This window comes from Fundulus heteroclitus, unplaced genomic scaffold (genome assembly GCF_011125445.2).
Source record: "Fundulus heteroclitus isolate FHET01 unplaced genomic scaffold, MU-UCD_Fhet_4.1 scaffold_68, whole genome shotgun sequence".
Lineage (NCBI taxonomy): Eukaryota > Metazoa > Chordata > Actinopteri > Cyprinodontiformes > Fundulidae > Fundulus > Fundulus heteroclitus.
Genome location: NW_023397121.1, coordinates 1,401,964 through 1,474,052, shown reverse-complemented (window position 1 = coordinate 1,474,052; position 72,089 = coordinate 1,401,964). Strand labels below are relative to the sequence as shown.

The 72,089-nt window shown below is 41.8% G+C and overlaps 1 protein-coding gene and 1 long non-coding RNA gene across 3 annotated transcripts; one reads left to right on the top strand and one right to left on the bottom strand.

Annotated features, from left to right (window-relative positions):
• Positions 1-3,166: 3,166 nt before the first annotated feature.
• LOC118561618 lies at positions 3,167-8,822 on the top strand. 2 transcript variants are annotated; one of them, XR_004930170.1, is made up of 3 exons: positions 3,179-4,030; positions 4,771-4,988; positions 8,464-8,822. It is a non-coding gene; the product is annotated as an uncharacterized LOC118561618 (long non-coding RNA). The 2 variants fall into 2 exon arrangements; XR_004930169.1 differs by having other exon boundaries at positions 3,167-4,988.
• A 24,001-nt stretch (positions 8,823-32,823) lies between these two features.
• LOC118561617 (NLR family CARD domain-containing protein 3-like) lies at positions 32,824-49,409 on the bottom strand. Its single transcript, XM_036133852.1, has 9 exons — positions 48,933-49,409; positions 48,704-48,826; positions 48,463-48,582; positions 48,010-48,056; positions 45,206-46,994; positions 40,734-40,919; positions 35,097-35,273; positions 33,613-33,783; positions 32,824-32,956 (listed from the first exon to the last, which is right to left on the bottom strand). The coding sequence occupies exons 1-9, from the start codon at positions 48,950-48,952 to the stop codon at positions 32,944-32,946; spliced, it is 2,646 nt and encodes an 881-aa protein (XP_035989745.1). The 5' UTR covers positions 48,953-49,409; the 3' UTR covers positions 32,824-32,943.
• Between the last annotated feature and the right edge of the window lie 22,680 nt (positions 49,410-72,089).

Sequence of the window (72,089 nt, the reverse complement as noted above, 5' to 3'; positions counted from 1 at the left end):
TAACGGAAAGTAGCCAGACTGATCTGCGAGTGAAACCTTGAAAGCTCGCGAGATTAGGATGGTCTCACGAGGCTACCTTCCGATGACGTCACCTTATGGCAACGCCACTCAAACAAACTACATTGAGCCCGCGGTCTGCATTTGTAACGAATCAATTTTATTTAGTTAATTTAGCAGTTTCTTTTTTCTCAAAAGCTTCAGGCTTAAAGATGAACATAGAAAATGTGAAATCTTAGCCATTCAAAATAATCAACCCACTTTAATTGATAAAAATTAGGTAAAATATTTAGGTATAATGATTAACATGGACCACACTGGAAATTATAGAACAAATATTCAAGCCATTTTACAAAAAAATTATCAAATATTTGACAGTTGGCTCTATTTTTGGAAGAATATTGTTAACAACAACGGAAGGGATAGCCAGATTAATTTATCCAGCATATATCTTAAATATACCAAATACTACAATAAAAAAATTATCAAATTCATCACAATTGCATCTGGAATAATAAAAAACATGTGATCAGAAAGAACGACATAGTAATATCAGTAGAAAAAGGAGGAATAAATGTTATTGATTTTAAATTGATGAATGCCGTGATTAAATTAAAATGGCTGCAGACTTTTATTAAAAATTAAGAGTTTATGGTTTATTTTCCCTTCACCCCCTTAAAAAAAATTGGAGTAAGGAAATTTCTCTTAAGATGTAACTTTGATCCGGCAAAATCACCGATTAAATTGTTAGACTACCACAGAAGCATTCCAAAAAGATGTTAAAAGTTTTCATGCTTCGAATAAGTTACTGGAAAATAACCGTAAATTAACTAAATAAAATTGATTTGTAACAAATAGAGACCGCGGGCATAATGTAGTTTGCTTGAGTGGATTTGCCATATGATGACATCATCGGGAACCACCCGAGTCGATCTGGTACCTACACCGGCACCTTCCTCCTCCCATACAGTCCAGTTCCTCACTCCACCACTGATTCCTGCCACCTGCTGCTACTAATTAAGCCGGGCTCTTTCCACCTGCCAACCTCCCTACATAAGCTTACCTCAGTCTGCCATTACCCGCCGGATCGTCTGCTAACAACCGCTCTGGAGCACCTCTGGTATCCCTCCTTCCTGCTGCTCCCCTGCACACACCAGCCTTCGTCCCTCATCGCCCTCCTGGCAGTCTTCTTCTCCTCACCTCAGCCTCACTCACCCTCCTCCTGCCTGCCTGTGACTCTCCCTGCTGTGCTGCTGGCTCTTCCCCGACCCCAGCGCTCTCCCGCTTTCTCAGGAGGCTTCCTGGCTCCCAGCGTCTGCCTGGCTCCACAGCGCAGCACCCGCAGTCCTCCAGTTACCTCCGGTCCGCCTGCTCCTGCCATCTCCATCATCCCTTCCCAGCCTGGTAAAGACTGTCGCTCACATCCTCCACTACTCATCAGTTTTCTAGAAAAGCTCTTAAACAAGGCTCTGTGTGTGTGGCTGTGTTTGGGTTCATCACAACGTTTGCTGACAGTTTCTGATTCCATTTTAAGTTCCCAAGTTCATTTTATTACATTTTTAATTAAATGTATAGCTCATATAACCAACATGTTTCTTTTGTTTTAACATCTGCGTTATTATCCTTCTTTATAACTGTAATTGTTCAGTAAGATAGCTGAAATTACAAAAAACAATTACAAGACATTTATGAAAACTAACTAATTATTTTTACTTTTTTACACTTTTTTCATTGTTTATGATAAATTTTATGATCAAACGTTATTTTAATTACTTGAACATGTATGTCTTCATATCAATGTAAACCTGTTCTAGAAATAAAGCAAAACTTATATTCAGACGCTGGTGAAGATTCTCAGTCATCCAGGTCATGATCATTCCAAAATAAAATAAAAAACAAATCTGGACTTTTTTTCCAAAGTTTGAAGACGTTTTGCTTCCCATCCAGAAAGCTTTCTCAATTCAAATGTCTGGAGTTGTGTGGAGGTCCAAGCTTTATATTATTGACCAACAAAGGCCTTTTTATGGCTTAGATAACATGCTAAATGAACAGAAACTGGTCCCCCTTAGTAATGGGGAGTCGTTAGGGTCATTATTGGGCTTACAGGAGTGATCTTGTGCTCATTGTATGGAGGTGAGCATTGAGGTGAAGTTTGGTAGGAATCAACCCTGTTGCTGTGTTATAAATTTTAGAGAGTTGGAACCTAAGGCCTCCTCCTCTGTTTAAGGTTGTTTTTTCTCTCTTAACGTAGATGGCTTCCTTCACACCCCTTTCAAACCATCTGTCTTCTTTGTCCAAAATGTGAACATGTTGGTCCTCACAGAGTGTCCTTTGTCCTTAAGGTGTAGGTGGACAGCAGAGTCTTGTCCTGAGGAGGTAGCTCTCCTGTGTTGAGCCATGCGTCTGTGGAGAGGTTGTTTGGTTTCTCCAATATAAAGATCAGAACATTCCTCACTGACTGAACTGCAGACACCACTCCACTCATCTTAGGTTTGGGGGTTTTGTCCTTGGGATGCACCAGCCTCTGTCTGAGGGTCCTGTTTGGTTTGAAATGTACTGGGATTTTGTGTTTGGAGAAAATCCTCCTGAGTTTTTTAGAGACTCCAGCAACATCTGGGATGACGATGTTTCTGTGTTTATTCTTCTCACCATTATGTTCTGCAGCGGGTCTTTTGGATTTTCTTGCTGATTTGACAAAAGCCCAGTTAGGGTAGCCACAGGTTTGGAGGGCATCTCTGATGTGTTTCTGTTCCTTGTGCTTCCCTTCTGTTTTAGTAGGACATGCTGGGCCCGGTGTTGTAAGGTTCTGATGACAGAAAGTTTGTGCTCCAGTGGGTGGTGTGAGTCAAAAAGAAGATATTGGTCTGTGTGAGTGGGTTTCCTATATACTTCAATGTTGAGGTTTCCATCTCCTTCCATGTTCACCAAACAGTCCAGAAAAGGTAGCTTGTTGTCGTTGGCATCCTCTCTGGTAAACTTGATGTTGTTGTCCACTGAGTCCACAGAGTTGATGTGTCTTGTGAAAGCTTCCACTTAAGCAAGAAAATAATTACTGGGCAATAATGTAAAGCCTGGAACTCCTCACTACTCCAGACATTTGAATTGAGAAAGCTTTCTAGATGGGAAGCGAAACGTCTTCAAACTTTGGAACAAAAATCCAGTTGTTGGGGTTTCTTTTGGGGGGGGGGGGGGATTATATTCAGCACCAATGTTCCTCCTAATTCTTCTTGTCTCTGAGTAAACACACAAACTCCCTGAGTATTCACCTGACCTCTGTGAGCAACATCACATGTTCACACTGAGGCTACATTACACCTGTCCAACACCTGAGATTATAACAAGTTACATGGTTTACTAAAAGAATCAAATTACAGCAATAATCTCTTTTAGATTACCTAGTTTAGAAACAATTAATTTAGCCTGATTCCATGAAAAGGACAACAGTAGACTCTCACTATTGGACTGTAATGTAGCCATGGGGAATGGTGAAAGCATTTCTGCTGGAATGTCAGTCCTTTTTGTGATACTTTGTGTTTCTATACACTGAGGATGTGGTTGGTATGGCTTTGTCCAGTGAATAAGATCTGAACTAAAGCATGCTGGATCCCTTCCCTTCCATTGCTGGCAGTAAGGTCATCATGGTCTGCTCCATCCTCCTTCCCTGTGTCGGATCTATACACAAGGAAACATTTGTGACTCCATGTCCCAGCAGGCTTTGCACCTGCCTTTCTCTTCTGTGCACAGGCTCCAGCAGTCTTAGCTCCTCCCACGCAGTATAAAGAGAGTGGAGCTCAAACCATGCTCTTCTTTAGCCGCTGATTTCTGAGAGCACATTCTGACTGCTTTTGAGACACTTCCTGGCAAATCCTCCTCCCCCACCTCACTGGAAGCCATCAATGCACGGTCTTGCAGTCTTTGGCTCTATAATTACTGCCAACACAACATGGATACCAGATTGAATGCTCCTGTAAGAATGCTAAGCTCTGATCAAGATGTCTTTCTCTGGACCCAGGACATTGTGACAGTGGCTGAGGTTTGTTTTGTGTCAGACGTTGTTTGTCCGGCTCTTTCTCCACAGGTTGGTGAGGTGTCCTGATTGCAGCAGTATCATCAGTTACATTTATTTTAGTCTTCCTCAAATTGTTGCCATACACAAAATTAGTCTCTTTTGGTCAGCAAACAACTTCTTTGACTTTTGTTTCTGCTGTGATATGCTCCGTCAGCTGTGACGTCTTACAGAACTTTATTTGGTCCTAAATTAGGTTTAATCCACTAATCAAGTTGCTGAAACATGAATAATTAGTGGGAATCAGATTAACTCACATTTAATTCAGTGTCAAAGATGTGGGAGTGAATATTCAGCCATTATGTTTTCATTTCAGTCACAAAACAGTTAAAACATTTTCCTTTATTATTGAGCTTTTTGTGTAGGGAAATAGAAAATTATAATGCAGTCAGTTTTAGAATAAACCTGTTAGCACCAAAATGTGGAAAATGGAAAGGGTTGTCTATATTTTCTGTGCTGCTGCTCTTTATGCAGAAAATGGATCCACAGACAACTTAAATCTATTTATTAACTGGTGGTCCATGAAAAGCAAAATGTAAACATTTTTCTGTAATGAGAGGAAAGGTGGAATGTGAGCCAAGTAGCTTTGGTATCAAAACTAGATTTTATTGGTTTGACAAAATATTTTTCTGTAGAAAACAAATGACAATAGTTAAAATAAGGCACCCTGGAAACATGAAGTTCTTTTTTCCTTGCTCTTCTTTTAGGGGCACGCTTTGAAGGTTGTGCTGGAAACAAAGAAAGCCAATCTTTCTATTTCAATCAGGTCTAACTGTGGCAGGATCCAAAGAGCCTGAAAGCTTCCCATACCTCCACCCTCAGCAGACTTCAGCTCCTTGGCCTCCTGGATTTGAGCAACAAGACTTTGGAGCCTTTGACGCAGCCGTTCTGCGCTCCTCCAAAACACTCCTTTGTTCTCTTGAAGGTAGAACATCTTGTCAGTTTCCTCCTGGGCTTTTCATGCGGCACACAGCACTTCCAGTTAGCTGTGCAGAGCTGCCTGCTCAGCCCGCTTTTCTGACACATCCTGTTCCTCTGCAGAAGTCTGCCTACTTGTTGCAGGGCTTCTACTATCTCCTCATTCCCCGTGATCAGCTCCATTCTCTGCTGAAGTTCTCTCCTACTGCAGATGAGACCAGAGTAAAACCCACATGAGGTCCATGTACCGCTGATCACACAATAAATCAGGTCACAGAAAAGGCCTGAAGCCTTGTAATGTGTAGCCTGCTGCATGTCTTCATTACTTTGCTTGTCCGTTTAGCTAACCTTTGATAATAAAATAATAAAATAATGTTTTATTGACCATCTTCCAGCCAAAATATGTCAAGAAATTACTTCTCTGTGAATTTTGAGGTCTTTCTACGGCTAACCGCAGCAATTACCTAAGGTGACAGATTTTATTTCTAATAAGACCTTAACAGAGATGCTGTTCTTAACAAATGAAGTAATTTTTCTCCAGACTGTAAGAAAATAATTTCTGGATGTCATGACAGAAGTTCTCACTAATGTAGGAAGACAGTTTTTCTAAAAGGGATTTGCTGATGGGCTCACCCCCCCCCCCCCCCCCACACACACACACACACACACATTACAGTAGAATCCATTAAGATTTATATTTAAAAACTGTTTAACCCTAACCCAGGCAGGTTAAAAAAAAGTAACAAAGATTAATTTCTTTTTTATAAATATTTTAATTTTCCTGAACTCCTTGTGTAAAAAAGTTGGTAAAATATAGTTGCTTTTTAAAATAAAATAAGTGTGTACAAATACTCTTAATGTGACTTAACCCCAAGACAAACGTTTCTGACAAATAATATTTTTTTTTAAAAATTTGCTGAACTGAAAACAGTTTAAATACAATTACTAAAACCAAATCAAATGTAAAGCATATTTTTTGTTTTAGAGGTAAATAAAGACTATGAAAATGTTTGGAACCTCTAGTTGTGTCACTACAAACTCCCTTTATTCCCCATTCAGGTGTTTAAACACCTTTTGAACTAAACAGAGCCTTTTAATGAAGAACAAATGCAGAGCTGGTTTACAAGTGGAAGATGATCTTAGAGTTTGTTTGTCATCCATGCCTCCAAGAATAAACTGTGTGGGGAGAGACAGGCTCATCCTTCTCACTAATTGTCAAGAGCTTATTGATGTCATTGATGAATGGCTGGACTGTGTAACAAAGCCTGAAGCAGATATTCATAAGAATGTTGTTTTTATTCTTTGTTGCCAATAGTTTGAATAAGATGTTTGTTGTGCTTCTTCAGCCGAGGATCAGAACACCAAGGTCCTCGCCCTCGACTGCTACCCTATGCACAATGCACCCGACCCCCCTTGGCCCCTCTGACAGGTGGTGAGCCCATTGGAAGGGGGACCCATGTTTCCTCTTTGGGATGAGCCCGGCCCATCTCCATGGTTAAAAGCCCGGCCACCAGGCGCTCACCAGCGTGCCCCACCTCCAGGCCTGGCTCCAGAGTGGGGGTCCGGTGACCCGCGTCCGGGCGAGGGAACACTACGTCCATTTATTGGATTCATCATAAGGGGGCTTTGGGCTGATCTTTGTCTGGTCCCTCACCTAGGACCTGTTTGCCTTGGGTGACCCTACTAGGGGCACAAAGCTCCTAACAGCATAGCTCCTAGGGTGACTGGGACACTCAAACCCCTCCACCACGATAAGGTGGCAGCCCAGGGAGAGGTCGCCTCCCTGGTGAGGTGCTTCCAACCGGGAGGAGACCCAGAGGGAGACCCAAGACACGCTGGAGGGACTATGTCTCTCTGCTGGGAACGCCTTGGGATTCCCCCATGAGGAGCTGGCCCAAGTGGCATGGAGAGAGGACGTCTGGGCCTCCCTACTGAAGCTGCTACCCCCCCCCCCCCACCAACACCACCACCACCACCACCCGACTCCAGATAAGTGGAAGGGGATGGATGGTTTGTTGTGCTAATATTTAACCAATTAAAAGAGCCTTTAATCTGATAATTGGACCAAATAGGGTTCACTGGAAGTTCCTGGATCTGGTCCGTTCCAGGAACAAATTTCATCGGTGCCAAGTCTGTATTAAGACAGCTGTACCAGGTCCTGGATTCTCAAGACAAAGGTGCAATGGAGGAGATGTCAGCTCAAAAAGGCAGCCAATGGGAGTGGAGAATTAATCCAGCACATCAGAACATTTGACTTCACAAGCTATCCTTCTAAAAGACTCAGAGAGATGCAGCATCATGTCAACAGGTTCTGGAGATCATGGAGCCAGCTTTGCAGCCCAAACTTAATTGTGAGAAGCAAATGGCACACGTCACATCTAAATGTCACAGCTGGTGATAATTGTTTGGCTATGTGACCAAAATGTGGTGCAGGGCCAATTCAAGTTAGGACGGGTTGTGAGTGTTAACCCAGATGCTAAGTGCATTGTGGGGGATGTGAATGTCAAAGTGGTCCAAGGCTCCTGCCTTCCTGTGACAAGACTCATACCAATCCAGCCTTTGTCTGGAGTCCTGAAAGAACCTGCACAAACTACTGTCCTGCACAGAGACGTTAGCAGAGTGGTTGAATTTCCATAAAACAACCACAGAAGTTCTATACTTCTTCATGCAGGAAAAAGCAACAATAAAGGCAGAGGTGTGTTGGTTCTGACTGTTCTGAGCGCACACAATGGACCTGCAGCTGGTTCTGAGATGGTAGAGAACTCCTGCTGTTGCTGTGGAGAGGAAATGATGATCATCCCAAAATGTTCTGTTCTGCAGCGCTGCAGCTCCATCCTCCACATGCAGGCGCTGTAAATTCATGAGTTTAGATGGACGCTGATCAGATTATGGATCATAAACCAGCCTTCTCAGTTTAATCCTGATGGTCATAATCTGTTGATTAAGGTTTAATTCTGAGTTAAGGTACTGTATGGGAGAGAGGAGGAAGGCCTTAAAGTAACTTTTCAAGAATCAAGAGTCTTTATTGTTTTTATGTAACCATAATGAAATATTGGTGAGACACTCAGAATGATAAGAGGCAGACCCAAATTAAAAACACTTACAGAAAAATGAGACATAAGCATTCCTAAAGGACACTCTCAAAAATGTTACAACTATCAGAAAAATAAAAAGTATTAAACATCTAAAACCCTTTTTGACTCTTCAAATTCTGAAAAACTTACAGAATAAATGTTCTAAAATATGCAGAAGGACAAATGTAGCATGTAGTATTTACATAAATGCAGCTTGTGCTGAAACAGTCTATAAATGGCTGCTGGTTTATTTAATATTCAGAAGTGCTGCTTTTGCTCTGCTTTCATTGTTAGGACCAATTATTTCTCCAAGGTGCACAATGGTGAGATTCAGCCAAAGCACATTTAACAGCGGTTATCTCCTCTGTGAAGAAAAGTCAAACTAAGGGGTTTTTGTGGTCTCCACAGATGAGTTCAGACTTTCAGGATGAAAGCTGAAGACGTCTCCCTCTGCTGCTGTTCCTGCATCCGTCTCTAAGGCTCCAAGCCCACTTCCTGCTGCTGGTTCTGCCCGTACGCTCTGTGTTCCCTCATCATGTTCAGGTTCCTCTAGTTGGCTCAACTAACCTCCTTCACTCTGCTGAAGACTAACAAAACTCAGTTTTTACCTGTTTTATTTTCTAGGATGAAATGTGACTCTGCATGCCGTGCTGGCCTTTAAATGTTTACCTCTGAGGTTCTGGACTAGTCCAAAAAGAAAACCTATTTCTATTTATGTAAACATGAAGTAATATACTGAGGAAAAATAAAGTCTTTTTCTGTAAGAACCGGGCTCCTGGTGGTTTGAAGAGCTTCAGTGGCTTCATGAAGCAGAGCCGTGTGAGGAGACTCTGCAGGTGATGATCTGTGGAGCAGAACCAAGAGCCTTCAGACCAACAAACCACCTCCTGATCAGCCCTCTGCCTCAGCTGGAGCTTCAGCTTCTGGCTCATTCCTGGAGTTTTTTTTTTTTTTACCAAAATCTATCATTTTTATGGGACAAATGGCGCCTGAGAACCCTTTCTGGTGTGATGAGCGGTGGCTCAGAGGAGTAAGAAGTGAGCTACAGAGTCACAGGTTGCAGGTTCACCTCCTGGACTAGACCACTTTTACCTCCAATTTCCCTCTATTGGAAGCAAAAAGCAGCAAGATGCCCTCTGGAGTTGAACCTGCAACCTTTAGGTAACAGTAAGCCAACCAGCATGTCTTCTTACTCCCTGAGCTACTCGCTCATCTACCAAAACATCCACGTTTCTCCTATTTGACTTAAATTTCGGGGTGTTTCTGCAAAAAGAGGCGTCGACATCCCAAAAAGAGGCGTCGACATCCCAAAAAGAGGCGTCGACATCCCAAAGCTTGGTCTCCTCCTGGAAAACAGTCCAGCAGGTCCAACCAGAACTCTGAGCAGCTGGGTTCTGCTCCACAGCTTCTGCTCTGGCTTCACTTCAGAAGCCAGTTCCTCCTCAGAACATAAAAAACTGTTTTTTTTTTTTAATTTCTCCCAGTCTGTCCTCACATGCTGGAAATGGTCCATGTTTTAAAATGATCAGTTTAACTCTTAAAATCTTTCCATCCAGTACTTTGAGTTTGAAGCCTGGGAAGGTCCAACACCGCCTGGAGCTCTGATTCTGGTCCAGTTCATGAAATACAGATAAAATAGGTGGATATTTGCTACATATTGAAGAGCTACTGACCTGGTGAGGAAACAGACGTGTTGAAGAGGAATAAAAGTCTAATTTAAATCAAGTTACAATAGTTATTTGTTTAAAAAAGGTAAACTTTGAATTAGCACTAAAACAAGGGTTCTGAAACTTTTCAGATAACAACATTAGATAGATAGATAGATAGATAGATAGATAGATAGATAGATAGATAGATAGATATGAACCTTGCTCTAAAATATACAACAGGTCCAGTTTTTAATATATTTATATCAACTTAATGCAAATATACAATAAAGTCCTGGAAGCCAGAAAACTTTTAAAAGTGTTTATCTCTAGCTAAAATAACAATAATAATAGTAGTAGTAGTTATAATAATAATAATAATGAAACTAAAAGTCATGCAGTTAGTGTTCCATTATTTTATCAGAGTTTTCTCCAGTGTACATAAATATATGTCACTGAGGCGTGGCTCCATAAATACACATGAAGAAGAAGAAGCAGAACAAACACGGTCCATTCAGAAAGCTGCAGCAACACAAACAGAACGTCACACGACTGAAGGAGCTGCAGCTCAGAGCCGCTCTCATGGTCCGTGGCCTCCTGCTGCAGCGCTGGGCTTTATCACCACCAACCCATGGAGAGGCTGCTTCTGACCCGAGGACTGGAACGCTGCACAGCTGGTTCTGCTGGCTTTGGGAACCCAGACAAAGAGGAACACAGGAGAACGTCTGCAGGGCTCTTCAGAAACAAGCCAAGGTAAAAACTATCTGAGTCTGGGGGTCCTGAGAGGAACCAGCCCCCCCCCCCACACTGTAGCCAGCCTGTGTGGTTACTGGGTCCCAGTCACCAAAACATGCAGACATCTCACTGATTCTCTGCTGGTGTCCTCGTTTCCCAGTGAAGCAACTAAAGAGTCCCCAGGTTTTAGTCCTGCTGACTTAGTGTGTGGACATTCACCTGCTGCTCCACTTAAAGCCCTGAAGAGCAAGTTTTCATTCTGACTACTGGATCAAATCAAAGGCTTGCTCCATGTGCTTCCTCCATCCAGACCGGTCAGGTCAAAGGTCAGACTGTCAAACAGGAAGTAAAGGCTTCCACTTCCTGTTATAGGGCGGGGCAAAGCAGGCTCTAGCAGCAGGGCTGGATTTCTGGGTAACTGAGGCCAGAACACGTCTCTACAGTCTGTGGCCGTTTCTCAATTCACGAGAACGCGAGTCCGTACTCGCGTTCTCGTCAAGTCTGTTCTCGGTAAGAACACAGGAAGATCGGACTTGACGAGAACGCGAGCACGCAGCACGTATTGTGCATTGGAACAGAAGTATACTCGTGACGTCATCACACCCACAGCGCTTGAGCATTCCTTTAACGTTCAAAACTATACACTACACCATCATATCTTATTGAAAACGTTTTTTATTTAAATTAATTTCTAAGTATAAGTATAAAAAATATCTAAAATAATTACAGAACTGTGGGTATAAAACCAGCAATAGCGTGAATTTCTTTGTGGGGAGTTGTAATTGTTGTAGTTGCAGAGGCGATTGAATCTTCTTTAAAAATCAGCACTTTGTAGAAGCAAAATGAGCGATACGAGCAATATTGCTGTTGCTTCGGTCGTTGGTCAGCTTTACCAGCAGGCTGAAGAGGAGGTGATGCAGCTGAGGAGGCAAATCCGAGCAAGGAGAAGATTGATGCAGCAGAGGAGGCTCAGAAGGCAGGCTTTGCTCACCCATCTATTGCCAACTGTAGGGTTAAGCTACTTTATTGCACCTACTGACCTTCACAGCATTGATCTAATGATCAATGCTGTGAAGGTCAGTAAGAAAGAAAGGTCAGTAAGTAAGAAAGGAAAAAAAAAAAACATTTTTATGTCTGTCCACCTTTACAGTGATTAATCTATAAATTATGTGCAGTTAGTTCAGCCCATTTTTTCAGTGAAATGGTAAAAATACCAGAGAAGGGAAGCCATTTGTTACATTTACTATACAACACTATACATTTTACCTTTTCTTTCTTGAGAACTATAATAATCTGCATGTTAAACAGGTATAGTTTTATGCATAGAAAAGGTGACAAAAAACAATTAACATTTGGCATTTTTTATTTACAGGAAGAAACAGAAACAAAATATGTGAGGATAAACACCTCTGTGCCAATCCTCCAAATATTTTTTAATGAAGGGGACCTGAAACCAGCCTTCAGGCTAAACAGGGCCACCATCGTCCTCCTCCTTCAGCTGCTGCCCATCAGAAGGTCCATGGATGGCCACAGGAGATAGAGGTGCTGGTGACCCTCTGCTGGCTGGCCTGTGGTGCATCCTATAGGGAAACAGCTTGCCAGTAAGATCTCTTACCTTCTTGTCCTTAAATAGAGCCAACAATGACACACAATTGATACATAGATTATATTAATTGGACAGAAGATTAAGACAGATCAGCATATTACCTAAATTACAAGTTAATTTTATATTTGGTACAGGTCAAGTGGAGGCACGCTACAACAGGCACCACGCCAAGGCTGATAAACATCATTGAGCGTGTCTTTGGTGGTCTGAAGACACGGTGGCGTTTCATCTTCTTCAGGGCGTTGGAGGTCTGCCTGACGTTTGCCCCAAAAGTAATCACCGCCTGCTGCATCCTCCACAATATTAGTATAGAGGCAGGTGACCAGCTGGACGTGGAGGATGAGGAGGTTGACCCAGAGGAGGATGAGGAGGTTGACCCAGAGGAGGATGAGGAGGTTGACCCAGAGGAGGACGGCCAACGGCTGAAGACAGAATGCTGCTCCAGCTGGCTGCATGTTTAAGTGAACATGACTACACCTGACCTAATGTAGATCAGTTGGAGTCATGTTCACATGCTGCTTCATTTCATTTTTAACCACCTGGAAAAATACATAAAATAATGTGTAAATTAATTTCCATTCCAACTATTTTTAATTGTAAGTTTATAGGCATTGTCTATTTGTATAAGATCTTAATAGGAGTAATTTCTTAGTTTTAAACCATGTTAGTAACTGTTAATAATTTGTTGAATATATTACACCTTCATTCTGTTCCAAAGATAAAACATTTGTATAAAATAAATGTCAGTTTTTTCATATACTATTATTACTATTATTTTCTTTCCCTCTTTCTCCTCTCAATTATTCGTGTCCTGACTCAGAAGAAACTCACTTAGATAGGAAAAACATTTATAGAATGTATTTATTTATTTTATATGCTGCTGCCGTCCTAGGCAGACATTTACAATTTATTCCAGCAAGTATTGAGTTAATAAAGCAACACACGTCAGTCAGATAAACACAAAATAAATAAATCATAACCAGCGGTATTATGCACACTACTTTTTTTAATTACGCACTAACTCTGTAAACAGGCCACATAGGGAAGCTTAAAAGTATAATATTCTCGCCTCAAACGATCTTAAAACGTACTTTTGAACAACAACAGCAGCAGAAAAGGGAATTTTTAACTTACCGCTGTGAGCTCTGTTTGCGTTGTCTTGAATCAAGCTGCGGCCGCGGTGCATTCTGGGCAAGCGGTCAGTCTGAAGAACGCACAAGTCTGCTCTGATGCATGCTCGATAAAGAGGGCGGGCGAGAACAACATCCGGGGAATTCAGCGCGTTCTCGATTTGGCGTTCTCAGCATTGGAACAGTGCTCGGTCTGAGGCTGATGACATGTCACGAGTACACGAGCACACGAGAACGCTCAAGAACGCATATTGAGAAACCGCCTTCATTTTTTTGGCATCGATCCTAGTTTATTGTACCTGCTATTGGTTTACTCCCGCTCCCGTCTGCTCCCGTTGATATTTAATCCTATACCGTCCCAATCCCGTGATAACTACCAATGTTGACTCCCATCCCGCGGGAATCCCGCGGGAATCACGTGACCCGCGGGATTCCCGAAAAAATGTCAGTCTCTACTGCAGACACCATCATTCCAGCTCTGCTTCAGGAGAAGCTCTCCCAGCTGAATGTACCTGACTCCACCTGCAGGTGGATCACAGACTTCCTGTCTGACAGGAAGCATCACCCTCTGTGACTCCACCATGGACACTGTGGAGTCTTTCTGCTTCCTGGGAACTATCATCTCCCAGGACCTAAAGTGCGAGCTGAACATCAACTCCCTCACCAAGAAAGCCCAGCAGAGGATGGACTTCCTGAAGAAGGCAGCTGAAGAACTTCAACCTGCCAAGGACAATGATGGTGCAGTTCTACTCCTCCATCATTGAGTCCATCCTCACCTCCTCCATCATCATCTGGTACGCTGGTGCCACCGCTAAGGACCAGAGCAGACTGCAGCTTGTCATCAGGTGTCAGGTTCAAACACCTAAAACATTCATTAAACAAACAGGAGGAGAGACAACAGAAGAGTTAGTTTTTAAACTTGTAAGGAGAGCCAACGGAGATGTAAAGAACCGAGACTGCACCCAGTAAACAACCAAGACAAGGTCAGTGACGTTTTCAAGTATTTATTTAATGGCGGTAGCACGGCAACCCGAGCGGCTCACGTCTGCAGGAACCCTGGAGCCAAAGCAGCTGGTTAATGACCAGGGAATGCTGGCGTATGAAGGACAGAGGAGTAGACACTAACCTGGAGAGTCGGGAGCGGGGTACGCCGAGCGCCAGCTAGTAATGAGGAAGCGGGGCTGATAAACGGGGGTCCGGGGAAGGAGCCGAGGGGTTAGAAATCCGGAGAGGGTCCAGAGAAGGATCCAGAACGGGTCAGGGTCCAATCCAGAATCCGGCTGTTTACAGATGCACTCAGGGATTAGACAGAAGCGGTGCTCACAACAGAATCGGGTCGGGCAACGGGCAGACAGTCCAGTTCAGGCAGAATCAGAAATCCAGAGAAGGTCCGAGGGATTGTCTAGAGCGGGTCAGGGTCCAGTCCAGGTCCAGAGTCCGGCTGAGTTCAGAGGCACACGGGGTTAGTCAGATGTGGTTAGTCACAAACAGATCGGGGTCGGGCAACAGGCAGGCAGTCCAGATTCAGAGGTCCAGGATGAGTCCAGGCCGATGCAGAGGACCACAGGCTGATCGCTGGGTGTCCAGACAGGCAACAGAACTTGAAAGGGGTTAGGCAGACTCAGAGACAAAAAACAGATCAGGTCGGGCAACAAACAGGCAGGCAGATAATAGAGAATGCTGGATAGTCTCACCAAGGTGGCACAAGACGTTTTGGCCCTTTTGCTTGGACAGAAGGCTGATTAAATAGAGCTGGAGACAGGTGGACTTGATGAAGGCTGATTGAAGACGTGGCAGAACTTGGGCAGGTGTGTAGAGTGGATGATCAGCCCAGCATAAGTGCTGAGATCATTACAGGAGATGCTTAATACAGATCTCCTACTGGCTCTAAAGCAACTCCGTCGCCTCCTCTCTTTTTATTATCCAAAGGAATCCCTGCTTACATTGTCAAGCTAAGGGGTAGGGAGAAGCAAACACTCTGTGACCTTCGACATAATTCCAAGCAGTCCATACAGCACAAAAAATTAACTTCTACTATACTACTTTTTGGTAAGGGATTTCAGAAAGTCAAACAGTTATTATATAGAGCTTCATTACACAGAGTGAAATATTTCAATCTACTATTTATTTTACTCTTGATGATTATGGCTGACAGGTAAAGAAAACCCAAAATTCAATGTCTCAGAACATTAGAATAATAGAAGAACAGACGTTAAAAAGGATGATTTAAGTAGAAATGTCAGGCTTCTGGAAACTGTCCATTTCTCTGCACTCAATCCATGGTTGGGCTCCTCCAATCTAATCTAATCTAATCTCTTGCATGAATTCCTGCATCAGTGCACCGTGGCTTAGAGGCCATCGCTCTGTGGTTCTGCTGAGCGGTTCTGGAAGCCCAGATGGCTTTAATCGCTGCCTTCAGGTCATCTGCCTTGTTGGTTCTGGTGTCTCTCATCTTCCTCCTGACAACAACACAGAGACGTTCTATGGGCTGAAGGTCAGAGGAGTTTACTGGGCCAATCAAGAACAGGAACACCGTGGTAACTGGACCAGCTTTTGGTACCTTTGGCAGTGCGGTCCTGTTGGAAAATAAACTCATCATCTGCATACAGATCGTCAGCAGAGGGAAGCATGAAATTCTCTAGAAATTCCTGGTAGACGGCTGCATTGACTGTGGACTTCAGCAAACCCAGCGGACCAGGACCAGCAGACGACATGACACCCTAAACCACCACTGACTGTTGCGCCTCTCCTCTCTTCCTCTCAGACAGTGACTGCCTTCATGAAATCTGTCCAGTCAGCAGTTTTCACCATGATGGTGTTGCCAACTGAACCAGACTGAGAGACCATTTACAGGCTCTGGGAACCTTTGCGACACCATGAGTTTCAAATCATGAACATTTTCACCGTATTCTAATTTTCTGAGACACTGAGTGTTGGGTTCTTATTCTCTGTAGCCATAATCAAAAAATTACAAGAAACAAAAGCTTGGAGAACATCACTCTGTGTAATGATTCTACGTGATATATGGGTTTAATTTTCTGAGGTGACTGGTAAAAAAGTATTGCAGTTTTCTTTAATATTCCTATTCTCTGAGATGTGCCTTTAAAATGTCCCCTGCATAGTCTGTGATAGTGGTGGAACATCATCAGGCAGTTCAGTGGGCTCTGTTCAAGGCCAGAGGGCAAAGGGGCCCTCTGACCTCAAATTCTTAGAAATGTTACAGTGCGTATCAGTAAATCAGAGGCAAAGAGTGTCATGAAACAAAAACCGAAGCTAGAATGGCAGAAAAGATGGGATAGAGAAAGTAAAGGCAGATGGTTTTATAAGATCAAAAAGGAACTGAAACAGAAGGAACAGAAAGGGAGAAAGGGTAATAAGTTTAAGATTTGGACACAGGACTGAACAGTACGCTTTCTAAGACATAAGAACATAATACAGGAAAATGTGATCATAGTGGGGAAAAGGAAAGCAATTCAACATATTACCTTAGATTGTCAGAAATATCCAATAGAAAGAAGTTTCATGAGGAGAGTAAAAATTAAAGAACCATTTAATATAATATATAGCTTACAAAGAAATTTAGGAAAGCAGACAGATACAAAATATTCTGAAAAAAAATCCAGTCTGCTTAATATAATTTTGTTTTATATTATTTTATATTATAAAGATTTCTCAATCATGATCCACCCTCCATACCAGCCTGAGCGGTTCTTTCTACGGAACGGACTAAAAACCACCTGAGATGTTGATGCAGGATGTTCCTAATGTGAAGGCCACTCGGTTCCCTGGAGGCAGGAAGGACAATAAAAAGGAACCCAAACAATTTTTGTTGCTACTATGATTAGACATTTAAAACTCAGAGTTTGCTTAAATAACTGCTCGGTAGCAGGGTGGTTTCACAGAGTAATTTACTGTCATAATTAGATTCAGGGTCAAAGCTTCAGAGCTTTCTGAAAAGGAAAAGCCAAGATATGCAAGAATTTACTCCAGAAATTACTCTGAATATCCACCAACCCAGTTTTCTGAAACGGCGCCCTGCTGCATGTCACTGCTGGTGTGGCTGTGTGGAATCTGCTTATCTGAGTCCTTAAGTGCTGTTTTTCAACCAATTTGTACTTTGCCGCTTCATAAATTTGGTTGGTTTTTGAGCGCTACCCCTGCTGTTTGTTTCTGGAGCGCTGTTTCTCCTCTGGCGTTATAAACTGCAGTTGAAGTCCTTTGCAGAGCACAGCTTCTGCTGGTTTCTGACGTGCCTTCTTGTTCTACCTCCGTTTATGAAAAGCAGCTCTGTTGATACGTTTCTATCTGAGCGCATGCCTGAGGACTACAGCAATGTGTGTATGGCTTGGTAAATGGCTCGCACTGGTCCAGAGCTTTATCAAGTCTGACGACCCCAAAGCGCTTTACACTGGTCAGTTATTCACTCATTCATGCACACATTCACACCCTGATGGTGGTGAGCTGTGTTAGTAGCCACAGCTGCCCTGGAGCAGACTGACAGAAGAGAAGCTGCACTGTACCACAGGCTTGTGCTCAATCTCACTGCAGACAATGTAAATAATTTAATGTCAATACAATTTTACCTCTGAAAGATGAACATGTCTCAGGTCTTCCTTAGCAGGACCCCTACTCTGAAATAAAACAGTACAGCTCTACATAAAAAGACGTTGTCATTTATATGTAATCGGGCTAAATTAGTAGTTTCTAAAGTAGGTAATCTAAAACAGATCATTACTGTAACATGAGTCTTTAAGTAAACCATGTAATTTATTATAATCTCAGGTGTTGAACAGGCATAATGTAACATTTTTATAAAATTCTATTTACAGAACAGGTTTACATTGATATGAAGACATACATGTTCAAGTGATGAAAATAATGTTTGATCATAAAAGGATTTATGATAAATAATGAAATAAGTGTGGAAAAAAGTAAAAATGATTAGTTAATTTTCATGAATGTTGTCATGTTCAAACACCTACAACATTCATTAAACAACACAAAGAAGAGAGACAACAGGGTTAAATATTGAAAGGAGACCAGCAGAGATGAATTCCGTTACATTTCTTGTCTGTTCTGAAATCCACTCTGTTGCTGCTGTACTTTTTATTATCTCAAAAAGGGAGGGCCCTAGTTTAGTGTGACCTTTGACATCATAAACTAGCAGTTTTAAGTATACAGAACAACCTCAACAGTTGAGCATTCATTGAACAGGAAAAGGAAACACACAGATGGCTGGGTGCAATTCATCACAGATTAGATAGTACTCGCAAATTTATGGTGAGGCTGTTTCTTGCACCAGACCTCACTTTGTAACATACGAGAATCATCAGTCCTCTGAAAAACACTCTGATGTCTGAATAAACTCAACCCTTAAGACCCTTTCAATAGTAATGAGTAAATAACACATGATAAATGCATAAACATAGTAAATAAAAATAAAACATTGAATAGTAAAAAAGATTCCATCAAATGTCTTGTAATTGTTTTTTGTAATTTCAGCTCTCTTAATGAACAATTACAGTTACAAACACAAGGATAAAAAGGTAGATGTTAAAACAAAAGAAACATTTTGGCTATATGAGCTATTCAAATTGAAACTGGAAACTTAAAATCAAACCCGGGCAAGATTGCATCATTACATCTCTGCACGTCACTCATCTGTCAAGGATAAACATTCATGTTACTACAACATAAATTCTGAGGTTTGCTGTACACTAAGAACACACCTGTGCTACAACTCTGTCTGAAAAATTAAACACAAAATATATATTTTAAATGTTTTAAGACAAAACTAAAAAATAGCAACTAGAGAAATGCTGAAACTAGCAAGTGAAGACTGTTGCCTTTAATGACAACAACCAAACATCTCACAGCAAACAACTGTGCAGTTTGAGTAAACATTCATAGCAGAGTCATTTTCCCTCCTGTATGGATTCTCATGTGTCTATTTAAATTTGATTTTAGGCTTTTTCCGCATTGATCACAACAGAAAGGCTTCTGTCAATTCAATTTAATTAAATTTTATTTATATAGCACCAATTCATTAAACATGTGATCTCAAGGCACTTTACAAAGTCAAATTTAATCATATTATACCGACTAGGTCAGATTATACAGATTGTTCAAAAATTTCTTAAATAAGGGAACCCAGTTGATTGCATCAAAGTCCCGACAAGCAGCACTCACTCTATCCTGTATGGATTCTCATGTGTGTGTTTAAAGTTGATTTTCGGCTAAATCTTTGTCCACATATATCACAACAGAAAGGCTTCTGTCCTGTATGGATTCTCATGTGTGTGTTTAAAGTTGATTTTCTGCTAAATCTTTGTCCACATATATCACAACAGAAAGGCTTCTGTCCTGTATGGATTCTCATGTGTGTGTTTAAATGTGATTTTCGGCTAAATCTTTTTTCACATATATCACAACAGAAAGACTTCTGTCCTGTGTGGATTCTCACATGTGTGTTTAAATCCAATTTTCGGATAAATCTTTGTCCACATAGATCACAGCATAAAGGTTTCTGTCCTGTGTGGATTCTCATGTGTGTGTTTAAAGTTGATTTTCGGCTAAATCTTTGTCCACATTGATCACAACAGAAAGGCTTCTGTCCTGTGTGGATTCTCATGTGTGTGTTTAACTGTGATTTTTGGCTAAATCTTTTTGCACATATATCACAACAGAAAAGCTTCTGTCCTGTGTGGATTCTCATGTGTGTGTTTAACTGTGATTTTTGGCTAAATCTTTTTCCACATATATCACAACAGAAAGACTTCTGTCCTGTGTGGATTCTCACATGTGTGTTTAAATTAAATTTTAGGCTAAATCTTTGTCCACATAGATCACAGCAGAAAGGCTTCTCTTCTGTGTGGATTCTCATGTGTGTGTTTAAATTAGATTTTTGCCTAAATCTTTTTCCACATAGATTACAGCAGAAAGGCTTCTGTCCTGTGTGGATTCTCATGTGTGTGTTTAAATCTGATTTTCGGCTAAATCTTTGTCCACATAGATCACAACAGAAAGGCTTCTGTCCTGTGTGGATTCTCATGTGTCTGTTTACATGATATTTTAGGCTAAATCTTTGTCCACATAGATCACAACAGAAGGGCTTCTCTCCTGTGTGGATTCTCATGTGTGTGTTTAAATTTGCTTTTAGGCTAAATCTTTGTCCACATAGATCACAACAGAAGGGCTTCTCTCCTGTGTGGATTCTCATGTGTGTGTTTAAATTAGATTTTCTAATAAATGTTTTACCACAGTCTTCACAGCTAAGCTTCACTCCTCTCTGGACTTTCCTTCCTGAGTCCACATTTTTCTTCTTTGTAGAACATTTCTTATATCCAGAGTCTGACAAGTGTTTCAGCTCAGACAGAGGGTGTTCTACATCACTGTCCTCTTCATCCTCCTCAGTGTCTTCAGCCTCTGAAGAAGTGGAAGCATCTCCATGATCTTGTATCCTGATGGATTCTTCTCCATCATTCTCTTCTGGAAGCTCTCTGCCTTTAATCTGGTCTGGATAAAGCTGTGAGAGCAGCAGAGACTGTTCATCATCCAGACTCTTTATGGGAGGAGCAGAGACTGGAAACCTGATGGCATTAATCACCTCCTTCCCATTGAGCTGCTCTCCTGGCAGACTGATGTAGACTCCCTCCTGTTCCTCCTTGATGTGGGGGGGCTTTGGGTCATGCAGGTCATCAGGAGGTCTGTGGTCTAAAGAAGCTTCTTCTTTAACAATCAGCTTCTTAACATCTGCAGGAAACATTGAAACAAATTATGCACATTAGAAAGTGTTTTGATTTCAGACTGAACTGAGGCACATTTTAATAAAGACATATTTAGGTAATTTAATGAGATAAAAAAATGTTTTGGCATTTTTCATGTTCTTTTGCTTCATAACCTGCCACGTAACATTGATTGTTGGATGATTTAGTTTACACCATTTCATTTACAGAACATGCAGCAGAGTAAAACACAGAATAAAACAACAGAAAACTTATATGTCCTACAATCAATATAGCGATACAACAAGCAGATCAACTCGATAACAATTAGTGGACAATAAAACACAAAACACCACCCAGACAAAAACCACAAGCTACTTCAAAGCCAGGGATATTGATGGTATAATCCACCTTGACAATCATGGCGACTGTCCCATCTTAAAAAATGGTTGGGGGCCACACCGCAGTTCATTCCTCCTCCAGCAGGGTTGGAATGGCCCCAAAAAGCTAAAGTCCAGACACCAGAGAAGAGAAGAAGGCTAGGAGGCTAGGTCTGAAAACGTTGCTTACCTCAACTTGCTCTTAGGCTTTGGTATAACTGACAGTAACTACACTGCCAGCCTGAAGGAGTGTGACGGAGCATATGTTTGAATCAGGTCAGATACTGAGGCCATGACCATGTGAACACTTAAAAACAAATAAAAGAACTTTAAAACCACTTTGGAAATCAACTGGAACCCAGTGTAGAGATATCTAAACAGAAGTGATAAGTTCTCATTTCTTTGCATCAGTTAAATGTCGTGCAACAGTGTTTTGAAATAGCAGAAGTAGATTAGTGATCTAAATGGGTCGTAATAAACTGTCAGGTACTGAGATTGGTGAACCAGAATTCAGCCGCACACAGAGTTTGGTTTTCAACAGTTTATTAAAGGCGATGGTTGGTGGGGAAGGAACTGAGCCAGACTGGAGCAGGTGGGAGATGATGGCAGGAGCAGGCAGACGTGAGGCGAAGGAGACGGCGAGGCAAACGACGAGGGATGAAAGACAAGGAAGAAGGCTGGTGAAAGGTAGAATGAAGGGCGAAGACGTTCCGGCGAGGATTAGCAGACTGAGGAGGGATTATGTAGGCAGGTTGACAGGTGGACTGAGTCTGACTTGACTGACTCGGTGGCAGGTGGCAGTGATCAGGCGTGGAACCTTTATTCTCAAGGATGTAATTCTCCTGAAGAGGACCCACTTTTTAAGTCTTTGTTCCTTCATGATCTACATGAAAGTGCACGATATGATATGATATTATCTGACCGTGCATTGCAAGGTGATATACTAAAGAATTATTTTTGTTCTTGGACAATGTATTTTGGGAAAATTGTTTAGTTATATAACTTGTTTAGCTTCTTTATATAACTTGTTTCCCTTATATTATGGGAACAACTGGTGAGTTCACATAAACTAAGCGCAACATATATGCTCTTGCGCTGAGTTTTACCTGTTATGTTTCTCACATAAAACTGAGAACAACATGTGTTATAATTTGTTTTAACTTGTGGTGGGAACTTATGACTATGTGTTGTGGGGAAGACTGATTCAATTTCTTTATTGCTTATTTTGTTTTGCTGTATTTCGCAATGTTATTTTGCTTCACACAGTGCTAAAATGCTGGGAACGGTTTCTGTTTTGAAAAAATGTTTGGAAACGGGACGAACAGATCAGCTGGGAGAGAGAACTGGCCATTCTCGCCCCCATCTGACACTTTGTTTATGGGTATTTAAAGGAGGTTACCGCCCTCAGTCGACAAAGTCTGCCGTGGGTTTGTGGACGCCCGGCCGCGTTGATGTCCGGACTGACCCGGCTTCCCAGTCCTAACCATGGTAAGAGCTGATTCTGAGAATCTGTTGAACATCACGCCTGTTTGACAGCTTGTCGGCATTGATGGTTGCTACTTTGCTATATTCTGTGGGGAATAATAAAGGACATAATTATTCTAGCAGAAATAGTGCTTGCTGTTTTGCTGTATTCTGTGGGGAATAATAAATGTGGGCATTATTATTCTAGCAGACGCAGTGTTTGTGTTTTTATTTGTGTGTCGCCGATCTCTCCCAAACCTGAATAAAGATTTCATAAAACACAGGGGAAATAACTTTTCCATGCTGGAGACGCGCCAATATGCTCAGTTTCTTTGGAGCACTTGTTGGCATTTAGACAGAAAACAAAGCAAGTTTAGAGACTTAGACCTTCAAACAGGAAAAAGGCCTAAGAAAAGACATAAATTCAGTTCTCCAGTGATCCAGCAGACTGAAAAGTGTGGAGACAGGCTGCAGCGAATGCCTAAAGAGTCAGATAAATATCAACCTTATCACAATGCAAAACCAAAAGGTAACATTGGTAAAAGGTGGAGCCATTCCAGAGAAGTGATCACCAAGGAAAACCTTGAAAGTATCTGCAGAGATTTTCTCACAGACTTTGACGTGTGTTTAACAAAAATCCAAAAGCAACCCCAAACTCATCATGCCCCAGCGTACGATAAGGTTGAAAATCATTTCTAACACGGTTTATCCTGTTTTAACCCTTTCTTATCGTTTTGGGACTTAAGACATGATGAAGGTTATATCGCTCAGCTGGAAAAAAGCTGCCCCTCCAACTCAAACAGTGGATGGAAGATGTTATGAACCATCTAAAGCTTGAAACATACTGTCAGCGACTCTGTTCATAGATTTAGAGTAACCTGGCAGCCATTTATTTCATGTTTGGGACTTAATTCTCTTAAGAGTAACATCTTACCCAGCCCCTCCTTTTTCCCTCTTTGTTGAACCTGATAGCTGAATCTCATCTGTCAGCACGTGCTGTTGGGATTGTATTACCCTATTTATTATTTTCTTTACGCTGTTTTTGAATCTTTAAAATCAATAAAAATTATTTGAATATTTTTTTCTGTTCCACTTTTCAGTTTGTGTCCATTGACTGTGAAATAAGCCCAAAATAACCCCTAATAAAGTTTTTATCAAACGTATCCCACAGAGCACTATAGTGAAAGCAGTAATGCTCCACTTGTGAAAGTAAACCTGTTGGCCTCTCCTTGGCATCAAGACAGCAATTCTTGGTGCTCCACAACCAGACAGGACACGTAAAAAACTGACAGAATCAAGGCTGCCAGACAACCGGCGCCACCGGGTCCTCTGACTACCACCAGCAACCAAAGCAGGTGGAGTGTCTTGCTCAAGGACACAACGACAGAGGATCGGTGTGGGGCTTCAAACTGCCAACCCACCAGTTCCAGGAAAAACTCCTAGCTCTGATATTTTGTCTGATGAATCCAGAGAGTTTTGGCCTTTAGCTGCAACACAGGACCCAGAAACAAAGTAAAGCAATGGTTACTGTTGATAGGAGCAGCAGTTAATGGAAAGCTGCTATCAGTCTCCTCCTTCACAAGGAGCTGCTCTCCTTCCTGACGGGCCCCGGGTTCCTCCTGTTCCTCCTTTATGTGGAGGGGCTCTGACTCCTGCTGCTCCCCCTCAGGACTCTGTTCTTCAGGAGCCTCTTCTTTAACATCTGCAGCCAACACTGAAACACATTACATGCTTTATCAACAACTAGATCTTTACAATGTTACAACCATGGAAAGATTCAGTTTAGAGAAAAACATTTGATCAGCAGTGTAGAGAAAACTGAACCTCAGGAACTGACAGTTTCACCCTAGAAATGATCACCAGTAACTTTAGGGTCATTCTGTTGTGGGAATTCAATGTAATTATTCCTTTAAAATGTTTAATAATGGCTAAATTGGAAAGAATATGCATTAAATAAATATGAGATAAAATATGACAGTTAAACATTGATATATAAATATATATTTGTAGCTGATTAATTGAACAGTTGTTGAATAAATGTCTTTTTATTGTTTTGTTGCATTTAATGACACAGTTTTATATCATTAGCAACGTTCTGGCCTGGTATTTATTTAAGTGAGTCATTGATTATTATCCGGTATGTATTCTAAATTATGACAGGATTGGTCCTCCATAGAAAACGGCCAGAAAAAAAAACGTTTTTCTGAGGAACTTTTCCAAGCACAAAGAAAAACTTGATACTGAACGGTGCTTCATGCTAAGCTAGCATTAGCACCTTTTATGCTTCATGCTAAGCTAGCATTAGCACCTCCTATGCTACAAGCTAAGCTAGCATTAGCACCTCCTAAGCAGAGCTGCAGGCTTAGCCAGTTTTCTGGGGGAAAGCCTGCAACGAGTTGTGATGAAGAGGAGGAATCCATCAGCTGCTGAAAACGGCTCCTAAACTTTAGCTCCATCCACACAGTTAGCATGAAGAAGGAAATCTCCAAACCTGATGGGTGCAGCAGAACTCTGGGCTGGAAAACATCCCCCATCATTGGTGTCTCCTCTGCTGCGTCCTGCCGCTCTTTGAGCTCCTGCTTCCCTCCAGTTTCTCCGCTGTGCCTCCAGCTGCTGGACTTCTTTCCAGACTTCATCACCTGCAGCAGCTGCTGCTCTCTTTCAGCCTCACCAACACTCCCGCTTCTGGCCTCACAGCAACACAAGGACAAAGAACCCGGAAGAGATCAAGGCGGCTGCGCGTTGGGGAAGAGACGCATAAACACGGCCGCCATCTTGGTGCGGTCATCCTGCAAACAGTACCTGGATACCAGAGGCGGATTCTCAGGATTTCTCACCAATTCGTTTGTAAAACGAAAGATAATTATGTCAAGGGTGTCCCTTTGGTTTAATTTAAATATTGTACTTAAAAATCTAAAATAATAAATAATTACAATAGTTTTTGAGTCATTCTATGAGAATGGGTAAAATTGGACAATGATATTTTCACGTTTTGTACCCAAAAGCATTGTTTATATATGTTTATATATGTTTATATATATATATATATATATATATATATATATATATATATATATATATATATATATATATATATATATATATATATATTTTATTACATTAGGGATATATTTAACTTTCAGACAAACATAATCTTACATCTCAGGCATTAGTTTGCTTTTAGTTTTGATCATTAGTTCAAGATGTTGTCACTCTAATTCCTCAACCCTGTTATGGAAACTTTAAAAGGCTCTCTGAATATTATAAAATAAATTTGGAGAGAAAACATAATGTCCACACAGAACAGATGTGCCCCATACTAATTCAATCATTTTAAATAGAAAGATGTAAAAAAAAAAAATCACACATTTATGTCCTCTTATTTCCTCAAATGTGACTAATCAGTTAAGCACTCTTGTCATTTTTCATCAAAATTTTCACGATAGCTCTCAATATTTTAGATAAAAGTCAACAGAAATTAAATCCTTTTTTCAACATTTAAATTTATTTATTAACAGTGTCCTGTCTGGCAATGTGGAAAAATAAAAGGGGCAGGATGATAAAACGTCTTCAGTCTGCTTCATCCCCTGCAAGGAGAGATGTAAAAAGAACAGCACAACCAACGGATATAGTATAACAGATACAATAAAGTAACACCTTGATACCATCGCTGACGTATATGTATAATTATTTAATCTAACATGTATAATGTGGCAGTTGAAGATAAAAATAGGGTCTTTCTGTATAGAAGTGAATCTCTAAGTACCTGGAATCCATTACCTGTAGTTGTTTGTGAGAGTGCACTTGTGTCTGTGAGGTTAATCAGTGTAAAAAAATGCTCAATAGTGGTTGTGAAGAGACAAAGACTTCCTGTCTTCCTGTCTGACAGGAAGCAGCAGGTGGATCACAGACTTCCTGTCTGACAGGAAGCAGCAGGTGGATCACAGACTTCCTGTCTGACAGGAAGCAGCAGGTGGATCACAGACTTCCTGTCTGACAGGAAGCAGCAGGTGAAGCTGGGAAAACATGAATGACTCTGACTCCCAGCTCATCAGCACTGGTTCCCCCCAGGGCTGTGTTCTTTCTCCTCTGCTCTTCTCCCTGTACACCAACAGCTGCACCTCCAGTCATCAGTCATCAAGCTCCTGAAGTTCCTGATGACACCACTCTCATGGGACTCATCTCTGATGGTGACGAGTCCGCCTACAGGTGGGAGGCTGACCATCTGGTGACCTGGTGCAGGGAGAACAACCTGGAGCTCAACGCTGCAAAAACAGTGGAGATGGTTGTGGACTTCAGGAAGAACGCCCCAGCTACCTCCATCACCCTCTGTGACTCCACCATGGACACTGTGGAGTCTTTCTGCTTCCTGGGAACTATCATCTCCCAGGACCTAAAGTGGGAGCTGAACATCAACTCCCTCACCAAGAAAGCCCAGCAGAGGATGGACTTCCTGAAGAAGGCAGCTGAAGAAATTCAACCTGCCAAGGACAATGATGGTGCAGTTCTACTCCTCCATCATTGAGTCCATCCTCACCTCCTCCATCACCATCTGGTACGCTGGTGCCACCGCTAAGGACCAGAGCAGACTGCAGCGTGTCATCAGGTGTCAGGTTCAAACACCTAAAACATTCATTAAACAAACAGGAGGAGAAACAACTTGTACTAAATGTACTAAAAAATTTACTTTTTTTTAGTACATTTAAAAGTGGCTTTTAAAAAGCGGAAAAAGTGGCTTTTTAAAACACAGTATAATAATTAAAGGCTACCACTTTGTAGAATATTCTTGTACTTCACTTTTACTTGTCCCCATGTTCTAGTGGGTCCCGTGGAGGCTCTGATATAAAAGAACGAAGTTAATATGAGATTATTAAAATGCAAAAATACATACTGTAGAAAGTGATAGAAACATCCAACATGAACAGCACTAAGGAGCATGAGAGGCAGAATGCCCTCATGTTTCTTTGCCAGTGTAGCGATGCCTGCTGATCCATACTCACAACTGATGTCTGAGCTTAGTGCTTCAATGTCAAATGCAGACCACTCCCTTAATTCACCTTCAGGGAAACCAGCATCCAAGTGATCACAGAGCTTAGGAATGAAAAGAATAATCTGACTGGTGTTTATCTCATCAGCTGATGAGGTCCTCATCAGCTCTTTGACACGGTCACTCCACTGCACATTCTTCTCATCATTCAAGTATTGAGAACTCAACTTCTCAGTCTCTGTGTCCTTCCCTCACAGATCAAGTCTTTGGAAGGAAACACAGAGATGTGCCAGCTCCCCTAAAACATCTCCCAGAGCTGTTAGAGTAACTTTGAATCCCTCAGCTTTTTGTAGCAGCAATTTGCCAGCGGATCCCTGTTGTCATTGCTTTCTCTTCTGCAGTATTCCTCAAGCACCGTGTCGTTCCTCAGAAGAGCATTCAAAGCTGTGACAGCCATCACACTTCACTCAGAGGCCTGGATGACAGTGTCTTCATGGAGAATCTTTGCTAGTTCCTCCATTTCTTCACAGTGGACAGAGAGAAAGTGGAATATCCAGTTGTAAGAAGAGTTTGCACATCTGGCATCAAAGGCACATCTTTCCAGGCATCATCAATGCCCAGGTCCTCTCTATGGGCCACACAATGTTGTTCAGCTAGGTGTGCTATATGTCTTTTTAATAATGCTGCAGCTCCATTGTGCTTCCCCAGCATTACTGAGGCACCATCACATGTCAGCATCACCATCTTCTGCAAGTCCATCCATGGTTGGAGTAGAACTGGCTGATAGGCTGCACAATATCAGCAGCAGTGCATGCTGGTAGCTGGATGATGTTTTATAGTTGACATCATTTTCCTCCCTGGATTTAATCTACAAGACTAGCATCTTGTGCACCGTTATGTCTGTGCTCTCATCTACTATCAGAGTATGCCAGGGTGCATTTTTAACACTCTGCATAGTTTTATTCTGCATTTATTCTCAGTGATCGAGTTCACAAATTCAAAGGAATCATTTTTGCTTGGCCAGCTTTCTGGTACACTCACATACTCTGCCGTGTGATCATGTGTTTGCTGCACCGATAGCATTGATGCATTTATTTTGATGGCCAGTAGAAAGTCATCAATGAGAAGTTTAACTTGCTCAGGGTCAGATTTCTTTTTCTGGGACAGCTCATTCCTTTTTTCTCCATCTTTTGAGCTCTCCTGCAATAATCTGCTGATCTCCATTCCATCTTAAATCTTTGTAAAATTCCAACAGCATTCAGATGAGTTTTATGCTGAATGTGACCTTTAAGGAAGTCCAACTTCCACTCAGTCCACACTTTTCCCTCTGAAAACTCGCTTGCTACTTTAGCTTGGCAGAATCCTTTGCAGCGCAGTCCTTTCTCACCTGAAACAGAAAGAATCTCCCCCAGTTTCACCTCTCCTTCTTCTATTTGTACATGCTCCAACAGCCATTCCACTTTAAATGTACCGCATTTCTTTTTAGCTTTCCCTTGATCAGCGGATGCTCCACAGCCGGCTCGTTTGGCCATAATTAGAGTGGCTTACCAGGATTTACTTCCTTCATCTCGTCTTTAGCGTACGCTTCACAAAAAAGCGGCACATCTGCCTAAAGTTCTGCTCATGACAGTGATTGGCTGCATAAGTTTAGGCATGAAGCGCAGCGTATCATTGGCTGACAGAGACGCACAGCTAGCATAAGAGCAGCTAAACAACTGCTAACACACTTCTAGCACTCTTTAACAAGCTTTAAATGCTCCACAGCACATTAGTTTACAACAACAATCATCAAACTGTCACTTATTATGCTTCAAATCCACTTATTGAAGACAGAAAACCAAACTTCATAGCTTCTCCCACGGAATGCCAACAGAAAGAGCGATGGAGAGCGTGGGAAACCCTTCACAGACTATAATGCTATGATCCGTTAATTTGTCTTTTTAAACTCCGAACTAACACTCACAACAACAATCCATCAACTCAATAGCTTCACCAGCAAAGATCATTATTTACATTTTCATTCACAACACCTTAAATTTCAATAGAAATAATAATTTAGAAACAGGAAGTTACCCGCTGTTTGTCAATGGATCTGTCGTCTTTTCAAAATAAAAGCCTCCGGTGCTCATATAGTTGTCCTAGCGGAATAGCTTCTCACTGGACAATCTAGTGTAATAACATCCCACTGCTACATTATGGATGTGGAGAACTGTTCACTAAGGTTTAAATAGTATAATAATACCATTATTTCCTGGTGGTTTGTGTAAAAGCATTTTGGAGCTAGTAGAGTCACATGTGACATAAACACAGAGACTCGGGTTCATGCCAGCTGACCAAATCTACCTTGTTCTAGAAATATATAATGAATAAATAATAATAATCTATGTATCTCTATGTAGCAGCACAAATGGTACGCTGCCACTTTAAGGCCAATCTTGGCTGCTGTATATCAGCAGATCTCCACAAGGCTGCTGCTGTTGAACTCAGCTGCTTGTCTTTGTTTGTCAAACTGTGCTGGGCTTCTTTGTTGCTCCTCAGACCTCTGGAGCCATCTGTCCTGTTGTTTGCTGGCAGGAAGCTACACTGTGAGGAGGAATTGTGGACTTGTTTACCTGGCATGCTGGGAATTTACCAGTTACAGCCACCTGACCAGCCTCTGATCAGCATTCAACGTGGATTGACACTCGCTGCTGTTTTGCCTATAAAGACATGTTTTAAAGACTTAGCTGAACTTTCATTGGTGGCACCATTTATGGGATGCAGTGCAATATTGTAGTGGCATTGTATCACTGTTTTACTCATATTGATTTAGTTTTGTCTGTCATTTAGGGACTGAGGCTACTGTGGTGGCAGTGGTGAGCCCTGGTGGCCCTGGTGTTTTGGGTTGTGTTGTGTTGGAGCAGCCTTTGCTTGTGTTTGCTGTGTTTCTGTAGTGTCCAGGGTGCTCCCTTTTCTCCTCACCACTTTCCCCCCATTGCTAAGCCTCGGTTTCATTTCAAATAAAAAATTATACTCAATTTTCACTGTTTAAACATTCAAGTCCAGGTTCTTGTTGAATTAAACCTACTGAAGTTTAATAAAGTTTTGTAGACTTTTCTATATCGTGTCTCATTTCCAGCAGAACTTACCTGGGCCCTTATTACCATTTTCCTGGAGTTATCCCAGGTGGCGCTGTTGGTTTCCCGTATTGTAAACTTTAACATGCGTGTTTCAAAGTAAAAGAAAATCCCCCCTCAGGTTGCCACATATCTAAGGATGGATATATTATTATTGAGGTTTTTACGGCACTAGTGGCTGGTTTCTCAGACAGTGGGCTGACAGCAAAGGGGCTACCAGAGAGGGCAGAGACATGCAGCAAAGGACCACAGGTCAGAGTCCAGCCTGCATCAAACGCCTAGAGGACTAAGGCCTCTGTACATGGGTTGTGTGTGCTAACCACTGTGGCACCCAATCACGCCCATTATTCTGATTTTTATTACAGCCATATGCTTTGATCTATTATAGAGCTGCTTGCAGAAAATCAAAGCAGTCAATTATGTCCCTGTAATCAGACACTCTGATCCCGTCTCCTCCTCACACACCTAAGGGTAACTTAGAGTCACCATTTAACCTAACAATCATGTTTCTGGACTGTGGCAGGAAGCCAGAGTACCCAGAGAGAACACCTGCTTTACCTGGGTTCTTCCAGGTAAAGCAGGTGTTGAAGCCAGGATCTTCTTGCTGCAAGCTAACAGAGCTACTGACTGCAGCACTGGGCAGCCATTTAGGGCCAGTTTGCTGTCAATGCAGAGATGAGCAGAAAGGAATCTAAACCTTGTTCCACACAGGTAGACTCACCTGTCCTGTGAGAAGGGGCGGAGCCTCAGAGGAGTCAGGTGTGATGAGATCAGGAGAAGCAGGTCTAGTCAGGTTCAGACTGCAGTCAGTTTAGATCAGAGCAAAGAGAAGAACCTGGATCAGGGCGGCTTAACTTCTCCTGGTTTTCTCTCTGTAAACAGAACCAGAACCAGAACCCAGTCTGCTTCTGCTTCAGCTTTAATTCTTCACATCTTCTCAGCAAACAGAAGATGTTTTTATTCTCTGACAGTTGAACCAGGAAGTTAAACCTTTGTTCTCTCAGTGGGAATCTTGGACCGACCCGTTTGTTCAGATTCTTTAGCTGTGAGCTCACAGTCACTTCCTGTTTCCTCTCAGACTGAATAAAGCCCCAAGATGGAGGAACGTGATCAGAACCAGGAGGACAAAGCGGAGCAGCTATAATATTAAAGTTAATAATAAATCTAATAATAAAGAGGAAGTCATGGTTCTGATCCAAAGCTCCAGATATGAGGATTAAAGATGGAGGCTCAGACACAAAGTCTGCTTCTTTCTAATTAATCGTCGCGTCTTTTTTCCTTCTCCAACGTCCACAGTGGACTTCATGAGGAGCTGCAGGTGAAGGTTTTACCCCCACAGTCCCTAAACAGGATTAAAATCTATGTTCTGACCTCAGCAGAGCAGAGCTGCATGATGAGCCTCAGATCCAACAGAACCAGAACCGTTCTGCAGGAAGAACAGAGAAAATCCTCCAGAGAAGATCTGAAAGTGTCTGAGCTGCTGCAGAAAGTGTTTCCATGCTCACCAAAGGAGAAGCTGGAGCAGATCAAACTTTATCTTTACTCACTTTTAGATGTTACCTTCAGAAAGAAGGAAATAAACAGATTTGATGTAAAATCCTGAAGAAAAGCTTCATCCTCTGATTGAAGAAACCATCATTTACTCACTGAGCTGTTTGCAGCAACAGATAAAAGGAGCAGAGCTGCCCAAACATTTGCAGAAAACATCTAAAATATGCTGAAAAACCTGCAGAAACTGCATCACAATGAAGCAAACATGCAGCCTGAAAACTTTAGAGTTGAGCTTTATTTCAGATTTCTGGCTTACAGGCTGAAAATGAAGCAGAGAGAAAAAAGATCAACTTTGCAGTTTCATCAGATTCAGATCAAAACTCCATGGAGCCACTAAATGCAGCTTAGTTTTCATTTGATCCTCATTGGTCCACAGAGACAAACAATATCAGACACTAAATGACAGACATGATCAGATAAACAGGATCAACATCTCTAAGGTCAGAGTTCATCATCAGGATCCAGTCAGAGTCTCTTTAAAGTCAAACTGCTGCAGCTTCAACCTCTGGATCATCAGGACAGCTCAGCTTCTCTCCTCCACTAAGATCATCACCTCCACCACCTGCAGAGAGAAGAAGGAGCAACAGAGGAGATCAGTGAGTGTTTCAGCCTCTGGAAGCTGAACATGAACATCTGTTCCTGAAACATCAGCTGACTAAGAAACATGGAGGCTGTCCCTGAACACATCTGGATGAAACTAGTGAGAGAAGGACACATGTCCAGATGTGCTGAGTGGACTTCAGCAGAGCTTGTGCTCTGTAGAAAGACCACATGGTGACTAAATGGAATGATGGGCTGTGAAATCAGTGATTTGCAGGCTGCAGTCAGACTGATCTCAGAGCTGTGACTAAGATGAAACTGATCAGCTGTTTGCTGTTGAAATGAGAGAACAAAGAGTCTGAGATCAGACCTGATGCTCCACAGCTTGATGAATGAGGACCACTGTCTCTAGACATGGTGGAAGGCTGTCAGCTGGAAGACATGAACACAACAACAACAGTCATCTTCACATGGACACAAAGACAGGAACACAACAAGCTGCTGGCTCCTCTGATTGGCTCATTGTTGTCTTTGTGTCCAATCAGGAAGCCTGTCACCATTCTCCTCCCACTGAGAAGCTGCAGCTTTACTGGAAACACTGGATCTTTGCTTTGGTACCAACTGGGTTCAGAACAGTTCTGCTGACAGCAGCTGGACTCACTCCAACCATCTACTTACAGAGTTTTCAGTTTGTAATCTGGACTCTCTACAAGATCCTGCAGCTGCTGAACATCTGACTCCTTCAGTTTGTTCCAGCTCAGGTCCAGTTCTGTCAGATGGGACGGGTTGGACTTCAGCGCCGTTACCAGATGATCACAGCTGATCTTTGACAAACTGCATTCCCATAATCTGAATAAAGAATGAAAGATGTGAGCTGAAGCCACCAGGATGCAGGTTCTAACAGTCCAACAGAACCAGTTAAAGAACTCTCATTAATATTAATGACAACAAGCTGCTGCTTCAATAAAGACCTGCTGACTTCAGCTATTCAACAATCAACAATATCAGAACTTTCAACAGTTAAAACTTGTTTAGCAGTTTTTACAGTCCTGGCTCTCATTTAGAAACTTTGTGTGGAATCCGTACTAAAAGTGAAAGCCAAGAAAAAGAAAATGGAGTATGGTAAAAATATTCAGATGATTAAAACCATGCTCAGGCACAGCAGCAGCCATTTTCCTTTCTAGATCCCAGCTGTAGCGATACATTTGGTACCAGGTTCTGGCTCAGGTTCTGCCCTCTACACGCCCAGATTCAAGCAGAAACGCTCGATGCAAAGCACCTCATGAATGTTAATGTGTGAACAAATGGAGATTAATGCAGATAAATGAACTATTTTACTGATTCCACAGCCATAAAAACATGATGTGATGGAGAATATTTCATGTAAACTGACTTTAGGAGCTGAAGCTCCCAGAAGCAGAACCTGCTACTGTGACATGTTGTGTCTGAGTGTTTTAGTCAGTAAAATCCTTGCAGAGCTTCTAAAAGTGCTGAAGCATCAATCAGGGATTATAGATTTGTTCCTGTCACACAGATTCCAGGAGCTGAAATTGACTTTTCTAAACTGGCTTGAATCCCCTCTGAGCCGCTTCACATGAGGGGCATTTCTACACACTGGGGGTCCCAATGCTGTCCGCTTCTGACCTGAGATCAGGGCTCAGACTCAGTTACACAGAGAGACAACATTAAAAACTGGCTCCAAGTCCAGGAACAAACTCAGCAAAGATTTATTACAATACAAGATCTGAACTTTGCTTTTCAGCTCAATTACATCCACTTATTCAATTATTTTAACATCATCCTGTAGAAAATGGAGAAAAACTGACCTGATGAAGGTTTAAAGAGATTAAAAACCTTCAAATAAATGAAACATCAGCATTTTATTTCTTCTCTCTTCCTCTTCCTCAGTTCTGGATAAAAGCTGCAACTCTAAACTGAAATTCAGCTCATTGTTTCATGTTTTCTGCTGATTATTGAATAAATGCTGACAGGAAGTTAGAAAAAGAAAGAAACTTTAAGTGGAGCAAAGCAGTGAAGAAGAAAGCAGACTTTACCATGAAGATCCTCAGTGTGGATCAGTAGAATATCAGCCAGATGTCTGCAGTTTAGTGTCAACACAACTTTCACATCACAGATATCAGAACTAAAACATGGAGTCTGACCTCAGTGTCTGTAGTTTGCAGAGGGGAGTCTGGAGGAAACCACAGAGCTCCTTCACTCCACCATCTTTCAGGTTGTAGTTGGCGCTCAGGTTCAGTTCTGTCAGATGGGACGGGTTGGACTTCAGCGCCGATGCCAGATGTTTATAGCTGATCTCTGACAAACTGCAGCTGTCCAATCTGAATAAAGAATGAAAGATGTGAGCTGAAGCCACCAGGATGCAGGTTAAAACTGAAACATGAACAAATAAATGATCAAATGTAGAAAATGAATGTCCCTGAATGTAAAAGTGCCAGAAACATGATGAACTGATGTCTGATATGTGATCCAGTAGAACTGATTTAAAGAGTTAAAGCCAGCAGAACCAGAACATGTTAACATGACGTGTGAAGGTCCAGATCAAGGTGTGGTTCTCAGCAGTGGCGGCTGCTGATGAAGATGTTCTGGGCTTAGGGTTGGGGGGGGGGGCACTAGAGCTTGGAGATTAGCAGCCAACAATAAACTCTCCTTGAACATAAATCCATCCATGATCACTTGCTGCTGCTGGATATTTAAGTCTGATGGCTCTGGCGTCTGTTTAAAATGCTGCTGTCTTCTAATCTGGCTCAGGGTTCTGCTAGAACAGTGGTTCTCAGAGCCACAATGTTCTAAACATGGATCATTTAACAGAGTTTCAGCTCACATTGTTCTGGATTCATCTTCAAGCTAAAGCAGCAGCCTTGGCGCTTTATGCCGCTGCTGTGAGCCTGTTGTGGGTGTGGATCAGAAGCTGCTGGTCCCGCAGCAGAGGAGCAAAATGCTGAGTCAGCTTCAGCACCTTTATGTGGAGAGACATGTGGTGTGGCCACTTCTCTGCCACTACCTGGGACAGACACCTTCCTCCCAGCCTGACAGCGTCTGTGAACACCGGGACGTGTGACTCTGGTCTGCTGAGGGCAACTCCCTCTGACACAGTGGGGGGGGGGGGGTTTCCCCAGTGGGCCAGGTGGGCTCCCACTGACGGAGGGACTGCAGTCATCCTCTGCCTCTTCTGGCCACAGGGTCTCTGCGCAGGCGGGTGAAGCATCTCTGCAGGCAGGCGCCTCCTATGAAGCAGAGCCAGCGGAAGCAGCAGGTGGGCCGCTGACGTCATCCCCAGCAGCCGCATGACGGACAGAGCTGTCACTGTGTGGAGGTGTGACCCGGCGGAGCAGCGCTGACAGCGTCTGCTCTGGGCTCTCATGGTGGCCCAGTTTAGCTCCTAGCAGCTGGGACGCAGAACACAACCTTTTAGCACTTTATGGAGAACCCAGTTCTGTCAGCTGTGGAGCCAGAGCTCTGGTCTGCACCGCCGCTTCCTCTCTGGACCGAGCCAGCAAGAGCAGGTGGTCCACATAAAAGAGGATTCTCATCCCTGCAGAGTGCAGCGGCATCTGGAGAACGTGCGTGGAACCAGAGAGGAACCCAACGGCAGGTTGTAGTGACAGGGAATCCCCTGGAAGGAGAAGCGCAGATACTTCCTGTGTTTGGGGATGATGGAACATGGAAGTAGTCCTTCAGATCTATGGAGGAGAACCAGTGGTTCTGGAGAACGTTCTCCAGCAGCTGTCTGACTGTCAGCATGTGGAACCGTCTCTCTGTCATCAGAACCAGTAAAAAAAGGCAATAGAACCCCGTGGAGAACCCTGGAAATGACGTCTTTATCCAGGAGTTCCTGCAGTTCTGACAGGAGAGCAGCGCTCTGCTCTGGAGACGCTAGAACCGTCTCCATGACTCCTCTGAACCGTGGAGGAGAGAGGAGGTGCAGCGCTCTGCTCTGGAAACGGTAGAACCGTCTCCATGACTCCTCTGAACCGTGGAGGAGGAGAGAGGAGGTGCAGCGCTCTGCTCTGGAGACGCTAGAACCGTCTCCATGACTCCTCTGGACCGTGGAGGAGGAGAGAGGTGCAACGCTCTGCTCTGGAGACGCTAGAACCGTCTCCATGACTCCTCTGAACCGTGGAGGAGAGAGGAGGTGCAGCGCTCTACTCTGGAGACGCTAGAACCGTCTCCATGACTCCTCTGAACCGTGGAGGAGAGAGGAGGTGCAGCGCTATGCTCTGGAGACGCTAGAACCGTCTCCATGACTCCTCTGAACCCTGGAGGAGAGAGGAGGTGCAGCGCTCTGCTCTGGAGAAGCTAGAACCGTCTCCATGACTCCTCTGAACCGTGGAGGAGAGAGGGGGTGCAGCGCTCTGCTCTGGAGACGCTAGAACCGTCTCCATGACTCCTCTGAACCGTGGAGGAGAGAGGAGGTGCAGGGCTCTGGTCTGGAGACGCTAGAACTGTCTCCATGACTCCTCTGAACCGTGGAGGGGAGAGGAGGTGCAGCACTCTGCTCTGGAGACGCTAGAACTGTCTCCATGACTCCTCTGAACTGTGGAGGAGGAGAGAGGAGGTGCAGCGCTCTGCTCTGGAGAAGCTAGAACCGTCTCCATGACTCCTCTGAACTGTGGAGGAGGAGAGAGGAGGTGCAGCGCTCTGCTCTGGAGACGCTAGAACCGTCTCCATGACTCCTCTGAACTGTGGAGGAGGAGAGAGGAGGTGCAGCGGTCTGCTCTGGAGACGCTAGAACCGTCTCCATGACTCCTCTGAACCGTGGAGGAGAGAGGAGGTGCAGCGCTCTGCTCTGGAGACGCTAGAACCGCCTCCATGACTCCTCTGACCCGTGGAGGAGGAGAGAGGAGGTGCAGCGCTCTGCTCTGGAGACGCAAGAAACCGTCTCCATGACTCCTCTGAACCGTGGAGGAGAGAGGAGGTGCAGCGCTCTGCTCTGGAGACGCTAGAACCGCCTCCATGACTCCTCTGAACCGTGGAGGAGGAGAGAGGAGGTGCAGCGCTCTGCTCTGGAGACGCTAGAACCGTCTCCATGACTCCTCTGAACCGTGGAGGAGAGAGGAGGTGCAGCGCTCTGCTCTGGAGACGCTAGAACCGCCTCCATGACTCCTCTGAACCGTGGAGGAGGAGAGAGGAGGTGCAGCGCTCTGCTCTGGAGACGCTAGAACCGTCTCCTCGACTCCTCTGAACCGTGGAGGAGAGAGGAGGTGCAGCATGGAGCCTCTGCTGATCAGTCTGTGAGGAAGAGAAGAGGAGGAGAGGAGATGAGGAGGAGAGGAGGAGGAAAGAGGGAGGAGAGGAGATGAGGAGGAGATGAGGAGGAGAGAGGGAGGAGAACATAAGAAGGAGATGAGGAGGAGAAATGGAGCAGAGAGGGAGGAGAACATACGGAGGAGAGGAGGAGGAGAGAAGGAGAGGAGGAGAGGAGGAGGAGGGAGGGAGGAAAGGAGGACAGAAGGAGGAGAGAGGAGGTGCAGCGCTCTGCTCTGGAGACGCTAGAACCATCTCCATGACTCCTCTGAACCGTGGAGGAGAGAGGAGGTGCAGCATGGAGCCTCTGCTGATCAGTCTGTGAGGAGGAGAGGAGGAGGAAAGGAGGAGGAGGAGGCTGATGCAGGAGGAGGAGGCTGATGGAGGAGCAGAGGGAGGAGGATGTTAATGGAGGAGGAGGAGGCGGATGGATGAGGAGCAGAGGGAGTAGGAGGCTGATGGAGGAGGAGGAGGAGGCTGATGGAGGAGGAGGAGAGATGAGGTGCAGCGGTCTGCTCTGGAGACGCTAGAACCGTCTCCATGACTCCTCTCTCCTCTAAACTGTGGAGGAGAGAGGAGGTGCAGCGTGGAGCCTCTGCTGATCAGTCTGTGAGGCGGAGAGAAGGAGGAGAGGAGAAGGAGGAGGGAGGAGAGGAGGAGAGAAGATGGAGAGGAGGAGAGAGGGAGGAGAAGATGAGGAGGAGGAGGAGAGAAGGAGAGAGAAGGGGGATGAGAGAGGGAGGAGAGGAGGAGAGGAGGAGGAGAGGAGAGGAGAGGGAGGAGAGGAGGAGAGAGGGAGGAGAGGGGGAGGAGAAAGGATGAGGAGAGAGGGAGGAGAGGAGGAGGAGGCCGAAGGAGGACGAGGCTGATGGAGGAGGAGGCTGATGGAGGAGGAGGCTGATTTAGGAGGAGGCTGATGGAGGATGAGGCTGATGGAGGAGGAGGCTGATTTAGGAGGAGGCTGATGGAGGATGCTGATGGAGGAGCAGAGGGAGGCTGGTGGAGGAGCAGAGGGAGGAGGAGGCTGATGGAGAAGGAGGCTGATGGAGGAGGAGGCTGATGGAGGAGGAGTCTGATGGAGGAGGCTGATGGAGGAGGCTGATGGAGGAGCAGAAGGAGTCTGAAGGTGGAGCAGAGGGAGGAGGAGGCTGATGGAGGAGGCTGATGGAGGAGGCTGATGGAGGAGCAGAGGGAGTCTCCAGGAGGCGTGGAGCGCCTGAACTCCTGACCTCCTGCCCACGGTGCTCCAAGCAGCCGGCAGACCAGCGAGGGACGTCGGCCCGGAGCGAGGCCTCACCAGGTCCTGAAGCGTCTCTGACTCCTCGGCGTTCTTCTGGATCTTCTCCAGCGCCGATTTAAAGTGAGGAGCCAACAGAGCATCCGGGCTGATGGGGCTCCCAGCACCTCCTTTTTCACATCCTGGGAGGAGGAGGATGGAGGAGAACAGCTGGAGCCAGATGTTCCTCTGGATCATGGTCTGCCAGGCAGAAATGGTCTGCAGACTAATAGAAATGATGATTCTTCAGTTTTTCTTTGCTTTCCTTCTTGGTGCTCAAACTTGTTGGCTTGTTGCTGAACGGTAGCGCTGAGTCCAGAGAGCGTCTGCTGCAGTAGAGCTTTTTACTTTTCAATATTGTGCTGTAGTTTTAATAGCCACACTGCTGGCTCCTGGTTCTGGTTCTGTCTGATTGAGCTGTCAGACTGAAGAGGACGGTTCCTCTCTGAGCCGCACCAACAGAACAGCAGCTTCAGGACAAAGCTGAGCTGCTGGAACCTGCTGGTGCCGTCCATCCAACCATTTTCCACCAGGCTTATCCCTGCTGGGGTCCTGAGGGCTGCTGGTGTCTATCTGCAGCTGTCAGTGGCTGAGAGGCGGGCTTCACCTGGACAGGTAAGCAGCCTATCACAGGACAACACAGAGACAGACAGGACAACCAACCATTCACACACACACTCACACCTAAGGAGGATTTAGAGAGGCCAGTTAAGCTAACAGTCATGTTTTAGGACTGTGGGAGGAAGCCGGAGTACCCAGAGAGAACCCACGCATGCACAGGGAGAACATGCAACCTGCTGGTGCCGTCGCTTTGAGTTAGTTTACATTTTCTCTCTTTGTTCTTCTCAGACATTCATTTTTTAGATAATGCTATTTTATTATTTTTATTTTACTGTTTATGTGTATGAATGTGATCCTGGCACTACTCTGGAGGAACAAAAATTAATGTTTCATGTAAAGATGTGACAAAGAAATGAAAAATAAAGCTAAATCATCTGATCTTGTTATCTAAATCTTTACCAAATCAAATTAAAACATCTCCATCAATAATTCACATCATTTGACTTATTTTCCTAATTTTTGTTCTTCAGTCTAAAGCATTTTAAGTGTTAAATGTTCAATACTGAAAATATCAAAGAAGAAAATAAATAATTGAAAAGGCAAAACATTTGGACAGCAGGTTGTCTGTAAAGGAAAAATGTCAGAACAAAATTATTAATAAAATAAGTATTAAAGTAGCAGTGAAGATAAAACCTACGTCAGCTTCTTTACTTTACAGAATGGAGTCTCCAGGATCTCACAGAGACGCTTTATCTCAGAGTCTCCAAAGGGTCTCCCTCCACCATAGATCTTCTCTATTTCCAGGTCAGTCAGGGAGGGGTTGGACTTCAGAGCTGAGGCCACAATTTCACATTCAGTCAGTGAGAGAATACAGCCCACTAGTCTGTGATGAGAGAAAGAATCAGATCAGTTGTAGTTAAATCAGACTAATAAAGACTGATAAACAGACTAAAAGATGACGAGTAAAGAGTGATGTCATCATCAGATGAACATCTGCTCTTCACATCAATGTCCTGTTTGACCTACACAGAGAATCTCTTCAGTCTCTTCAGGTCTTGGTTCTACTGCAGAGCTGCTGTGTCTCTGCTTTGGTTAAAAGCTTCATTTAACCACAAAGATGAAGAAAGATCATCTAGAGTAAAACAACAGAACTGACTAAATCTATCTGGATGTCCATGGTAGCATTTGGCCGTCTCCTCTATGTAAATTATCAGCAGATTATCTCTAGACATATGTGAGTCTAGTGATAATACACTATGGTTGTTTTGGCTTCATCTCACTTCCAAATCATCTCTAACTATACATACAAGTGACGCTTCTTCCTTTTACTGGAAGTGACCAAACTGGGTAAAATTACTGGTAATGTATCAAAAAGAAAACAGGAGGCTCCAGTTTTCATTTAGTAAAGAGAGTCATGACTTAATGTAACAGATAACGGCGTTACGTTACTTCCACTAGAACACAGTGTGTTACTACAACTGCATCAATAAAGCAGCTTTTCTTCACAGCATGCTCTCCGCTGCAGGAGCTTACCAGTGGCTGACTTAGTTTAGCACTTTACTTCTTCAGTGGTATAATAGCTGAAGTACATTCTACCTGCTGCTGTCTGCAGTGGAGGGAGCCCTATTTCATTTACTACAAAGTCTGTTTTAGCTTGATATATTGCTGCAAGAGAAGATTTTGTTACAACCATTTATAGCTGGTTGCAGCTTGTTAATGTGCAATAATTATCAAGTTCAAAAACATTTGGTTTATTTTATTGTTCTTCTATGATGAACATTGAGTATAATAATAATCATCATATCTACATAATTATATTAAAATTGATAGATGTCTTGACTCTAGACTCACTTGTGCCACCACACACTAAAATGGTAGATTAGTGGACAATGTTTTCAGATTTATGCTCAATTCATTATTTATTCATTATTATGTATTTTATATGTGACACTTGAACTCTGAATTCTTTTTACAGTTCCACTAACAGGAAAGTCGTCCTAATGCTTTGACATCTTAGATCCAGTGTCCGAAATTAACTTCCTGATTCACCGGCCAAGTTGGCCGGTAGATGTAAAAATCAACCGGCCAGGCATATTTTTTACCGGCCAAAATAATAATCCTCACCAGACCTCTCAATTTTTACCAAAAATTAAAAGTGAGATTATGTTCATTTGGGGGGGTTTACCTCATTGGTGCGTTGCACGCGAGGGATAAACGGTGGGAAAATGCATAAATGAAGACTGTAAAGGGCTCCTTTAGAGGGAAGAGAATGAAAAATGTATCTAAGGTAAAACCCCTGATGTTACAAGTTCCTTAAAATTACCCTTAAAAGTGCGCACCTAAATTACATGTAATTTTGCGCACCTGAATTCAAGCTCAAGGAACCACGCCCACAGAAGCACCGCTGGTTCTGTGTCGTTAAAAACAAAACAGCATGAAACACAGCTACTGACTCTCCTATTGATTTTAATTGGGACATTTTGGTACGAGTGGAAGGACATTAAACGTAGTGATTCACGTTTTGAAGGCTGGCCGCTGATAAAAGCACCTGGCTCCTATGAGGGGAGGGGGCAGTAAGAGCGGTGCAGCACAGAAACACGGCGCATGTGGTTAAAAAAAGCAGAAGAAATGAGAAGAAAACTTCTAAACAGACTAATTGACGTTTTAGACTGTATCTGGTTAGCAGATCTGTTTTCTGATCCAGCGTGCAGCCATGACTGGTTCCTCTTGTGTTTTAAAGCCAGACCTTTCAGCTCTGAGCCACTCTGACCATTAAAGCCACTCACACCTGCAGATGGAGGCAAAGGAGAAGGCCGGCTCAGATTCAGGTAAGCTCCACCTGCTACCAGGCTCCACTTTGCCCTCTTTCACAAGGCCATGGCTGATGTTCTGTGTGTGGGTGAGCATCAGTGTTTGGCTTCTGTGTGTTATGTGTTATTGGTTCAGGGCCCAAAGCTGCATTCTGCTATAGCAATGTGAAAGGTGCTGCTGAGATCAGAGCAGAGCTGGGAGAGCAACTGGCTGCTGCTGCTGCTGCTGAGGGTGGCTTTACTTTTGCTCTCTTTCTGTATGCTGCAACTTGATAAAATCACTGTTTCCTTTTAATTAGTAACTCAGTAATCAGTTATTATTTCCTGAGTTACAACCTTCAGTCAATCAGTCTGATGGTGAACAAGATTAAATGATCAATTATGGTTGATGATGAAATCCAACTCCATAAATCATCCAGTAGCTCTTAGACAGCTGCTAAAGCATCTCAGCTGAAGTCTGTAGCCTGGTGTCTGTAGACAGGATCAAATACGCTCTAAATGAACGCTTTCTCAGCTCCGTTAACTCCACTTAGTCTGGGGGGGTTGATGCGTCACCTTGTGCTTGAATTCAGGTGCACATAATTACCTTACATATAATTTAGGTGCCCACTTTTAAGGGTCATTTTAAGGGACTTGTAACTGAAGGGGCTTCAGCTCAGACCCTCATTCCTCTTCTTCCCTCTAAAGGAGCCCTTTACTCTCTTTATTGATGCATTTTTCCTCACTGTTTATTTCTGACATGCAGTCCACAAATGGGGGGAAATCCTCCCACCTCAATGATTCCTCACCACTATCATTAAGTATAAATTATGCTGCTGCCAGACGTTACCAAATAGTGTTTTTTCTACAGTCACTTAATAACCAGTGAGACGCAGAGCTTGAAAAGCTGCAGCGTTCACTTGACCTCTGAGAGCAACCGATATGTCTAAAACCTGAGGTTATATCAAGCTACATGGCTTAATAAAAGAATCAAGTTACAGCATCATTTCTTTTAGATTTCTTAGTTTAGATCAAACTGATTTAGTCCGATTACATGAAATTACAACATGGATTTTTTTAAAGAGCTGTATAGCATATTTTTATTTCAGAGGAGCAGTCCTGCTATGGAAGAACTGAGAGATGTGCACATCTTTCAGGGTTCTAATTTTATTGCCATTAAATTATTTACATTTTCTGCAATGAGATTTAGCACCAGGATGTAGTAACCCATGTAGTAACCTGTAGTTATTAAAGTATTTCTGATTCTGATTAAAAAAGGAGTGTAATAATGCCGGCAGAAACTTACAACTACTTTATAACTTTATTCAGTGATTATTTGTACATGTGGGGTCTGTTTCATCTGATCCATTCATGCGGGTCTATCTAGTAACAAAATCTATTCTACAAGAATAAAGCAGCAGCTGGATGGACTCAGGAAGGGGGAGTTTTGGTTCCAGCAGACAGAATTTCTGCAGATGAGCCAAAATCAGAGCAAACTGGATTTTCCTCAGAAATCTGGCATGGACCACAGAGCCGTTTACTTGTTGAGGAGGTGCAATATTGAGCGTAAATGTTGTGAATAGAGATTAAACAGGCGTGATTCTGCTCATATCAGGCAGTCTTGGTATGTTGGAACAATCACAGGAGAACAGTTTGGTGTTTTTCTGTTTAACCCACTAACTGGACAGTAAGGTGTTGACACTCCTCTTTCACTTTTTAACCAAAGGAAAACATCTCCACTTCCATGTCTAGTCAGTTAAAATGAGACGCAGTTGACTGGATCCATTCTCCACCGCTCCCCCAGCCCAAAAAATGAACATAATCTCACTCTGAACTTTCCCTAAAAGTTGAGAGGTGTGATGATAGCGGATCTAGTCAGCTGAAATCTTTCTCTTCTAACTCTGTTCCAGCTCCATAACATAGTGGAACAAGCCAAAGGGCTCCTGAGAGACACTGTGGTGTTGTTAGGCTTGGCTTGTCATGGACTGTTGCTGCTGTCCTCACAACAGGAGACTATGTGAATTTTTCCTGCCGAGGTCTGAGCGCCAAAGTCTTAAAATATTGTATCAATAAAATTCTTCTAATTGCCTTTTCTTTCTGTGTGAGTTTTTCAGATTGAAATGAGTGAAGAGCTGTTTAAAGTTTAAAACGTGTCTCTGGATGATTTAATCTTTCTAAAAGATCAAAATCTCTAAATACCAAAAGCTGCAGCAGAGCTGACCTGAATGAGCTGAAGATTTAGAAATCTGATGGTTGAAATAGTCCAAAGTATGAAGGAAGTAGTTAAAGGTCCAAAAACGTCCAGAACCGACTGAATAATGAAGAATAAACCGGACGGCAATAATGCTGAATCAGCATCAATGAAGACATCTGGACTCACCGAGCCTTTCTGCAGTTCCTCACAGCTGGAACCAGTCTCAGTCGTCCTGATTCTGATGTGTTGTACTTCTCCAGGTCCAACTCATCCAGAACCTCCTCTGACATCTGCAGCATGTAGGCCAGAGCTGAGCACTGATACTCTGAGAGCTCCTCTGATCTGTTCTCTGATTTCAGGAACTGTTGGATCTCCTGATAAACTGAGAGGTCCTTCATCTCCATCAGACAGTGGAAGATGTTGATGCTTCTGTCTGGAGAGATTCTATCAGTGTTCATCTCCTTCAGGTTGGTGATGACTCTCTGGATGGTTCCTGGACTGTTCTCTGTCTGACCCAGCAGGCCTCCTAAGAGTCTCTGGTTGGACTCCACAGAGAGGCCATGAAGGAAGCGAGCAAACAGGTCCAGGTGGCCATTTTTACTGCTGAGGGATTTCTTCATGATTCTCTTCAGGAACTCATCCAGAGATGTTTCACCGTATTTATATCCCAGGAAGTTCTCCACCACCTGTGTGTTCCTGCTGGTGAAGCAGTGGAACATGTAGACTGCAGCCAGAAACTCCTGAATGCTCAGATGAACAAAGCAGTAGACTGCTTTCTGGAAGATCACGCTCTCTCTCTTGAAGATCTCTGTACAAACTCCTGAGTACACCGAGGCCTCTGTGACATCCAGACCACACTGCTGCAGGTCTTCTTGGTAGAACATGATGTTTCCTTTCTCCAGATGTTCTAACGCCAGCCTCCCCAGCTTCAGGAGAACTTCCCTGTCAGCCTCCATCAGCTCCTGTGGACTCCTCCCATGTCCTCCATGGTACTTGTTCTTCTTCCTCCTGGTCTGGACCAGCAGGAAGTGAGAGTACATGTCAGTCATGGTCTTGGGCAGCTCTCCTCTCTGCTCTGTGGTCAACATGTTCTCCAGAACCGTAGCAGTGATCCAGCAGAAGACTGGGATTCCACACATGATGTGGAGGCTCCTGGAGGTCTTGATGTGGGAGATGATTCTGCTGGACAGCTCTTCATCACTGAACCTCCTCCTGAAGTACTCCTCCTTCTGGGCGTCGCTGAAGCCTCGTACCTCTGTTACCCTGGCAACACATGAAGGAGGGATCTGATTGGCCGCTGCAGGTCTGGAGGTGATCCAGACCAGAGCCGAGGGAAGCAGGTTCCCCTTGATGAGGTTTGTCAGCAGAACGTCGACTGATGACTTCTGTGTGACGTCAGAAACCAGCCGACTGTGGCTGAAGTCCAGAGAAAGTCTGCTTTCATCCAGGCCGTCAAAGATGAAGAGAAGTTTGTGGCGAGCCAGCTGCTCTGCTGGGAGCTTCTGGAGGGTTGGATGGAAAACATGGAGCAGCGTGAGAAGACTGTGCTGCTCACCTCTGATCAGGTTCAGCTCCCTGAACGACAGCAGAACCACCACACGGACATCTTGGTTCTCCAAGCCCTCGGCCCAGTCCAGAGTGAACTTCTGCACTGAGAAGGTTTTTCCAACACCAGCCACGCCGTTGGTCAGAACCACTCTGATGGCTCCATGTTGGTCAGGTGAGGCTTTAAAGATGTCGTGGCACCTGATTGGAGAGTCATGGAGGTTCTGGATCCTGGAAGCTCTCTCCAGCTGCTTCACCTCATGTTGGCTATTAACCTCTTCACTCTGTCCCTCTGTGATGTAGAGATCAGTGTAGATCCTGTTGAGGAGGGTTCTACTTCCTGGTTCATCACTTCCTTCAGTCACACGTTCACATCTCCTCCTCAGACTGATCTTATGTTCCTCTAGAACCTCCTGCAGACCAACATCTGCTGGAACAGAGAAGAAGAGACAACTGAAGGGAAAAGCTGATTTAGTGATGAAGCTGGAGCAGAAACATCTGGAACATCAGGAGGTGTCATCATTAGAAGGTCTCTTAGGTCACATGATGTGATGCTAACCAATGGGATCCATCCTTAGAAGCAGAACCTTGTTAGATGGTCAGACAGCAGAGTTGTGCCTCTGCTTTGTGGCCAGTATCTGTTCACTGTCAGGATCTGATTCACAAAGCAGATCAGATGAAGAAATGCTGACAGAAACATGCAGCAGCTTTCAGCAACATCAACTCTTTAGCATCAGGTCACCATTGTCCTCATTTCTCTGCTTCTATCTGACCTTCTCCCACAAACACAGCAGCTACAGAAGAGGCAGAGAGACAGAAAATGCTTCCTGGCAGCATTTTCAGCCTTAATGAAGGAAATCTGGAGGAAATGCTCTAATCTGCCAGAGAAACAGCTCCTTGGATCAGCTTGTGTTCACATTTCAGATGCTTTTCTCCCTCACAGACTGGATTGGATGTTTTTAGAGAATAATTACAGATTAGAAATGACATGGGACTGATTTGGTCCTTTAGAAGTAAACAGCAGATAGAAATATTCCATGTTTCTACAAATATATCTGCTGTAATCTGGGATCTATTGTCAGAGGAAATAAAGCTTTCTGTCTCTCAGACTTTCCTTCCCTCTTTCTGTAAAGCAGCAGTGCAGCAGCTTGTTTTCTCCACCTTTTTGTTTCCATCAAAATGAGCTGCAGCTTTAAGAAGATGTTCAGTTTTAATGCATTTAGCACAAAGGGCTGAAAACAGAAGCACTTCAAAGCAAACCCAATAGGTTGTTGGGTTGAACACAGACGTTACATTTACAGCAGCTGGAAATCCAGAGATTCAGGGCAAATAATCGATCCCAGAAAGACTTTAAACACTTAGATTCCCAAATGCCAACTAAAGACGAGGAATTAGTCCAACAGAGACGATAGAAGGAAGTTCTGATTGGAGATGTTCAGTCTCACCTGGAGCACAGCTGCTCTGATTGGCTGCCAGCAGTCCAGGTCCTGGTCTGAAGAAGTAAAACAAAAGTAATCACACCCCTTCTCCTTCCTTTAGATCTTAACATAAATGCTCTTCCTAATTCATGCTTTACTTACCAGTTTATAAAACTCTAAGGTCCATTTTTAAACAAATGAATGAATATGCTTCTAAACATATATTTACACATTTCCATGCCAACAATTCTCCCTACAGCCAATGTGACTAAGACCATTGTACATGTGTGTATAACCAGGCCCAATGTTTCTGCAGTGAATACTACTGCTTTATTGACTAACAGCTGATGATTATGGAGCTTTAAGTTAAGTTAAAGTTCTAAACTAATTTACTTTCACTTTATAAACTGAAGACTGAGTAAATATTATGTTTTATATCTCTGTGGAATCACAAGGATCAGTTAGAAACTGGGTTCTTACTCTGAGTCTGAGGGTCCAGGTTCTTCACTGAAGTTTGGTTGTATTCCTTTGGACCGGTCACTCCTGATAGACGGACTGCTGGATCCTGGAGGTTCTGCTCTCTGTCTGTGGTTCTGACCTCTGAAACACCAACATGTTGTTATTCAGATCACATCAATCAGTGAGAAACTCTGATAAAAACCAGAGAAGAAGCTCTGAACACAAACTGCTGCAGAGAAGCAGAAGCTTTAAAGGTTCTTACTCTGAGGGTCCAGGTTCTTTGCTGAAGGTTGGGGGTCTTCCTTTGGACCAGTCACTTCTCATAGACGGACTGCTGGGTCCTGGAGGTTCTGCTCTGTTCTCCATCTCCTGGACTTCAGTCAGCCTGAGAGAGGAACCAGAACCAGTCAGTTCCCAGTGGTTCAGGTCCAGTCAGTGTTCTGTAGAGCAGAAAGCTGGTTCCCATCATGTGTGTAGAGGACCAGAGGAACCTGAGTTCAGCAGGTACCATCTGGGTCTGGATTGTCCTCTCCTTCACTACTTCATGCACCTCCTGATGTCTGCTGGCTGATCTCCTCAGAACCATCTGGAGAAGTTCTGCTTTCTTCAGAGAATGAAGCTAAAACTGAGGCTGAAACCTTTTCAGGTCTGAACTGGAATCCTGTTCCAGGTCTGTAGAAACATCCAGAGTGAATGAAGGAGGGAACATTTCCTCTGAAGTTCTGATGTGTTGGTTCTGAACACAGCGGCCCACAAAGATGAACAAAGATGCTGCAGCTTCACTGCTAAAAGGAACTAAAAGCAAGTAAAACTGGATTGAAATGAGTGTTTTTGTCCTTGATCTGAGCAGCTAAATAGGATTATCTGCCAACTGAATACCATTTAGCTCTTAATATAGGATCAACTCATCTCCATCATCTTATTTCAAGGTCAGTATATCTAATTATCTTATTTTAGGGATCAAATACTCATTCCATTGGCAGATAATCTGATTTAGCTGCTCAAATCAAGGACAAATACACTCATTTCCAGAAAGTTTTACTTCCTTTTAGTTCTCTTCTGCAGCTTGTAACTCTTCTCTTGGACTATCCTGCAGGTCATTCTCCAGAAGAACAGCAGAGATGGATTTATCTGATTGAAGATTTTACCATGATGAGCTCAATCAGAACCAAGATGTTCCTCTGAAAAAGATTTGATTTAGGAGGAACATCTTGGTGTTTCAGCTCCTTTATGACCAAAGTTATATTCAGCTGACCTGAAGCTTTTCTCTATTTATTTCTTTGGCTGTAGAATCCAAACTGTGCAGGGAGTGTCCTTCTGCCGTTCTCTCCAAGACTTCTTCAACTTTCACTATCTGACAGTTATTCAGTATTAATTGTGTTTCTGACTGAGCAATAACTGTTTAAAGGGCAAAGCAACAAACTTCAGGCAAGTCCTGTCTGCTGAATAAACGGCAATGAGAGGGTTAAAAGTGACGCTGTTACAAACTAGTCTGCATGAACTGCTGAACAACATTTCTGGCTCCTTTTCATTCCATAGAAACTTTGATATTTGTCAATTAGGGCAGCCATTTAAAAGTATTAATAAACTATATGAAGCCTAGGCGGAAATTCAACTGAAGAAACTGAATTACTTACATTCATCCAATCAGAGGCTCATCCCCTCCGAGGTAAGCCAATCAGCTTTGAACCAGACCTCCACGAAGCCCAATCAGCATCCAGAGTTCATCTTAAAGGTCTTCAAATCACGTCTCAGCCTGCTACCCAGCCAAAGCTCAAGCAGTGGTTGGCCAATGTCTGATTAGGACTCAGATGACCTGATTCAACCCACCTCCATCCCTTCTCCACCATGGTAGCCAAGCTCCATCTGGCTTTCCCATGGTGCTCCTTCAACCTCGTCCCTATCAGAGTGGAATTCCTCCTGGACTCTGACTGCATTCCCTGTCACATCTCAATGGGTCCGGCAGAAGACCGCCATGTTGAGCCTGGTTCTGCCACAGGTTTCTTCCCAAAGGGGAGTTTTTCCTCTCCACTGTCGCTTCATGCTTGCTCATCATGGACAGGTTGATGCAAACCTGTGTTTATCCAAGCTGGACATCTATCTTTGTGGGTCCCTGAGTGAAGCACTAGTATCAGCTCTCCCAGTCTACTGGATCTCACCAATACAGCTCAAGCAGATGGTCTCACCAACCAGCGTCTATGGACTGAACCAACTTGGTCTATCTCCACTCCACCACCAGTTTCAGGCCTGGGGGGAAACATCCCTGTTCTCATACACCTGCTTATGCATATTAAAGGAAAATTCAGCGCTAATGTTTCCTGCTGAGGTCTGAGCACCAAAGTCTTAAAATAATTGTAGCAATAAAATTCTTCTAATCGTCTTTTTCTCTCCGTGTGAGTTTTTCAGATTGAATTAAAATAGAATTTATGTGAACAAAGACAACAGGCGATAATAAAGCAGATGCTAGACAACTGAACACATCTGGATCAAACATGGTGCAGCCGTAGAGAAAAGCAGGAAACCAGGAAATACAAGGAAACGCCTCTGAAGGAGCAACTGGATCCACAACCAGGAGAAAAAGGAGAGAAAAACTCCAAATGGCCGTATTCTAAAGGACTCTGATTGGTGGCCTGCTGTGATGTCATCAGAGGCTGGTTGGAAAAGAACTAAATAGCAACCATGACATGTTGTTCTGCAGGAGACAAACTGTCTGTAGAGAGATTTTACAGAAAGGTGCGGCTGCTGCTGCAAAGAATCAGAGATCAACTGAGAACAAAGTTTGATTTTCAGCTTTTATTCAGCAGCTAAATCACAATCTGCAGACTTCAGAGTTTTCAAAGCACTTTTCCTGATTCAGCTCAATTCTTCATCTAGAACAGGATGTGAGTCTCTGACGTCAGCATTAGCTAAGATCATGAGGAAGAAGCAGCAGAGAACCGGTACCGGTTCTACTGAACAACTGGAAGCTGCTACATGTGGAGAATGCAAAGTTCCATTTAGTAAAACATCTTTTGGTAAAAATGTTTTTTTCTGTCAAAGGAACCAACCTGTGGGATGGTCTTCCCACAAATCTGAGTCTGACTAGACGTTCCACTCAGAAAGCAAACGATGCTAAAGGCGCTTTTACATCATTATTCAGTTTTTGTCTGAAGAAAAGAGACAAAGGAAGGAAACTGAGCGTTTGTTGGTGCTGATAAGCAGGAAATCAGAGCCTGACCAGCACCACGGTTACATGAAGCAGCAGCTTGGTTCTGAAGGAGAACCAGACTGAGTTCTGTTCCTGGTTCTGTTCACAGTCCACAGAGAGAAAAGCAGAACAAGTTCACACTCACCCTGATCCAGAGTCTTCTCTCTGTTCTGTTCTGCTGCTAAATGGAGTCAGAACCTGTTTCTCCTGATCTGATACCTGACTGTAACCGACTCACCTGAGGCTCCGCCCCCTGTCCAGGTGAGTTTACCTGACTTTAAACACCTTTCCTCTCAGTTCTTCTCTCTGTTCTGTTCTGCTGCTAAATGGAGTCAGAACCTGTTTCTCCTGATCTGATACCTGACTGTAACTGACACACCTGAGGCTCCGCCCCCTGTCCAGGTGAGTTTACCTGACTTTAAACACCTTTCCTCTCAGTTCTTCTCTCTGTTCTGTTCTGCTGCTAAATGGAGTCAGAACCTGTTTCTCCTGATCTGATACCTGACTGTAACTGACTCACCTGAGGCTCCGCCCCCTGTCCAGGTGAGTTTACCTGACTTTAAACACCTTTCCTTTCAGTTCTTCTCTTTTTATCAGCAGTGAACTGAGCTGTAAAACTCTGAGGTCAGGTTGTAACTTGTCTGTTTTTCAGGTTTCTTCTCAGTCTTCAGCTCATTTCCAGTCAACATTTTATTGCATTCAGTAGTTTTGTTCTCTGGAAACATTTTATAGGGTCCTCACCCTTATAGAGTGGTGGTAAGGGACTTTCTGAGAGACAAGAAAAAAAACCCCCCCCCCCCCCCCCAAAGCAAAAAGCCTAGCTCCTCCACTGGAGGCTGGTTAATTAATTTCAGCAGCCTGATGGGTTAAAGGTGCAGCTCTAGTAATGTCATTTACTGAGGATCAATAAACAGGAAAAATAATGAATAATCCTGAATAACAAGTGGAAACATCTACAAAGAATATATATACATGTACATCTCCTTGTGTTTGATTGCTACACGGAGCACTTCTCACCAGGCTGGTGGTAAAAATAGAGAAAAAGAGAAACTAATCTGCAGCAATAAGCTTTAAAGTGCTTGTATCTGCTCTGTGATCCAGGGACCAATTGACTTTTCTAAACTCCTCTATTCACCTTCCAGAGCTGTGCCCTGGGCAGAGCTGCTGTCCTTCTCCTTTTTGTTCTCTCCTTCTTTTTCCTCCATTTTCTGTTGGTCCTTTTACAAAATCCAACAGCTTTCCTCCCAGAAGGCAAAGCCAGTAAGATGCTGACAGGTGAGAGCGCATTAATATCAGATAGATAAAGTAGTAAAATGACTGGAGAGGAAACAGAAGCAGATCTAAATAATGATGAGGATGAAATAAGGAGCGTTCAAACATTTTGATGCTGCATGACGATTAATTAGAAAGAAGCAGACTTTGTGTCTGAGCCTCCATCTTTAATCCTCATATCTGGAGCTTTGGATCAGAACCACACTGAAAAAAAAGATACTTTGGATCAACTTAAAAGAATTACTGTAATTTGTTACACTTAAATTTATTACTTTGTCTCATATTAACTTTCTGATGTGGTTGAAACTCTACATTTGATTTACTAGAAATATATTTTTTACTTTAAGCCAAAGAAAGAAACTGCATTCATACCAAGTAAAACTATAATTTAGAACAAAGACCATAAACAACTTTTATCCTTCGTTACAACTTAATTTTTTCAATTTGGAAAAATCAAATTTTTTACATTACATATAAGTATAGATTTACTTTGGAATAAACTAATTGAAATGCTGTAATTTTGTTACATAAAATTTTTTTAATTTTTCTCAACTTAAATTTCTGAATCAGCACAAAGTCAAGTTTCTCTTGTACCTTACTCAAAACATTATATTTAGTCCCAACCTAAAGTGTTACTCAATTTAAGTCAATGAGATTTTTTTTGCCTTTTTATAACTCAAAATTTCACGACATTACAAGCCAATTTCCCTACAATATAAAACTAAAATTCACTGAAATGATTCACTCCAGATACAAATTAAAAACAGAACATTCTCTTTAAAGGCCATTTATTTTTGATGAGTCTGAAAAATAAAATCATCTTTCAAAAGGTCAGTGCATATTTTACACAAAAATTAGGGAAAATAAATTACATGTAAAATTAAACTAAATGTGGGTTTTTCCCATTTTCAGACCTAATGAAAGTGCAAAAACATCAACTTACACATCTCAACATGTAAAAAAAAATGTTTCACCTCTTTAAAACTTCAGAGATCCAAAGTGACAGTAGTAAAACAGTATAAACATTGCTGTCATTGCTAACATTTGAAATACCCATTAAGAGTATGAAAATAAACTTTAACCATTACAAATGTAGGAGACCCCCAAAAATTAAGAAAAAACACAGGTGCTGTGGGTTAAAATATCAATAAACCCAGTTAAAGAAAAACAGGAAAAAAAAACACAGCTAGTGCTCTGATGTGAGTTACTGAATTTAGTATTCACATTTCAAAGGTTATATACATGCCACAATATTTCTACAACAGACATAAATCCAATAACTTAAGAAATAAAAATCACAAATTAAATAGTATTTTGAATTAAGGCTTATGTCTCCCTTATGTAACAATGAGCCCTTAGATTAATCTGCAATTCCTTTGAACAGAAGCAATAAAACCAAACATGCAACCGTCTTTCTTTGACCAACCCCATATTTAGAGCTTGACACTCAGACTGCACACTCTGCGTGTCATTCTCTTTGGTTCAATCTCCATGAAGACTTTCTGCAGCGCATGGAAAGTGTGTCTGAGCTCCCCTGGATAGCTTAAGTTCATAGCATAGATGAGGCCAAATAAGAGAGCACATCCATGTGCGATTGATGGCAGCTCATTAAGCACCTCCACACCTTCAATAATGATGCCTATGTCACATGGTGGCTTTAACGCATCCTCTTCCTCCCTGATGACAAACACGGCCGTTGTGCACTGCTCAAGCTCTCTTTCTGCGTCATCCTTTTCAACAACCTGACAAAACAAGACATTTATTGTACTCCTGAATGTCAAATGAATCAAGAAAAGCACAATTTATGCTACACTTTTAAAACTGTGTTGTGTCACATCTCATTAAAATCCTGATCCAAGTAGCAACAGTTATGTTATAAAACCAACAGGTTTGTAAACTCCTCATCTCCACCCCATGTCCGACAGTTTTTCTCTCTGCACGCAACCCCTCCTAGTCCGTGGGCCACAATCTGTGGGACGCTTCCTTAAGAAGTTTCCTATGAACTGTCAGGGGGAAACTTTCTTTCACCAGGAAAAGTTGCTTCACATAGCAGTGATCTCAAAACACCAATGTTCCCACGTTTTCACTGCCACATTAATAAGTTATAGGCGATAAAAAATCTAAACTGTAGCACTCCGGTCCAAGAGGTCACGTGATTCGATTTTTGCTTCTCAGCCAATCAGATCGCTGTATTGTCAGCTGAGTGAGTTCATCATGACTGTGCCCGTAAAGGGTTGTAAACATCTGTTTCCAGACGAAGAAAGCCCAATAACAGCATTTTCTGGCTCCAGTTGGTAAAGATCTTTATGGCAAGGAACAAGAAATAGCCCAGACCATCCATCCATCCATCCATCCATCCATCCATCCATCCATCCATCCATTTTCTAACACTCTTATCCCTGCTGGGATCTTGAGGAGTATCTATCTCCAGCTGTCAATGGGTGAGAGGCGGGGTATAAACTGGACAGGTAGCCAGTCCATCACAGGGCAGAAATAGTCCAGACTTTTGCCCATTTTACTGTGATATCACCAAGACCTGCTGCGCTAGAATAGCACAGGTGACAGGTGTTGTTGTGCCAAACGACTTATCCACGCCAGAATTTGTATCCCCTGCGTCGGGAGCGCATTCAGCTGGAAGAATGAATCCAGTCAACTCCGCCTCATTTCCAACCTATTTGGCGTGGAAATGAAGATATCACAGTAAATTGGGCAAAAGTCTGGACTATTTCTGCCCTGTGATGGACTGGCTACCTGTCCAGGTTGTTGGATCGGAGCGCCATAGTTTAGATTTTTTATCGCCTATAACTTATTAATGTGGCAGTGAAAACGTGGGAACATTGGTGTTTTGAGATCACTGCTATGTGTAGCAACTGATCCCGGTGGAAGAAAGTTGCCCCCTGACAGTTCATAGGAAAAGTCACCCTACAGATTCTGGCCCACGGCCTATCCCCCTCAACAATCCCGACTAAGCAGAGCAAAGTACTGGGTCGCTGGAGGGACCAACATCCAGTGAAAGTTAAGCGCCAGATAAATGTGAATGCAAAGACAAGCTGTGATTTCCAAAGCCTGGGGCTTCACAAAAGCTGTTAGCAGCGCAGCGCACAGTACGTCTGTGCTGCGGCTGTAGTGACTACGCTCACCCCCCTCCGCTCAACAGTAGCATGTGCACCCCCAAAGAGCAACATCTGCACAAAGCGCCAGGACTACTCAGTTTTCAGTGGCAAACCCTGTAGACATTTTAAATGGGATCAGCAATTGGATATGAATTTATCATAAATTAACCTAAGTAATTTATTGGGAACTGAGCTCATGTAAATGAACTTTTCTGAAGTTTAAGTGATTAACAGCAAAATATCGTAGCAGAAACTCCTTGATCAGTTTTTGTACATCTTCCCCAAGGTACAAGATGAGGCACTTCAGCAGACACTCTCTCTTTAGGCTCACATCCAGGCTCTAGGTGAGAGTGCAGAACACAAACCATGCAACTTGACTGAAGATGCAAACATGTACACGTCTAAATGAGAACTTAGATCTGCAGTAATTGCTGCCAAACCGGTGAATAGCCTGTCAAAATCACATGAGAAACATTCTACTTCTTCCAAAACCATCTAATTTCACAATCAAGTGTTCTGATAGTGACACATGAAAATTATTGCTTTTATTTACAGTTTTACTATTTTTCTGATAGGCTATTGTTGCAACACTAAGCAAATACATAGCTGATCAAGAAGCTTCAATACATGGCGTGTCTTCTCTCTGATAGCTCCTCCTTGTTCCTGATGATCTCCATCAGCTTACCATGGTGCTTGTCCAAAGAGGCCAGGAATGGTGGTTGAAGTGGAACAGTAGTAATCCTCATAAATTCACCATTGATCTGCAGAAAAACTATATCACAAGCAAATGTTATCAGATTTCACATCAAAACTGTGTGGTGTGTCTCATCTTTCTATGACAAGACCTAAACATGCATTGTGAATTGCTTTGGCTCAGTTGGTACATGATTTATAGGCCACTCCTGAACTATTACTGGAAAAAAATACTTCCCTCCTCCACTGAGAACAATGCAGGCCATCTTTCTTTCACCTGTTCCACTTCTAGTTCCTTTGTCACAATTTGCTGTCTTGGCAGTGAAAAAGTCTTGTCCATTTTATTCTTGATCAATGCACGATTGTTTGGCTTCTTTACTTCGCTCAAAAGTGTCACTCTCTCAGCTTCCAAAATATCTTGAGTCTCTCCAGTTGGAATGTCAGGAATGTGCTTGGCTTCTCCTCTCCGTGGTCTCTTCACGTTTTTTGCTGCCAATGCATCCTCTGCAGCTTTGTACTTCAGTGAATTAGCAAGTAATTCAGCACATCCAATGCCCTTTAGCTGAGTTGGGTAGTTGGCCATCTTTGTCTTCAGCCAGCATTTCCATCCATAGCAACCATTGTAGGAAGCAGGTTCAGAGAGGCATGGATGCTTCTTGATTAGTGCTTCGGCTACAGCACTGAAGTCAGCATCTGTTGGTAGGGTTTCTACTTGTAAATCTCTTCAGCTACCTTTTTTAGAATATCTCTTATTGTTTTAGGACTGGCTGTCAGTGGTCTCTTGTTTGACCGATACACTGCATTTGCCTTTTCTAACTGCAGTTCAGTGTCATAGGAGAACGTTGGTATTGGAAACTCTCTTGGCCACATGTGGGTTCTTGTGGCGACAGAGCTGGAAGGTGAGGACAGGAGCTCTGTGTCATCTGTCTGAGTAGACTCTACATCATCACATCCAGGGATGGCTGGGCTATCATCACTTACTGGGATGACCTTGATAGTTGCCACATTTTCAAGTTCACTAGTAGATGTCAGGTTCACTAGTGCATCACTAAAGTCTCTATCTTGGTACTGTAGTCTAAACTTGCCATTTACTCCACACATCTTCCTCACTTGGTTTAAAAGCTCTTCCACAGTCTCTGGAATTCCAGCAGGCAGAATTAGCTTCCTGGTGTCATCAGGATTTAAAATCACTCGCAACTTAGCTGGCCTTTTCTCTGCCATGTCAGCTTATCCAAAGGGATCTAGAAAAGACAAGAATTAATACGCAGTATTAGTTGTGCTACAAAATTGTCCATAACATACAGAATTATGGTGAAAATATAAGGCAGTTCAGTAAAAGTAAAAAAGCAAGTAAGAGGGAGGGAAAAATCAAACTGTTAAGGCCTAATGTTACCTTCAAAACGATGTGGCAATTAGAAGAAAAGGGGACATTCTTTGCTAAATCTACTGAAGCAATTATCAATGTACTTATTGAACAGAAACACACAACACATAAGAGCTGCTAACTTCTTATTAATTCAGAGATTTTAAAAGCTCTACTGAAACGCAAGTCTTTGAAATTTGATCAAACTCTCTAACTAAAATCTGCAGATTCTCTTCGGTAATTTGAAAGCTGGAGTAAGGTCATTTTTTTGAAAAAATAAATAATGTTCTGTGATTTATTTATTTATTGCCACAATAACTGCACTCATCACACATTTAAAATAAATCATTAACAGGCATTTAAAACCCTTTTTATCGTTTTTACTGCTATTGTCTGTTAAAATTAAGGTTAATTTTGTTTGCAATAGGTTAAAAGTAAAAAGTCTAAAAAAATAAAATTGTCACTTAAATATACATGAAAATAATTTCCACAGTTGTTGATTTTAGGACTTACCAATAGCTATCTTTTCAGGAACAAACCTGTAAAACAGAAATTAAAGAATGTGACCACAAACAATACCAAGACATTCTGTACTGACAGGAAAGAGAATTAAATTCAAATGCATCTTTTTTTCCTATAGATCCTCTCGTATTGGTGGTACACAAAATAAATGAAACAATATTTGTCCATATTTCATTTAGCCAAGCAATCTTCTACCATGTGCTCCTTACCTGGGGCCTGTTTCAGAAAGGAGGTTAAGTGAAAACTCTGAGTATGTTAACTCTGAAATGAGGGAAACTCTGGGTTTTCTGTTTCAGAAAGGGAGGTAAGTTAAACCTGAGAAAGCAGAGTAAGTCAAGCCTGTTTCTGAAAGAGAGGTAACTTATACTCAGAGTCAGTTACCATGGCAATTTACTCTGTGAACCTAACCTGGTCAGGAGCAGGTTTTCTTCAGAAAACACAGAGTTTATTTTGGTCTCCTCTCCTTTTTTAAAGAGGAAGTGGTGTTTAAACACCTCATTGATTCTTTGGGGACATATTCATTCCGCACATTTCAGCAGAGCGCATCAAAGGGAATGAAATGGCATGTCCTTTTATGGATGGTCCTGTTGACGAAGAGGCTGTATTACTTCGTAGGGAGTTACATTTACGTCGGGAAAGGATTTTGAGGCCCAGAGTGGCTTTTTTTGTAATATCCCTATCGTATCACAGCAATTTATATGGTGTTCTTCATTTGCTAAAAAACAAAAAAAAAATAAAAATAAAAATGGTTTTAAAATAGTTTCAATACTTCCTAGAATTCACCTGTGACCATACACTCACCTCTAGCTTTAGTTTCAGAATGTGGATTTAAAGATCTGCCTTTTGGATCTGGCGGTCCATCTTTTTAATAAGAAGACGTCTATATAACTCCTTAACTGGCAACTGAAAATACATTAGATTAGAGTTACATCATGAATGTAGTCTAAAATTCAGAATGAAACTGTGGCATTTACTGTAAATCACTGTATTGTGTCCATCTGTGCACCAGAAGTTGATGGACCTTCCTCCTGCCGTTCTTGGGGGGGTAGAGATAAGAATGACCATTTATAGATATAAACTTGGATTCTATAGGCTACTCCACAAATAAATGTGAATGTGTAGATTGTTTGATGTGTAGACATATAATATTAAAATTACCTCTGTAGGCCTGTCTGTGGCAGCAGAAACGGTTTCTTCATACCCATCATCCTGTGAAGATGAGCATTTCATAGAGTACACTTTATAATACTATTTGTCATAATTGATGGTGTATGGAGTAGGCTACTGACAACTGTATGGGGTACTGTTGAGACAGGAGGCTCCAAGAGGCAGATATTACCATCCGAATCTGTTGGGACCAACAAAAAACCCAACCCAAAGTAATATAAATGGAAATATCACATTTAGCCAATATAAAAAAATAACACTGTAGGTAGACCTCTTACATTTTATGAAGGCACTTAAATCTTCTGGAGTGACTGGCTCTGATGAAGTCCCTCCAGGAATTTCCTCAGCCATTGGCCTTCCAGCATTTAGGCTCAGGGCCATCTCTTCTGCATTTGTCAGGGGTGGTGGTGCAGGTCCTCCCCCTGTTTTACGAGCCTCTGGCTTCTTTCTGTTGGCTGAGTAGAAGTCAAATGAGAATGAACATTTAGACATATGTCAAAAATGCTGCTGCACTGCTAGACACTGAATGCCATTTAGTCATTTAATGTCAAATGTTTGTAAAGACAGGTAGCTACTCTACTCCTATGATGTGCTCAAGGCTTACCTGCTTGAAGTATGTTTTTATATTTCATTTTCAGCTGCTGCCATGTTCTTTTGATGCCTGCAGGATTGCACCTATCCGTGAAAATTAAATTAAGTTTAATAAAATACTGTTCTTCCAGTTTCACCTCTGATATTATAACAGTTGGGTAAGTTACTCTAAAATAGTTCTTAATTACTAACTACAAATTTTATCTTCAACAAGTCTAATTAGATTAATGTAATAATTACTGTCTTGAGAAAGTATTGGTCTACTTACTAATTTGTTTTACTTACTTATTAATTACTTTCTAAATCCCAAATTAACCTCAACCACTTGAACAATACAAGGAGAGACAAGAAACTGCACTTCTAATGCTTTCAAATTAAAACAATATTCAATTGCATGAATTAATCATAAATTGACCAAAGTGTATTATAGAGGGAGAAAGTTAAATTAAAAATATACCTTTTAAAATTTGATATTAAATCCACTATTGTTTTATAGTCTTTAATTTAATTACAGTATTTAGATGACTTAGCAACTTAATTCATTACACCCAACAGTGTATAAAAGTAATTAACTCTCTCTCCTTCGCCGCTGCAGCCGTGTTGCTTTTTTTTTAAAATACATGCTCAAATTCTGCATATGCTTGCATAAGCACATCCAGTTCTGCTGGTGAGAAATATGCACACCTTTTTTTGTCTGACGCTGTTGCCATGGTGACTCGTAATATCTGCGCTCCATTGATAATGGCTTTTTATAGTTGTGGTGCATGCACTTAACTCAGAGTCAGCCAACTCAGAGTTGATTAAACTAACTCATTTCAGCTGTTCTGAAACCCAAAACTCAAAGTTTCCCATCTCAGGCTAAGTTAACTCAGAGTTCAAGTTTTAACTCAGAGTTGGTTGAACCTCCTTGTTGAAACAGGCCCCAGGTCTGTGATATCACAGTAAATTAAGTAATCCTGGTCCTCCTACCTTAATGTTTTTGTTTATGGGAATTTTAAAAAGTACTTTTACAGAATTCCCATCAGAAGGAGAATAGCTGCTGTTTAAAATTGTGATTTAAGGTTAGACTGGATCAATGTTAAAATTGCTTAAACCTAGACTGCAATGGAACAATGTTGTTGATTAAGATTTGTTTTCTTTTCTGAGTAAGTTTAAAGACATCAGAAAAAACAAATGGAACAACAAATAAACTGAGAACAATGGTGCCTTGCTGCCAGGTGCTTTTATTGATAAATTCTGATATTACCTTTTGAATTTGCAGCAATGATAATCGATTATCAGTTTTTGCTTTTCCCCTTATTAAAGCATGTCAGTAGTTGACTGGGTTTATTAATGAAGTTCATATAAATAATTCAATTCAATTCAATTCAATTTTATTTATATAGCGCCAAATCATGAAACATGTCATCTCAAGGCACTTTACAAAGTCAAGTTCAATCATATTATATAGATTGGGTCAGATTATACAGATTGGTCAAAAATGTCCTATATAAGGAAACCAGTTGATTGCATCAAAGTCCCGACAAGCAGCATTCACTCCTGGGGAACCGTAGAGCCACAGGAAGAGTCATCTGCATTGTACATGGCTTTGCTGCAATCCCTCAAATAGTTGTCCTTCACTGGCTTGTGAATAGTCACATTAGAAAGCTCTGTATTCATCACTTTGTTTTGACACAATAAAATATGGATAAATGTAGCTTTATCTAGCCTCACTTTTATTGTGTAGAATACACATACTTTTAATTAGCCTTACGAGTGTCGAATTAAAATTTATTTTAATTACATTTAATTCAAATACTTAAAGGCATAGGTACATTTGCAGTCACAGGCCCTGTTAACAGAGTACTAAAACGGTGTAATTCCCATGACGCACCACTAGTAGCGCTGTGATTTTTGAAGCTCCGCGTCAAATTGCCCAGAAGAAGAAAACAGCGGCTGGCGAAGGACTGTTTCTGCTGCAAACTGTTGTAAATAAACCCACAGCTATAGCTAAAAGCCCCCCCCCCCCCCCCCCCCAAGCAACAGTTAAACCTTGTAGTGTGTAAATGGAGAGTACAAAGGCAACGCAAACCTGTTTTCACCGTGTAAACGGAGCCAGAGACTGTACTACAGGGCTGCAACTTGTTTCCATAGCATAGTTGTTAAATATAAATAACTGCCGAATTGGTCAAATTTCAAGTAGAGGACTTGCTGTATATTTATGACTTACCTTGTCACTCCTCAGTGCAGAAATACATCTCTCCGACAAATGACGACTTCTTAAAAAGTAATAAAAGGCGCCCCTCCGTCTCTCCTCTTCTCCATGACACTCAAATATCCCGCGAGCTGATGCCGGGTTATGTTGCGTTGTTATGAGACGAAAATGATGTCGTTTAAGCAAGATAAGTCTCTCATTAAAACAAGAAACTTTGTCGTTAAAGGGAGAAAGTTATATAGTTATAGGAAGTTGCCTTGTCAGCCGTCTGTGCGGCATGCTTCCAGTGTCCTCCACAGATGGATCTCATGGCTGATCCAAGGTCGGTGGTGTGGGCGTGAACCCGATAGGGGGCGTGGTCAATTTGCATATTTAACATTTAGATATAACATTTCACATTTAGATATAGATTTAAAATTTACATTTAACATTTAGATATAGATTTAACATTTAGATTTAAATTTAACATTTAGATATAGATTTAGCATTTAGATTTAAATTTAACATTTAGATATAGATTTAACATTTAGATTTAAATTTAACATTTAGATATAGATTTAACATTTAGATATAGATTTAACATTTAGATTTAAATTTAACATTTAGATATAGATTTAACATTTAGATATAGATTTAACATTTAGATTTAAATTTAACATTTAGATATAGATTTAACATTTACATTTAACATTTAGATATAGATTTAACATTTACATTTAACATTTAACATTTAGATATAGATTTAACATTTACATTTAACATTTAACATTTAGATATAGATTTAACATTTACATTTAACATTTAACATTTAGATATAGATTTAACATTTACATTTAACATTTAACATTTAGATATAGATTTAACATTTAGATATAGATTTAACATTTAGCTTTAAATTTAACATTTAGATATAGATTTAGCATTTAGATATAGATTTAACATTTACATTTAAAATTTAACATTTAGATTTAAATTTAACATTTAGATATAGATTTAACATTTAGATTTAAATTTAACATTTAGATATAGATTTAACATTTAGATTTAACATTTAACATTTAGATATAGATTTAACATTTAGATATAGATTTAGCATTTAGATATAGATTTAACATTTACATTTAACATTTAACATTTAGATATAGATTTAACATTTAGATATAGATTTAACATTTACATTTAACATTTAACATTTAGATATAGATTTAACATTTAGATTTAAATTTAACATTTACATATAGATTTAACATTTAGATATAGATTTAACATTTAGATTTAAATTTAACATTTAGATATAGATTTAACATTTAACATTTAGATATAGATTTAACATTTAGATATAGATTTAGCATTTAGATATAGATTTAACATTTACATTTAACATTTAAATATAGATTTAACATTTATATACAGATTTAACATTTAGTTTTAAATTTAACATTTAGATATAGATTTAACATTTAGATTTAAATTTAACATTTAGATATAGATTTAACATTTAGATTTAACATTTAACATTTAGATATAGATTTAACATTTAGATATAGATTTAACATTTACATTTAACATTTAACATTTAGATATAGATTTAACATTTAGATATAGATTTAACATTTAGATATAAATTTAACATTTAGATTTAACATTTAGCATTTAGATATAGATTTAACATTTAGATATATATTTAACATTTAGATATAGATTTAGCATTTAGATTTAACATTTAACATTTAGATATAGATTTAACATTTAGATTTAACATTTAACTATTTATTTTACTTTATAAACATATTGTTGACAATTGCATATAAGATCTTGTTTATTGTGAATTTCTGTCTTAAACGTGAGAAAATGGAGTTAAATGTGAGAAAAGTGAGCTAAATAATCAAAATATATCAGCTATAGAATTTTATCTGAAATTTTACATTCGGCACCCCATAGCAGATTTAACAAGTTTCAGCGAGGAGTAATACAATTTGAAATTATTAAATAAAATATCAAAACAAGGGGGAGAGTCTTTCTACTTAAAGATTTCATGCATCATTTGCAACTACTTAGGAATATTTAGTTACTTTAACGTAATTGTTTCATGTCCTATCCTGCTAACATGAAACAATTGTGCTAAAGTAACGATGCTTAAGTAGATGGAAATGTGCATATATCTTTTTTTTCAGGGAACAGCAGTGGATACTTAGCTAGCAAGAAAACAATATTTACCTCATCAAACGTTTGATTATCAAGACCATCAACATAGAACAATATGGGTGATTAAAAACTGGGGAATATTTAGTCATTTTAACATAATGATTCTTTGATGTCTCTCCATAATGTACTTGAAATAGGAAAAGTGAAAAAGGTGTTCAGGGGAATCAGCAGGACAATCACAGAAGGCAAATCCAAGGAGAATGAAGAAGATGGAGTATTGAAATGGGAAAATAAACAAACCAATAATCCTTTGAATGAACAACACACCCACACTGTGGGACCTCCACAGGGGCCTGTTTGCTGCTGGCTGGGCCTGCATTTATACCCTTTGTAATGATTTTAGCAGGAGGAGAACCCGGTACTCAGTAAGACAGTTGAGCGAATGCTTAACAGTTTTATTGATGTGATGATGGGTCAGGCAGGCAGACAGAAAACAATCCACAGCGGGGTACAGAGCAGACATCCAAGCGAGGCGAAAACAAAAACTGACAGGAACCGGGCAGACTCAAAAATAGCCAACTGGATCAGGACAGGAAATCAGACAGGCAGATAACATTTATATAGCGCCAATTCCTGAAACATGTCATCTCAAGGCACTTTACAAAGTCAAGTTCAATCATATTATACAGATTGGGTCAGATTATACAGATTGGTCAAAAATGTCCTATATAAGGAAACCAGTTGATTGCATCAAAGTCCGGACAAGCAGCATTCACTCCTGGGGAACCGTAGAGCCACAGGAAGAGTCATCTGCATTGTCCATGGCTTTGCTGCAATCCCTCATACTGAGCAAGCATGAAGCGACAGTGGAAAGAAAAACCACCCGTTAGCGGGAAGGAAAACCTCCGGCAGAACCGGGCTCAGTATGAACGGACATCTGCCTCGACCGACTGGGGTTACAGAAGACAGAACAGAGACACAACAAGAGAGACAAAAAAGCACAGAAGCACACATTGATCTAGTAATCTGTTCTACATTAGATGGTAGTAGCGGGTGAGCCGTCTTCTCTGGATGATGTCACAGTTAACAGAACGTCAGACCAGGTGTACCTACTATGAAGAAAAAAAAGAGGGAGAGCAAAAAGTTAAAAGCTGAAATGACAACAGTCATTTCAATGTAATACAATGCAAAACTAGAGAACAGTAGACTGAAGAACAGTAGAAATCAGTAGAGTAAGAAAAATAGGCCCTGATGTCCTCCAGCAGCCTAAGCCCATAGCAGCATAACTATAGAGATAGCTCAGGGTAACATGAGCCACTCTGACTGGAAGCTTTGTCAAAAAGGAAAGTTTTAAGATTAGTCTTAAAAGTAGACGGGGTGTCTGCCTCACGGACTAAAACTGGGAGTTGGTTCCACAGGAGAGGAGCCTGATAGCTAAAGGATCTGCCTCCCATTCTACTTTTAGAGACTCTAGGAACCACCAGCAGACCTGCAGTCTGAGAGCGAAGTGCTCTGTTAGGAACATACGGGGTAATCAGAGCTCTGATATATGATGGAGATTGATTAATACCATAGTGATGAAATGCTGGTATCCAAACTGAATTTCTTAATTTCTCCTGGATGTTATGTAAACAAGACACTCTGTGACATCTGTGACCTTGAACAGAGATCATTGAACTGACTGATAACAACCCATCACTATCAAAGAGTAGTGGCTGCCAGTGCTATCTGATACAGTTAACACAAACACACACACACACACACATGCCCTGTTCTCAGAAACTCTGTTTAGCCCAACAAACTGCTCATGTGGGACAAGGTCATGGTCCACATAGCCCAGACAGACTCTCTTGTTCAGCACCAGTAACCTTCGTAGGTTCATCAACTGAAAACTGCAAAATAGGATCTGTGATGCCTCCACTTATAATACTGGCCATGATGTTTAGAATTTCATTCTACAATTTGGGGCTTGTGTGCATTGTTTTACACTCTGTTAACCACTTCAGCAAAATGGGATCATTCTCTTCTGTTTTTGTGTCCTGTTAATTTGTAACTTTTTCCAGTTTCTGAAGCCTGAAATAATGAAAGTAATATCAGCTCTTTGTCCAAATAAGGCTTGGTGGTAAAATAATTTGCTGCAGTTACCCCAGTTACGGGCAGACTTCCTGTTTGCGGTAAGGCGTATTGTATCACTTCCTGTTGTTGCTGTGTGAACGACGGAGCTTTGCTCCAGGCTCTCTCGCTTTTTATCTTTAAACCTCTTTGTTGTAACATCTGTTTCCAAACATAAGCACTTTTAAAACATTGTCTGTGGCTGCTCATCACGTTTGGGAACTCCTCGTGTTTCACACGGTTTGTTCTTTGGCGTGATAATAGGGCGTTAGCCTAGCGTTAGCCTAGCGCTAGCCAAGCCTTAGCCTCATAATGGCTTCTCCGTCCCTGACTAAGTCTCCTATCTGCTGCTCTCTGTGTCAGATGTTCAGTTATTCCTCTGCCTCCTTTAGTGATGATGGTACATGTAATAAATGTAGTGTTTTTGTAGCTTTGGAGGCGAGGGTGTCAGAATTGGAGACCCGGCTCCGTGCTGTTGAAAAAACCAGCTGATAGCCGCTCTTTTGCTAGCACGGAGCCGCATAGAGTAACTTCACGTAGCGAACCTAAAGCAGTAGCACCCGAGCAGCCTGGTAACCAGGCTGGCTGGGTGACAGTTCGTAGGAAGCATAGCTCTAGATTACAGACCCCAGATCACCACCAACCCATCTGCGTTTCTAATAAATTTTCCCCTCTGAGCGACAATCTCGCCGAGGAGCCGACCTTAATTATTGGCAGCTCCATAATGAGAAATGTGGCACTAAAGAAACCAGGGACCATAGTTAAATGCCTACCAGGGGCCAGAACAGGCGACATAGAATCCTACCTAAAACTACTGGCTAAGGATAAGCGTAAATACCGCAAAATTGTTATTCACGCTGGCGGTAATGACACCCGATCACGCCGATCGGAGGTCACTGAAGTTGGTGTTGCTTCGGTTTGTGAGTTTGCTAAAACTATGTCGGACTCTGTAATTTTCTCTGGTCCCCTGCCTGATCTGACCAATGATGACATGTTTAGCCGCATGTCATCATTCAACCGCTGGTTGTCTAGGTGGTGTCCAGAAAACGACGTGGGCTACATTGATAACTGGAGAACTTTCTGGGGAAAACCTGGTCTGATCCGGAGAGACGGCATCCATCCTACTTTGGATGGTGCAGCTCTTCTTTCTAGGAATCTGGCCGGATTTATTAGTTCTCCTAAATGCTGACAACCCAGGGTCCAGACCAGGAAGCAGAGCCGTAGTTTAACACACCTCTCTGCAGCTTCTGTACTGTTACCCACCCATTATCCTATTGAGACGGTGTCTTTCCCACGGCCAAAACTTAACAGATCAAAAACTTATCTAAAAGGAACAAATCTTAAAAACCTAATAAAAATCAATATGGTTCACCTTGAACCTAAAAATAAAATAATAAAATGTGGTCTATTAAATATAAGGTCTCTCCCTCCAAAGACTTTGTTAGTTAATGAATTGATTTCTGATAATCAGATTGATTTGTTTTGTCTCACAGAAACCTGGCTACAAGAGGACTACGTTAGTATAAATGAGTCAACTCCCTCCAGTTATTCAAATTTCCACATTCCCAGATCTGTGGGAAGAGGAGGAGGAGTGGCAACCATCTTTCAGTCTGATTTATTAATTAGTCCTAGGCCAACTAATAATTACAGTTCTTTTGAACATTTAACCCTCAGTTTCCCTCATCCAAACTGCAAAGCAATAAAACCTCTTCTGTTTGTTGTTTTGTATCGTCCACCAGGCCCTTACACTCAGTTTTTGGATGAGTTGTCAGATTTCTTATCTGATTTGGTGTCAAATACTGATAAGGTTATTATAGTGGGTGATTTTAACATCCATGTTGACACTGAATGTGATAACCTTAGTGTAGCCTTTAAAACTATCCTAGATTCAATTGGTTTTGCTCAAAATGTGCATGAACCGACGCACTCTCGGCTCCATACTTTAGACCTTGTGCTGACATATGGCATTGATTGTGAAGAATTAACAGTATTTCCTCACAACCCTGTCCTGTCTGATCATTTTTTAATAACATTTGAGTTTAATCTAACTGAATTCTCCACCCCCAAAAGAGGGTTCCATTATAGTAGATTTTTATCGGATAATGCTGTATCAAAACTTAAAGAGTCTGTCCCCTTCTTAATATCCTCAGTATTGCAGAAATGCCCTGTAGATGGCAGCATTGCTGTTTCTTCCCATTCACAAATCGATACCTTTGCTAACAATGTGACTTCCTCATTGCGTTCTGCATCAGACAATGTAGCTCCCTTGAAAAAGAAGGTGATTATTCACAGGAAGCTGGCTCCTTGGTTTAATTCAGAGCTGCGTTCCTTGAAGCACAATGTTAGGAAATTGGAGAGAAAATGGCGCTCTACACACCAAGAGGAATCCTACTTAATCTGGAGGGACAGACTATTGTTGTATAACAAGACCCTCCGCAGAGTTAAAGCAGCATATTTTTCATCATTAATTGAAGAGAATAAAAATAATCCTAGATTTCTCTTTAGTACAGTTGCCAAACTTACCCAGAGCCACAGCTCTGTTGATCCCTCCATTCCCTTAGCTCTCAGTAGTAATGATTTTATGGGATTCTTCATAAATAAAATTGATGCCATTAAAAATAAAATAATTGGCATCCTCCCAAACATGATTACCTCGTCCTCAGTAAGTGAGGCAGCATTGGAGGAATCTTTAGAATCTGCGCAGTGTTTGAACTGTTTAGAAGCAGTAGAGCTTTCTGAGCTATCTAAAATTTTAGCTTCATCTAAACCTTCTACCTGTATGTTAGACCCAATCCCAACCAAGTTGTTTAAGGACATATTCCCTTTGATCAGTGGCACTATTTTAGACATGATTAATCTATCCTTAGTAAATGGATATGTACCACAGGTTTTGAAAGTAGCTGTTATTAAACCTTTACTTAAGAAACCTTCTCTTGATCAAGATGAGTTAGTAAATTACAGACCTATATCTAATCTTCTTTTCTTATCTAAAATTCTTGAGAAAGTAGTTGCTAATCAACTTTGTGAACATTTACAAAGTAATGACCTACTTGAGGAGTTTCAGTCAGGCTTCAGAGCTCATCATAGCACTGAAACAGCTCTGGTGAAGGTCACTAATGATATTCTCATGGCCTCAGATAATGGACTTGTGTCTATACTTGTCCTGTTAGATCTCAGTGCTGCGTTTGATACAGTTGATCACAATATTCTCCTACAAAGACTTGAACATACTGTAGGGATTAAGGGGAAAGCATTAGGCTGGTTTAAATCTTATCTGTCAGACAGATTCCAATTTGTTCATGTTAATAATAAATCTTCCTCAAACTCTAGGGTCACCTGTGGAGTACCACAGGGTTCAGTCCTTGGACCAATTCTCTTTACTATATATATGCTTCCGATAGGCAAAATTATCAGACAGCATGGGATTAATTTCCACTGTTATGCTGATGATACTCAGCTATATTTATCCATAAATCCTGATGAATCCAATCAATTACTTCGACTGCAGTCATGTCTTGATGACATCAAAAGCTGGATGACTTTAAATTTCCTGCATCTAAATTCTGACAAGACCAAAGTTTTAATCTTTGGGCCAGAGTCCTCAAAAAATAAACTTCTTAACCAATCACTTAATCTGGGTGGCATTAACCTGGCCTCTGGTAATAAAGTAAAAAATCTTGGTGTTATTTTTGACCAAGACATGTCATTTAAATCCCATATTAAACAGGTTTCCAGAGTTTCCTTTTTTCACCTCCGGAATATCGCCAAAATTAGAAACATTCTGTCCAGGAGTGATGCTGAAAAACTAGTCCATGCATTTGTTACTTCAAGGCTGGACTATTGTAATTCTTTACTATCAGGAAGTCCACAAAATGCAGTTCAAAGCCTTCAGCTGATCCAAAATGCTGCAGCAAGAGTTCTGATGAAAATCAACAAGAGGGATCATATTTCTCCAATTTTAGCTTCCCTTCATTGGCTTCCTGTTAAATCAAGAATAGAATTTAAAATTCTTCTTCTAACGTATAAAGCCCTTCATAATCAAACTCCATCATATATGAGAGCTCTGATTACCCCGTATGTTCCTAACAGAGCACTTCGCTCTCAGACCGCAGGTCTGCTGGTGGTTCCTAGAGTCTCTAAAAGTAGAATGGGAGGCAGATCCTTTAGCTATCAGGCTCCTCTCCTGTGGAACCAACTCCCAGTTTTGGTCCGTGAGGCAGACACCCTGTCTACTTTTAAGACTAGGCTTAAAACTTTTCTTTTTGACAAAAATTATAACTAGTGACTCATGTTACTCTCAGTTACCTTTATAGTTTTACTGCTATAGGCTTAGGTTACTGGAGTATATCAGGATCTAATTTTCTCACTATATTGAGTTCTACTGTTCTTCAATTATGCATTATGTGTTGTCATTTCTGCTTTAACTTTCTGTTCTCTCTCTTTTCTCTTCATAGTAGGTACACCTGGTCTGGCGTTCTGTTAACTGTGACATCATCCAGAGAAGACGGCTCACCCGCTACTACCATCTAATGTAGAACAGATTACTAGATCAATGTGTGCTTCTGTGCTTTTTTGTTTCTCTTGTTGTGTCTCTGTTCTGTCTTCTGTAACCCCAGTCGGTCGAGGCAGATGACCGTTCATACTGAGCCCGGTTCTGCCGGAGGTTTTTTTTTCCCGTTAATGGGTGGTTTTTCTTCCCACTGTCGCTTCATGCTTGCTCAGTATGAGGGATTGCAGCAAAGCCATGTACAATGCAGATGACTCTTCCTGTGGCTCTACGGTTCCCCAGGAGTGAATGCTGCTTGTCGGGACTTTGATGCAATCAACTGGTTTTCTTATATAGGAACATTTTTGACCAATCTGTATAATCTGACCCAATCTGTATAATATGATTGAACTTGACTTTGTAAAGTGCCTTGAGATGACATGTTTCATGATTTGGCGCTATATAAATAAAATTGAATTGAATTGAATTGAATTGAATTAAAACACCAGACTCCTCTTCCTATTGAACTCTAATGTAGCCATGGGGAATGGTGAAAGCATTTCTGCTGGAATGTCAGTCCTTTTTGTGATACTTTGTGTTTCTATACACTGAGGATGTGGTTGGTATGGCTTTGTCCAGTGAATAAGATCTGAACTAAAGCATGCTGGATCCCTTCCCTTCCATTGGTGCTGGCAGTAAGATCATCATGGTCTGCTCCATCCTCCTCTCCTGTGTTGGATCTATACACAAGGAAACATTTGTCACTCTGAGCTTACTGAAAAGGAAAAGCCAAGATATGCAGG

Excerpts from the sequence above, each read along its gene's own strand:
- LOC118561617 (XM_036133852.1), bottom strand. The coding sequence starts at position 48,952 with ATGGTACCTGCTGAACTCAG. Across the intron at positions 48,057-48,462 it reads CCTGGACCCTCAGACTCAGA|ACCAGGACCTGGACTGCTGG; the intron begins GTAAGAACCCAG and ends TTACTTCTTCAG. Across the intron at positions 35,274-40,733 it reads TGTAAAGTAAAGAAGCTGAC|ATTGGACAGCTGCAGTTTGT; the intron begins GTAGGTTTTATC and ends TTCTTTATTCAG.